Consider the following 60,791-nt stretch of genomic DNA (forward strand, 5'->3'; position numbering starts at 1 on the left):
AGTAGGGTGTAAATAAAATAAAAAATAGTCTAGCTAGAGTTACAATCAGACCTCCTTGGACCCAATGCAACTCTATACCATCTAGGATGCACGAATAAATTACTAGAGTGCATTATAGAAAGCACGGACTAGCAAGGAAGGCATGAAGGTCTACATGTTATTCCTTCAATAGAAAGAATTCCCACCAATGTCAAAACACCGCTTGTCTTCATGGGAATGGATAGGATTCTCTCCAATTAGAGGAAGTCAATTGTCACCATGATAGTAGAGAATTCTTAGGGTTAAAACTTACACCTTGGTTGTCCTTAACACTATAAATAAGTATTAACTCTTGTAAATTAGTTTAGAATTGATTAAAGAAATGTTGTCCAAATTCGTACACATCTTACTTTTTTCGCTGTTAACATAGTTTTGTATCTAACTGTACCGTCCCGTACCCGGGCGTTGACCAGAAGTCAAAGTCAAAACATGGTGGCACCCCTCAAGGGACCCAAGGAAGGTAAGACGTCGCCCGAGTAAGACGTCGCCTAAGTAAGACGTCGCCCGAGTAAGACATCGCCCAAGAGAGGCATCGCCCAAGAGAGGCATCGCCCAGAAGAGAGGCATCGCCCAGAAGAGAGACATCGCCCAAGAGAGGCATCGCCCTAAAGTAAGACGTCGCCTAGTTAAGGCATCGCCCAGGTAAGGCGTCGCCCAACTAGGGCGTTGCCAAGATCAAATATCACTAAAGCAAGGCAATCACAGTGTGGTTCCCCATGGGTAGGAAAGACCATGGAGGGAGCGACGCCGTGGGAAGACCTCAGGTCCCGATAATCCGGGGTAGTAATAAAGTGAAGAGAAAGGTGGCTTCAAGGCCATAGTAATAGCACCAGTGTAGGGCAGCCTGACTCGTGAAGTACCCCTGCCGCCCCAGAGACGCCTTTGGGACAGATACGACTCAAGAGGAGGGTCACGCCCAGGGTAGCCAGGTGCAGGGTACGAGAGAAAGGCAGATACGCTCTCAAAGTGAGTGACTAGATGATTGGGGGCATGAGTTGGCACCCAAAAAGTCACCCCTTGCGCAGTAGCACTCCCAAGCAGGAGGGCTCACACGAAGAAACGCCCCTAGATGGGGTCATGGCGCTGTGAGGCCCTCCACGTGTACAGCAGCCAGGTCAGAATAGAAACGCCATTTAGTCAGGTGCCAGGTAATTAAAGTCATTTAATACAGTTTCCGTTTCGAGCATTTAAGGTACTATAAAGGCTCCCAAGCGTTTTTAACGTCTTAAATGCGTTGCGTTTTATAATTAAATGCGCTAATTAAATGCGTTACGTTTTTATAATTAAATGCGCTTTAAGGTGCTTTGAATGCGGGGTAGCTTAAATAGCGCCTTGAATGTGGGGAACGGGGTTCGAACTTTTGGCAAATTTTCCAGAAACGCTCTAGTTGCTTGCTCGAGCCTTGAGGTTACGTGCGAGGGACTGGGGAAGGATTTTTGCCGGAACGAAAAAATAGACACTAGACACAGTTCCTTTTTACCACCTTCAGAGTGCCATACACGGTGCTCCGATACGGAGGTGCATAGTTTTTGGTGTTTCTTGCTGGCTGACTTGAGTGTCGGAGTGCAAACGGCCGCTAGGGTGCCCTTTTGTCCTTCTTTGCAGGAATCCCCAGGTAACCAGTGGGAAGGAGTCCCTAGCTGACGGTTGAGGTTGCGCACGAAGACGTCCCAGGTCAACCGGACGGAACATTTGGCGCCCACCGTGGGGCCGATGTAAAACATCAGTCCCACCACACAAGTTTTTCAGTTCCAGTTGCAGTTTCCAACCTAGTTTCGGCCCTCAAATCGCAGATAGTCAAGGGGGGCTTCCAGAAACCACGAACATGAGACCCGCACGCACTAGGAGCAAAGAGATGACCATACAACAAATCGTGGAGAAGCCCTCCAATCAGTGAATGAAGAAGCCAAGGCTGACCAGTTAAGGCCATTCCTTGAGCGTGGAATGTGGCAAACCTTAAGTTGTATTTCAGTAAAGTCAGCCTAGCTCGGTGTCAGTGCAACCACTCGAGTATAGCCGCCCCGTGAGTAAATGGTCACCTAGTGCCAGGTAAGACAGGGGCATGAGTACCATGCAGGAGAGCCCGTCAGCTCGACCCAAGGGTTCGGGGGAGGTCATCGGTGATTGGGCACAAGAGAGACAATCTGGACATGGGCACCCTTGATCGCAGCTCGCCACCGTAGTGGTTCGAACCTTTGAACAGACGGAGATAGAAGGGCTAAAGTCTGCCATTGGAGTTAACCAACGAGAAGAGGCCTCAGCCAGTCGAGGAGTGGCTTGAGAGGAAGATCAACGGCAAGACGTTTAAGCTGGGGAAAACTTTAGACGGCGAGACACAAGACCAGATCGCCAAGGTAATAGTTAGAAGTGATTTCAGTTAAAGCAGTTTTTCAAGGGACACTCTTTAAGAAGTAGTTTCAGTTAAAACAGTTTTATCAAAGTTTCCAAGTTATTTAAGTTCGCATGCTTATTGTTTTAAGTTTCCAGAAAAAAGACCCTATCGCTTTTATGAGATTTAAGGCAACAGTAACCATAACTTCTTAGAAGTTGGCCTAACTCTTGCCTGAATTGCATATGGCTTCGGAAACCCACAGCATGTACCAGGTATGCTTATGCCCTCAATACAGATCAACATGGTTTGATAGATAATTTTTACTTTTTCTGTGGTCAATTCTTCAGAAAATGAAGCAGGTTCGGGTTGTAGAGTAATAAAAACATCAGACATGTTGGTTGCGAACCAGCAAGACTCCAATGTCAATTTTTGCGCTGTTTCTCTTTTAAGTGTTTCTAATGAAAGGGAAATTTTGTTCTTAATTTACACACAATTAAGCATGCTGACATTCAAATTCTACCTCTCATTTTTTTTATGTATGATGATTGAGATCGGTTATTTTGAAGTTGCCTCAGATTCATTCCCTCTGTCCATGACACTAGCTCATGAGTCATACATAGTATTCCTGTTTAGATTGTTTGAGCAACTTTAACACACGCCTTTTTACTTTATTTACAGGTTGCCCTTCTAAGTGTTAACATATATCTGATATCGCGATTACTTTAATGGTGGCATATTCAAGCTACTATTGTTTGTCAATTTTTGAGTCTGAACTTATATGGAGGGCACACACAAATCGAAGAAAAACAAAATCTATTGGAAGAGGTAATAATGGTGACGAGGATGATTACATTACCATATCCCGCAGCGTAAAAATGATGTTTCTTTAATGAGAGAATTAAAAAATGTATTTAGACTTATTTGGAGAAAGTTTCATCAAAGACTTATTCATCGAAACAGTTAAATTGAGGCCGAAATGAATGCAAGTGTTTTTAAGAACTGAAAAACTTCATCAAAATCGTCAAAGGAAAACAAACTATTTAGGAGAAATGTTTCCTGAATTGTTTATGAAAAAAAATGAAGGAAGAAGGGAAAAATCTACTATTTTCGGAACTGTAAAACTATATCAAATCTACTATCATTTGCGTGCATACTTATTTTTTCTCAAAATCAAGTTTACCTTATAAGAAAAACAAGTTCATTTAAATTTGTGTGTCTGTGTAAGGACATCAAAAAAATTAATTTTAAATTAAATTGATTCTGCTTAAAATTGGTTTCAAACCAATTCAATACGAATTAAACATGTAAATGTTCTTTAAAATCAGCTTAATAGATATTTTAACAGAACTCAAAAAATAGTAAACTTTACCATATTATTCTAACGGCCTATCAAGATTAGGCCCATTTTATTTATGAGTTCTCTGCACCATCTCTCACCCAGACACATAAAATACCACTAACACAAATATTTAAGTTTAAAAAAATGAAATTAGTATTTAGACTCTTTTTTTCTCGTATAGTACTATTTTTATTTTTATTTTTCCATTCAACACCTTTTTTTTTTATTTTTCTATCTAACATTTTTTTTTTCTATTTTCCTATCTAACATTTTTTTTTCATGATTTCATTTTGTATTTTCGAAAAAAAAAACCCTCTTAGAATTTCTAGAGATGATGTTTTTAGAATGTAAATGGAAAAGAAAAAAAATATACTAAATAGAATAAAAATAAATTTAAGAACCAATCAAATAAAATAAAAAGTAAAAAGAAATTAATAAATTAAAAATAATTGATAATTTTAATTTGGATGTATTAAAAAAAAAATTTAATGGTTGTAAAAAAAATAGATATTTTTAATGTTTAAAATAATTAGAAATATATTGATTGAAAAAAGAAATGAATTTTTATGAAATAAAAATAAAAGTAATAAATTAAAAATGTTTAGTTTAAATTTTTTTAAGAATAAAGAAAATAAAATTAAATTTGTAACAACAAGTTGAATTTATAAACATAAATTAATATTTATTTTTGTTATTATTGATTATGCAATCATGTTAATTTTAAGTACAAAATATAGTACATAATTATAAAAAAATCAAAGTCCATTAGCATTGATTAATAATAATGAGCAAACAGATAATCTTGAAATGAGAAGTTAAAGTTATTTATTAATAACAAATGTCGACAAGGTTCTTGTTTTTGTTGATAATAATCTGTTGCAACTGCAAATGAATGTTGATAAGGATCATTCATTGTTGTAATTAGTTGCTGCTGGGAATGTCTGCTCGGATGATAACTTTTGCTATGTGGGTGGATCGTTTAGTAATTGTGGCATTGACAAGAAATATATTGAATTGTTCATGTACAATTTTATGTAAACTTCGAGGTAAGAGAGGTGAGTCAATGTGGACAAACTTAAAAACCAAATCTTTCCTAGTTAGAATCTTCCTAAATTATTTTCAATTTAAAAAAAATAATCAAAGAGTAGCAAAATTCTAAAAAAAAACTAATACAAATATTACTTAATGTTTAAAAATGAGAAGAAAAAATACAATAATAAATAAATATAAAAAAATAAAAACAGCAACAATAAAAATAAAAATAAATAAAAAATGAAAAAAAAATAAAAGAATGCTGGAGAAATAAAAGTGTTACTAGTGTTATCCAAAAAAAAATTAAAAAAAATCTAGAGTGCTATATAGAGAATTAAAAGTGAATAATTTTTAAATTTTTTTCATATATAAAATCAGTTATTATTTTTCTTTATTTTCCTTTTTAATAAAAGCCTGCAGAATGTTAAACAAGAACAGTACGAGGAAATTAATGAGTAGTGAGACGATGATGATGACGGGAGAGAACGAGAAAGGAGAGCGATGGAGCGGAGCGATGACGAATCTGACGGAGATGTCATCCAATCTCGAATCTCTCCAGAAGCTTCTTCTCACCAAAGCCGTCTTCGTCGACGACGACACCTTCTCCAAAGCCTCCCTCACCGCCGACCAAGCCCGCTCCATCAAGCTTCTCCAGCAACGAGTTGAGACCTTGGAGAGAGAGGTCGACGCCGCCATCACCGCTGCCGCTCGCGCTCGCTCCGAGAAACGACAGGCCGAGGCCGCTCAGAAAGCCGCCGAATCGCGCGCTCAACAGCTCACCGCCGAACTTGAAAACACCACAAGTATTATCATCTTCATCATACTCCGTTTTTACTCTTAACATCTCATTTCATCCTTAATTGAAGTTTGGAATGGTTCTGGTCTGTGATCGGTGAAGCTAATCGTTTCTGATTTCTTTTAACAGAGGTGTTTGAGTTGCACATGGAAGAGCTTCGCGCGAAGCAAGAAGAAATCGAGAAGCGCGACGAGGACATCAAGCTTCTCGAAGCTATAATTCGAACACTTGGAGGAAAGGAATCGCTCTCTACGTCTCGCTAAAAGCATTCGCGTTAGGCGTGGTCAACCCTAACCAGTGGCAGTATCCCCTTTCGTTACTTTGTAAATTAAATTTTACACTACTAAGTAAAAGATTCTCATCCTTATGACTGTAATAAATGTTGTTGTTTTTGCATGAAGGAATATTGATAATTCTTTTTGCACGATTAATTGCTCTATTGATTCTCCTGTGGCAAATGAGGATAGGGAATGGAGGAAGTGCAAGGGAGATTGCAACATTCAAGTGTTGAACTTTGTTTTGACTTGAAACGAATTTTCATTCGTTGCATAGCACGCAGTTGTCATAAGTTATGATACATCGTATTACTTCTGATCTGAACCTCAGGGTGAATAGTTTCCTCACAGTTGGAGTGTGTGTTTGAGTAAACAGTTCAATTAAGTGCTATTTGAGTAAGTGTTATCATGTAACTACTTTTTTACAAGTTCTTTATGTAATCAAATAATACATTATTAAACTGTCTTCATTTACTGAAATTTGTAATCTGTTATAAGTTGTGGTCGAGATTATGAAAATAAGTTGAAATTAGATCATGGATATATCATAAGGCATTGTTATGAGTTTTTCCAAATATTTGTGCAAGTGATAGTGTTATAAGATAAATCAATAACATGTGAATAAGTTCTTTTAAATGGCCATTAAATACTTTAATCTTGTGAAAAATTCCCCTGTCATGTCTCATGGCTTCAGTATAAATTCAAATTCTTCTTGTTTGCACTTAACCAATTGGTCTACCTTTCCCATCTTTTTTTTTTAGTTGAGGACGAGACTGAAAGTGTTTGTCTATGCTTATTGGAAAATGTAATAATGAATGGAATGGAGCATGAATGTCTCAAAACAATTCAGTAAGAACTAAATGAATATTAGAACGCAGGTAAGATGAACACTTGCTAAAATTCCCAAGGTAAACTAAAGTACTCTCTGAATTACCTTTAATCACGGTAGCTCTGTGGCTTTGGCCTGTTGCAATTAAAAAACCAGTGATCTCTATCCCTCCTTTCTCTTTATTCATATGTATCCTGTTGTCTGATATACATCTTTTTGTTTATATCAATCCTCTCTGTTCTTTGAACTCTGTGTGTGCAGTGCAGGCTATCCATCTTCTATCCTCAAATCTCAATTTCTTTGTTCATTCTCCCAGAAACTCTAGCTAGTGTGTAACTTTTTTTGTTCCTCCTTTTGTAATGGTGGTATGAAATCCCGTGAGATTATTGACCCTGCAAGACGCCAATGGATTCTCTATTGGGAAGAAATTAGTCCAATACTACTATGGTCCCAATCAAATATTAATGTTACATATACTCAGTTTTTTTTTTAATTTATGAGGAAAAGGCAGTAGTAAGACTATTTATGTGTCTTATGCAGATTAACACGCGATTACTTAATATATTTCTGTTAACCTTATAAAAAAAAATCATGGGTTAATACGGAATTCAATGTTAAACTGTAATTTAGTAATGTATTATTATATTGTATTAAGATTGTAAATTCTTAAATAATTGTTATTATAGTTCAACTCTTTCTATTAATGTGAATAAATTATTAAAGAATTATTTCAAAAAGGCATTTTTACAACATTCCTTGTACTGACATTTCACTCTTTATTTAATGAATTTACTCGTAATTTTGCAAGTTGTAATAAATTTTAGTTAATAATGAAAAGAATACGTTAAAGCAATTTATTTCTATGGAGAATTTTAAAAACATAATTTATTATTTAATTAAAATTAATTTTAACTTTGGCGCTTGACTCTTACAAATTTTGGTAAATGAAGAAAAAGAGAATGTTGGAATACACATTGGAAGCAGTACAAATTCCAATGAAGTTTCTGGGACCAGGATCCTTTAGAGTAGAAATTAAGTACATGAAGTTATCATCAAACATTTAATAACTCTTTATATATTTGGTAAATTATTTTGTAACGAAAGCATAAGAGACCTGAATCCAAGGTGGAGTGAGAGAAACCTCGTGTAACGTGGATGGACATAAAAAAAGTACATCATCCAACTATATTATACCAAACTTGCTGCTTGGTCTGTTTCCTCTTGTCATTCTCATTGTTTAGACGTTTCTATTCTCTTTTTCTTTTCTGATATGTACTTCCTTTTCCTTGCTAAATGTGCTCTGCATTCAACCAAATCAAATACCATATGTCAGATAACAAGAAAAGAATTCATCTACTTTATTCATATACCATGCCTCCACATATTGCACAATAAGCAGTTTCCACTCCACTTTATTGTTTATGCAAAAATGCCAAATTCAATCTTCTATCTTTCTATCCACCAAAAAGATGAAAACATTCTAACCATAGTACATAGTTAAGCATCACTGAGGAAAACTAATAATGATACTGAAATTCTATCTGAAGCATGACAAAAACATAGAATTAAAAGTTTTTTTATGTAATAATGACATAGAAAGAGTTTGAGTATTACATATGATAATTTAATATGCAATATGTGCCAGATGTTAATCATGCTGATGCACTTGTCATCAATTCCAAGAAGTCCTTGTCTGATTTCTTTCTTTCTTTGTTTCCTATCTGAATGTGAGTGAAACTTCGGTCAAAAGGAAAAAAAAGTGACGTTGGACCTGTCAAAGCCAATCATTTCAAATTCTCATACACTCATTGCTTTGGTTGGATCCAAAACCTCGAGGCCCGTGTCGCATATTCTAAAGTTTAAGGTGCTTCTGTCTGAAAAAGCTTATGGTTTTGCCTTATATTATAGTTTAAAATCCAAGAGACGCCTCACTTAATGTTTCTTCCAACTTTTGATCTTCTCTTCTGTCTAACATATATAAATAACCTTGAATGTCTCACTCTCATTGATTAACTCTCATATCAATTGTCTTCAACTCATTCGGTCTCACTTTATCCTTCACTCCTGTCCTGTCTTCCCTCTCCAAATTATCATTCTGTGCCATTATTTCCTCTCAGCTGTTTCTATGGAGGTATTATTCTTGTAACCTTTAATCTCATAGACTGTTATATGGTTCCTTCAGACATTTTCTCTCATTCTTGCATACATGGCCTTTAATCATTAAGCAGAAAAATATTCAAGATTGTGTGTATTTTTAACTTCAATAGCTGTATTGTAGAGTATGTTATTCATTAAATTAGTAAATGAAAGCATAATGCATGGTCTGTCAACACAATTTGAAGACAGATCTTAGATATTCTTAGGTGTTTTTGATGTTGTTTTCAAATTAGAATTCAATTTTTATTAATATATTAAATGTCAGTACAAGTGTTTAGGTGAATTTCAATTTTGATGGAGAACAACATCTTAAAGAATTGCATCAAAACTAAAAGGTTATTACTATTGTTTAAGCAAATAATATCAGTTTGTAAAATAAACAAAAGGAGATAACATCAGTTACAGTGATGATGCCATTAATGACACATGCTAATCTAACCTTGTCTGGTTAGTTCTTAACATTGGAGTCAATTCTGTTCAAAAATATTCAATATCACTTGTTCTACTTTGCAGGTTGTTGAGTTAAAAGTGGAGATGGTTTGTATACATGAGAAAAGACTAAGGAAATGCCTCTCAAAATTAAAAGGTTTGTTTGATTGGAAGAGTTTGCTAATCAGTATTACAATAATTCTGAGTTGGTTGTTGAGCTAACATATGGATCATTACTACATGCAGGGATAGAGAAAGTTGAGGTAGACACTAACTGCCAAAAAGTAGTAGTGAGTGGATACACACACAAGAACAAAATTCTAAAGGCGATTAGGAGAGGAGGTCTGAAGGCTGATTTCTGGTCTGCTCAGAATGAGTTACTTAATGCTTATGTCAGTGCCAATTATACCAACTTGAGATTCAACCCCTTCAGCTTCTTCTAATTTTTATCATCCCCAATTACACCAAATTTCATATATCTTTCATTTTGAGGGTTTCTTTTTGGACTTTAATACCTTTTGCCCAGTGTGGGATGATAGATATATACACTAGTGTGTATTCATTTTGCTTTTCATTTCCACAGAAATCATGATCAATCAGAATGTCCAAAGAATATAGGGTGTAATAGAGACATATCCAACTAATTTTGAGGCTTTTGGTGTTTTTACAAATTTCAAACTCAAGCTTTCTTTGTCTGCATTCACTGCAATTAATTACTGAAAGATCATAAACTAAAATATAAAAGGTGTATTTTTAAAATCTCATTTAAAATATGTTCCCTTTTAAGTGTAGTTAAGTTTAATGCAAGTTGATGTAAGAATCTGTCCACAACATCATAAAAAACAAAAATTAAAATTAAAATTTCTTGTATGAAACAAGGCTTAAGTCAACATTAATAGTGGTACACCAACGACTATCAGTGCATAGTTTGCGATTTCTCACTTTTGATATGAAACATTTCTGACAAATTCCATTTCATATTCTTGCTTAGATATATTCTTTGATTGAGTTATATGAAATTATTCTACCTAGTCCGTTAGAAGCACAACATTTTCTCTTCTAAAATTTATGACTTTTATCTCTATAAAATAAATTCGTTTGTTCATTGTTGAAATCTTATCTTCATTTTATTGAACCTAACGTTTTAATGAATTTTTTTTTTCTCAAATAAAGATTTTACTTATTCGGCTTTTGATGCTTTACTGTTATGATATATATTACGTGTCTGTGAAACTTCATGATTGCAGTGACCGCTTGGTCAAATTTCATTGAGATGGTGTGTATTATATTTACAATCACAAGTTCTCTCCATGTATCTTCCTCTTTCTCACCAAAGACTCGTTCCATTATTGCTCTGCAATATTCCTAAACAATTGTATTCTCTACCTGAGAAAACAGTTTGGGTTTCAGAATGATTCGACTAATTTAAATAAAAATATTCAACATTTGTAGCTTTTATTAGATTTAATTTTTCAAATTAGATAAAGATAAAAGTAAATAACTACAATTATTAATAAGAAAATTCCTTAAATAAGTTTTAGGTCTTAAATTAAGTTATTTTTTAGTAAAAAAAGTAAACTGTGAATCTAAAAAAGTAAAAAAAAAAAAAGGTTCAAAGTCTTGAAAAAAGATTTTATATTAGACTACTATTGTATTGATTTTCTTAATTAATCCTAAAATATTTTTATATTATTCTTTTGCAACCGTCCGAAATACAAAGATGTAACATGTTAGTATCAAAGAGTTTAAGACATCACTTTTTAGCAATATTAATTTGAGTGGCATTTCAATTTAGGAGATATAAAGAAATAATGTTTTGGACTCAATTAAAAACTTTAATTTATCAAAGTATCTTTTACGAGTCCCACGTTAGATAAAATAACCTATTTAATGTGATGCATAAATCTTGACTCTTTCACCTAATCAACTAGACATTTTCGATTATGTTCTTCTCTTATATATTTAAATCCAAATAATCGTTATTTTCATTAGGAGTTAACCTCCTGTAGATAGAAGATTAAAATGCAAAAAATAAGAGACTCTACCATCCCTATTCTTTCAACTTCCTTCGAAAAAACTTATTTAAAAAAACATAATTTTATCAAAGAAATTGAATAATCATTTAGTACTAAAAAAAAGATTTGTTTCAATAAAAACATCAATATTACTAATATTAATTATGTTCTGTTTTATTTAAGTTGAAAATTAATATAATTTTTCTTCATTGTTTGTTTGAATTTTCTTTAATATAAGCCACGCATAATATGCAAAAAGAAAATAGATAAACTACAAAACATTTTCTAAACAACATTTAATATAACACATCAAAGTGTATTAAAATACCTAAATTTAAATTCGAAAATACAACCAGAGACAATTCCTTTTTTTAATTTAATATGCATGTGAGTTACCTTGAATACAAATAAAATTATGTAAAGCGCAGAATGACAATTTGGATTAAATTGAAATCTGTAAATGCCACATCTCAAAAATACAATTCAATCAAATAAAAATTATGTTTCACAATACTTAAAATTTTTGGTTTTCTGATATACAATTAGTTGAATCAGTTTCAACAACCCTGATTAAGAAAGAAGTTCATTAATCATGCAAAGTTAAAGGACTACAGCAATTTCATCATAAAAATGCTCCAATTTCATTCTAAACCCTAGTCATCCACCACCATTATCTATAAAGCGGAACAATAGTGGGAGCAAGGTTAATAAACATACCCAAAGAATCGAAACACTCAACACTACCTAGGAATACCTATAACACTAGTCAAACAAAAATATTACCTAAACTAGATCTTAATAAGCTCAAGACTGAACAATTATAAATCTTTATTATACCTAGTTTAAGACTGTATTGGCTCTGCGTGCTTGCGCAGGCAGAATAGCACCTCTTTAATACTCGCTGTGAGTAATAACGGCCAGTGATTCAAAGAAATGGCCGACAAATGAAATAAATTGAAGTGCTCATCTCCAACCTAGAGAAATTCGATCGCTTAAGAGAAACTGGTTGCAAACACATTGGTCATTTCAGTTGTAAAACAATAATAACCAGACACAATGTTAACCAGCATCACAATTGTAAAAGCAACAAATCTTTCATATGCCATTAGAACGAATGAACAACTTAAACTGAGGCTACAAAAACAGATCACCAGTTCAGCAGAAAAAACAATTCTGTCATGCGGCTTTGGAATCAACAGAAACCAGCAGCACAGCTAGACAGCCATCATCAGTGTACCAACTGCTAATACCATTGCCAACCCGATCTCAGCAAAGAGGGCAGCAAAAGTCAGCTACAGTAACTGGTTAGTGCTTGAAATTATTCACGAACACATGCAAATCTTACTACTAAAGATGCGTCAGCTACCACCTCACAGCTACAGTGTCATGGAGCAGTGTGCTACAACAAACGTATCTCACTACATTAAGTGACAGATGTTATAATCTCGAAAGGTCAACTTTAAAAATTATCCATTAGAATATCCTAAAAAAAGTAACCATGAATATGTTACCATTTGTCCACTTCCAAATAAACACCAGCACATTAAAGTTCATATTTACGACCCACAGTTTTATGTTTAGTATCCGCATCTGAATCAACAAATGACAGGTCCAACTCCTATGAGGGGCATCGGCTACATGTCAAAATAGGCTCAACTTTTTCGTCACAGCATCAAGAATCCCTTTTAGGACACTTTTTTCCAAGGTCAAACACCATTACCAAATAAAAATCAGAATATTCTCAATGGTTATGAGGGATCTCAGAAGAAACAAGAAAGTAAACCAAAAAAAGCTTACCAATTATCAGATCATTCAGGAAAAAACCAAGTCAACTAATTGACTGTTTATTCAGCACACTGGTAAAAAATCATCCTAAAATCGGCATATTCTTGCAACCAGCATCAAATTCACGACCAATCATCAATGACACAGAAACAGCATCAACAGCAACAAGTCAACATGCGCCTATCAGGCCCCCCATCACTTTTCCCGATCATAACTATAAAACCCAATAAGTTTTTCAATATAAATTAACTGAGCTTACTAGATCAGTCACTCCTTCCAATAAAGTGTGAAATGAAAATGGAGATGTGGAGAGAGAAAACTGTAAACAGTAGAATGAAAATAAAATGGCAAAATCCCTTAAACTGAGATAGAATTATCCTATCAACTACAAGGTCTAATAGTTACCAAACACTGAAGTAGATGACATAGCAAGTCCAAATATAAAAACATCCAAACATCAAGGAAGTCTGACCCTACCAAACAGCACTTAGATCATAAAATCCTTCAATGACTCTGATAAGACCATTCACAGACTAAAAGATCCAACAATAGCAAAACAGCTACATGTGCAACAGTCCATCATCTCTAGAATTGTTGATGTGAAACATATCTTACTCCTGCAAGAGAACAAAAATGGAAAAGTCACAACAAATAAATACCTTGTTGACTAAAAATTTGGTAAATTCTATTACTGCATTAAGACACATTACTTACATCACCATTTGAATTTCGAGGAGAAGGGCTTCGTGAAGCTTCAGGGCGACCACGTGGTGATACACTGCGCGGGGAAGGTGATCGTCCATCACGGCTACGATTTGCTGGACTTTCACCACGTGGGCTTTTCCTAGGGGATGTACTCCTTTGGGGGGAAGCACTGCGCTGCGGGGAAGGACTCTTCCGAGGACTAGGACTGCGTCGTGCAGGGGAACGACTATAAAGAATATCAATGAAAGAGTCAAACATAATTATAATTATAAATGGGGTAAAAACAATTGCAAGAACTATATATCAACAAATGAAGACCTATCAACTGATCTGCTCCGGCTTCTACTATGACGCTCATCATCATAGCGTGCCCTCCCACGACCCTTGTAATCAAGACTGGTACTACGGCTCCTGCTTCTGTGACGATAATCCCTGTCTTTCCCACGGTGCCTGTCACGTTCATACCTATCATAGCTTCTACTGCGACTTCTCTTCTTATAATCCCGGTCTCTGTGATCATCACGATACCTGCAGATGATATTAATAAATTCATTTCTCCAACCACATCAACTGAAAAATGAACAACCAAATTACATGGCTAAAAATAACTTTAATTGCCAAAATAATTTTCAAAATGATTGGATAAATGGCATTTTGAATGTTTGATAATAAATTTATGGGGGAAATAATAGCTATTTTCTTCAAAAGATAAAACTGGAAAAAAAAATCCCAAACTCTTACTCCAAACACAATTCTGTTAAAACATATTTGACAACATAATTGTATGTTAACTAAAGTCTGTATAGCAATATAAATGACAGTTGAAAGGGAGAATGCATTCACTAGATAAGAGAAAGTTAGTTATATGCTGCACAGACCTGTTTTAACTTTTTTTACTTCAAAATAAATAACATAAGTCCAAAATCAGACTGAATGATATAGGGCCTGATTGCCACAAAAGCATAATACCAGTGAGGATTCCTTAGCTATGACATGGACAACTCATAACATAAAAACAAAAGCTGAGAAAAATATGAAATTGAACATCAAACTCAACCCAAAACAAGCAATCAAAGCATACTATCAACAAGATAAATAACTCTACAATTGTGGTTCAACAATTCAGTACTTCTCATAGAAGTAAAGTAACCACAACACTTCAAAGAAGCAAGTGAATTTAACAACAGCAAACCTTTTCTTGGGACTACGGCTTCGTGACCGGTACCTTGATCTCTGGGCTGTCTCAATAATCCTTCCTTTGTGACTGCAAATTGAAAAACTTAAATAAGAAATGGACATGCACATGTATTCTTCATGCAAAATCATTAAATTGGAGCAAAATGCCAGTCTGATTATTGTGTTTTCAGAACTTTGTTATTAAAAAAGTTGACTTTTGAAACTAATCATTTCCAAACCCTGTCGACCAAAATTTATAGAGAGAAAAATGGGAACACAGATTAGATTATATCATTTTCTTCAATTCTTTGCAGCTCTCAATCTCAAGCCCTACCAACACCACCACTGCACATGGAATGCTAACACCCCCCAACACAAACACAACAGTATAGGTTTGCAAGTTAAGCTAAAACCACGGTGAATCTCTAAATAGAGACAGATACAATGGCAAAAACTTCACAAGAGAAAAAGAGGGTTTGTGAAATAATCCCATCAAGTAATTTTCATTTTCAAAAGCAACAAAAACAAAAACCCACCCAAAGCAGTAATTACATATAGTAAAACAAAATGAAGGTTGATTCAAAAGAGGGCAACAAGAATATTACAATTTACAACAGATATGAACAAGAAAAAAAAAACAAAAAAAAAACAAGGGAAGCACTTACATCCTCTCAGCATTAGGCCCATACTTCGCAAACTGGACCGTTATTTCCCGACCATCAACCATTCTTCCTGAAACGCTTACAAGACTCTTCCATTCAAAATCCAACCAAACAAAACAAACAAAGAGTTAAAGAACTAATTAAAACCAACTAAACATACCGTCGAGCCTTTCAACGGCCTTTTGAGCCTCGTCAGCATACTTGTAACGCACAAAGGCAAAACCCCTCGACTCACCGGTCCTTCACGACAAAAATAAAAAATGCAGAACAAATCATTAAACAAAAAAAAAGATTATGAATAAACTGTGGGAAATAAATTGAAATTGAAATTTGAAATAACCTTCGATCCTTGGGGATGAAGATGTCGACGACCTTCCCATACTTGTCGAAGAGAGGGAATAGGTCATCGGCAGTGGTACCTGCACGCAACGTAATCGAACGTTAGATTAAGGGTTTAGCAGAAGAATTGAAGATAAGAGGAAAAGAAAGAGAAAGAGAGGGTACGGAAGGTGATGTTGAGAACGAGAAGAGAGTAAGTGTCGGAAATGTCAGGGGGACCAGAGCGTCCGAAGTGAGACATGTTTGTTACAGAGAGAGACAGAGCCGAAGAAGAAGATTATGAAGAAAAGAGAGAGACAAAGAGAGAGATTAGGGATTAGGAAGAAGAAGAAGATGATGAAGAAGAAGGGCTAGGGTTTGGGTTTGTGAAGCGTTGGCCGCAGAACCAACCTTCTTGAACATTCGCTCTGCCTCCGCCTCTATTTATCTTCACATGCAACTCTTTCTATCTTCTTTATATTTCTATTTATTTTTTATTTTTATTCTCTTATTTCAAGGAAATTTTTCCACGATGCAGCAATGTGCAAAAATAAATAATTTCCTTTACTACTATACTATTCACAGTATCATTCTCTTCTCGAAATTATTTCAATACTCCAAAGATAATTATTCATATATTAAAAAGTTAAATATATATATACAATATTAAATTAAATTATTGATTTAAATTATAACTTCAATTTCGATTTTTATTATTAAATAATTTTCTCACAGTTGAACAACTTAAAAGATTATTTATTTTTAAAGCACAGAGTTTTATTACATAAAAATTTATATTTATCATAAAAACTATAGTACTTATATAAATAACTGTAACATGTCGGAGTCATCACATCACAGCTTAATTTAATATATTATTTTTATTATATAATAATAATTAACTTAATAAATTATTTAAATAATTAAAAATATTCAATAAAGTTAATATTAATAAAATATTAACTTTTTTATTTTTATATTGGAATTTAAAAAACGATTTCAATTTAATAAAAATAGAAAATCAAGACAGACTTAAAAAATATAACTAGCATTTTAAAATATTTTTGAGGGATAAAAACATAGTAATTAACCCAAATTTTAAAATATGATCAAAATGAAGATACTTATTAATAATTGGTATTACTAATAAAAATATTTCTAACCAAAATTTACTCAATAACTAACTATCTAGTAGGGTTAGTTCATTACTTTTATTGATATTACCTTAAAGTTAGGGTGACTACTTCTTTACTTTAGGTAAGAAAAATACAATGAATAATATACTGTTGTTGCATATATTTTTTTTACTAGTTAATAAATATGTTTTAACAGATAAACTATATAAATTTAAAATATTAAACAATATTTTTCTTTATTTTAACTGAAATAAAGTTAATTTTAGTTAAATATGATATTAGTGATTTTTTGTTTTTCTCGTAAAATAAATTAAAGTTATATTGCAAATTTAATTATTTTAATCTATGAAATGTTATCAATAAAAGAAATTTAAATATTACTCTCAATTTTATAAATAAATCAAATTATAATTAATTACTTTTAAATTTTAATTCATACTCATTTTTATTAAAATTAAATTAAGGATACTTTTATAATTTACTATATTATCTTGTTTATTCTTTTTTCATATTAATTAAATTTATTACAAAAAAATAATGATTTTTATTTACTTTTTTAAATCCAAACAATTTCATTTTTCATTATCTTCTCCTTCCCCTTTTTCATTTCCAACTCACCCTAGTTTAATTACAACACAACATTACAAAAGAAATTTTTACCCTAAATAACATTTTTAGGTTATCATTTTACTTAACAAGACTTGATTTTATCCATACAAGACATGTTCCATACATTGTCACCTTTATACATGTTATCCCAATCTTTAAGAGCGATGTTCATAGTCTATTGTTTGTCCACTAACTATGTTGTAACTTATATCATTGTTTGTTGTAACTTATGTTATTGTTTTACTATTCTATCCTTACTCATGTTTATTTTTAGGAAGTGACATGCTTATTGTAGGATACAAATTTCTTATTAGATTTATAAAATAGAGACAATTTTCTTCTTTGCTTCATTCTTGATCTTATGAATCTTACTAAATTCTTCTTAGATGGATTACAATATTCAATATGATATCAAGTAGGTTAGAGCCTCCTTTGCTTCCATTGTCCTTTTTTCCTTTTCCACTATTTATGATACGTATTCCTTTATTATTTCTTTTGCACCTTCTTTTGCTTCTTGAAGTTTCTATTCTAGCTATTTTCTTTTTCGCTTTTCGGATTTGGTTATTTCTTCCTTATTTTATTAAATGGAATCCTTCACAACCGAGTATTAGAATAATGATAAACAAACCAATTGGAAACCTCAAGGAAGAGGTTGAGATTGTTTTACTACTCAAGGAAAATAATGCATTGTCATATAACCAATCACACGGTGGATGAATGTTACACAAAACATGGATATTCTCCTTGGTACAAAAGGAAATATGTTTTTGAAACAATCATGATAAGAGAAGTGAATCGATTTGCAATATAAGCACAAAGATTTCTTCAAATTTTAACAAAGATTTTCCATAATTTGTTAGCAATCAGGATTCTAAACAAGATGGAAATCCTTTCACTCTTGAGTAGGTACAAACACTATTGAGTCTTCTTCAATATAATTTCAGTCACAATGTCAATCAAATTTAGAGCTACAATGGAGAAATTATGCATAAAGAATCACAAACAAGTAAATTTTCTTGGATTCTTAACACCGGTGCTACAAACCATGTCACTTTTGATAAAATGCTTTTCGTCTCACTCTACAAGATTAAACCTATTTGCATAAAATTTCCTAACAATTATCATGTTACAACTACTTATGCGGGCACTATTAAATTTATTGGAAATCTCATCATCTTTAATGTTCTATACATACTTGATTTTGCTTTTAATCTCATTTTTGTACAATGTTTAATTGATAACTTGGATTGTCAACTAATATTTTCTTGCAAGAGTTGTTAGACTTAGGACAAGGCTACTTCCAAGATGATTGGTCGAGCTGAATTGAATAATGGTATGTAATATTTGCAAGTTTTATGTGCTTGCAACCAATCTTTTGTGAATAGTGTTTTGAATTACAAGAAAACTGATTATGATAATTAACATTTTAGACTAGGACATCCTTCAAATAAGGTTCTTGAAATATTGTGTAAATGTTTTCCTTACATACATACTGATTCTAAATAATTTTGTGATGTTTGTCATTTCTCTAAACAACATAAGCTTCCTTTTTAGTTAAGTAATTCTTCCACTACCCAAGCTTTTGACCTTATTCATGTTGATATTTTGGACCCTTTTTTTGTCACTTTTGTTCATGGCAATAGGTTTTTACTCACATTTGTTGACGAATATATTAGGCATACATGATTTTATCTTATGAAAGCTAAGAGTGATACCAGAATGTTGCTTTCAAATTTTATCACATGTTAAAAATCAATTTAATTGTGCTGTCAAAATTATTAGGACTGATAATGGGTAAGAGTTTGAGTATAATGAGTTGTATGATATATTTGGTATTTTACATCAAAGGATTTGTGTGGTGACTCCACAATAGAATTTTGTTGTGGAGAGGAAACACCGACATATATTGAATGTTATCCGCAGTTTGATGTTTCAATCTGGATTTCCTAAACTTTACTGGTGTTATGCGGTTTCTCATGTTGTTCATATAATAAATAAATTGCCTTCAATTTCTCTAAATGGAAAATCTCCCTGTGAAATATTGCATGATACTCCTCCTACATATATGAATCTCAAAATGTTTGGATCTTTATGTTATGCTTCCACATTAGAACATAACAAAACCAAGCTTGACTATAGATCTAGGAAATGTGTTTTCCTTGGTTATAAAAACGGAATAAACGGTTATGTAGTTCTTGATATGTTTAACCGATAAATATTTATCAATAGAAATGTTGTTTTCTATGAGGATGTCTTTCCTTATAGCAACAATGAAAGTTCATACTCTCATCATGGGAATCTAGTCAAATATCATGATTTTAATTTTTTGCTTAAGCCAACCAAATACAATACTAGAAGCATAATTCAAATTGGAGAAATTGAGATAGGTTACTACAATGCTGATATGAATTACAATAACAACAGTTATAGACCACTGTAAAATCTAAAGACAAGTTACTACAATGCTAATCTAAATTGCAACAGCAGCAGTGATAAACCACTGCAAAATCCATAAAATTGCAATATTGATAAAGGCAATCATGCTACCAGTACTGGAACTGTTAAAGATGGGAATGATGATGCTGATTGTCCTAGATGGTCCAACAAAATAAAAAAAACTTCTGAATTTTCTGAATGATTACCATCACAATATCAATAACTTTGTTCAAATATATTTAAAAAGCAAAACTAGATACCCCATTTGATCTGTTTTATCTTGTAATTCATTATCTGATAAACACTTCCATTTTACTATGACTATTTCATCTCATGTTGAACCAAAAAATTATGAGGAGGCATGCAAATTCCCTGGATGGATTGCTACTATGAAAAATGAATTAGAAGCTATTCAAGCAAATAAGACCTGGTATTTGACAAAGTTACTTGGTAATAAAGTTTCCAATGATTGCAATTGGGTTTATAAAATAAAATACAAGTAGGATGGATCCATTGAGAGATATAAAGTTCACCTTGTTGCTAAAGGATACACAAAAATTGAAGGCATATATTACTTATATACCTTTTCACTAGTGGCGGAATTAACAACTGTGAGATTGCCACACAACATTGACATTTACATTAGTTGGATGTAGATAATGCCTTTTTACATGGAAATCTCATTGAAGAAGCCTACATGCTCCTTCATCTAAATCTTATTTTGCCTCAATCAAATCAAGTTTGTAAGCTAACTAAGTCCTTACATGGTTTAAAGCAAGCTAGCAGACAATGGTTTGTCAAACTTCATTTTTTTTCTTATTTCTATTGATTCCATTCCGTCTAAATCCGATCACCCCCTTTTTATTAAGAAAATAAATGTTGTTTTCACCACTTTGCTTGTGTATATAGATGATGTTATTCTTGTTGAAAATTCCTCGGCTGACATTGAAAAAGTAAAACAAACTCTCAACAAAACCTTCAAAATCAAAGATTTGGGGGAATTGAAATACTTTATTGGGTCAAAAGTTGCTTGGTCAAAACATGGGATCCACCTTTGTCAAAGAAAATATGCTTTGAATATCTTGATTGATTATGGAATGCTTGGTAGTAAATCATGCCATACTCCTCTTTCAAAGGATCTCAAACTGTTGTTCACCACTGATGTTCCTTTGTATGATGCTAAATCTTATTGAAGACTTGTTGGGAGACTCTTATATCTCACCAACACTTAACCAAATATGAGTTTCGCCATTCATCTTCTTAGTAGTTTGTTCACAATCCAACTATTTATCACTATAAAGCAGCACAACATGTCCTTCGATACATTAATTCCAACAATGCTCATGGTCGAAGAGTTAAAGGGGTTTAGTGATTCAGATTGAGCCTCTTGTCCTAACGCTAGAAAATATACTATTGGTTATTGTATTTTCTTGAGAACTTGTCTTATTTCATGAAAATTCAAAAAATAATATATTGTCTCGCGTTCTTCTTTGGAAGTCGAATATCATGCATTGGTTACTATTACTTGTGAATTGCAATGGATGACCTACTTTCTCCAAGACCTACATGTGCAAACTTCTGCCACATCTACTCTTTATTGTGACAACCAATCAACTTGTCACATAGCCCACAATCCTACTTTTTATGAAAGAACAAAACACATTGACATTGATTGTCAAGTGGCCGTTACAAGCTTCAAGCTAATTTTTTTCATCTCCTCCTTATACGTTCACATAATCAACTCACAAATGTCTTCACCAAGGCTCTTCATAGTTCTTTCTTTAGAATATTATTTCCAAGCTTGGATTAAAAATTATACATAATTCAGCTTGAGGAGAGTTTATATTATTGTTTGTTGTAACTTATTTTACTGTTTTACTATTTTGCCCTTCCTCATGTTTATTTGTAGGAAGTGACACACTTAATGTAGGATACAATTTGCTTATCAGATTTATAAAACAGAGACAATTCTCTATTTGCTTCATTCTTGATCTTATGAATCTTACTCACTAAATTCTTCTTAAATGGATTACCATATTCAATAAGATACTTGATTCAAAATCATTACATGTTTAATGACACTAGACCAAATGTCTCTATTTCCAACAACTCGTGCTATCACATTTTCACCAATTTTACAATTTTAGAATAAATAGATTGATGTCAAAATCTATTGATACCCTTTTGAATGAAAGTTAATATAAACTTTAAATCCTATTTTCTTAGATTTTGAGTCCAAAGTAATGTTATGTTCTTTTATATATTTTGCTTAAAAACTTTTTTCCTTTATACATACATGTAAATACACTTTAATTAATAACAAACTAGAATCAAGTCAATTTTATCAATATTACCAATAAGTATGTTTTATTCACACAACACGCACGTAGAAGTATTCGTAGCTTCAACTAAAAGAACAAATTTACAATATAAAAAAGACTTCTACTTAAATAAGGAATTATCAGTGTTTAAATACAAGTTGGAATCTCACATAATTTAATATTTAATAATAAATAACATCAACAAAACTATATTTTTAAATATTTTATCTACTTCCCCACTCTGATATTATATTATGTTTACGTTTTTTTATAACAAATATAAATATTCTTTTTATAAGATGTAGTCATGGTCAAAATAAATAGGATAATTATAAGTTATAAAAATTTATTTATAACATCCATAAACCCAAAATTAAAATTCAACGCCAGTATTACCTTACACAACGAAAATTGTATTTTTAAGTTTAAATACAAGCCTTACATTTTAATAATCATGTAAAAGACGAAATAGGTTTTTTTCTCTAATTTTTAAAATTTTATTCTTAGTTCCTTATATTTTATTGTATTTACTTTTAAAACACAACACTTTTACCTTCAATGTTTAGATGATACAAATAATGTAGTTAGTGTTTGAAATTTCTAAAGTTTAAAAAGCAGAAAAAACGAGTGACTAAATCACAGTCTTCAAAATTTACAGAGACAAAATATTTACCACTATAAAAATACCCATTTGAGTCACAAGAACAAAGGTCTTCTATATATTATCATTTATAAAAATTTACAGTTTAATCTTTTTTTAATCAATATTTAGGTATTCTATTTAAGATAATAAACCATTACACCACAAGTTAAAATTATTTTTTACATATAGAAATTATCTTACATAATTTATTTCAATTATGATAAAATCACAATAATTTTTACAACAAATGCCAATCATTTGAGACATGCCAGATCCACCACAATATAGTTAATCTATTTTAATTTTAAAATAAAATAAGCTAATGTTAACTAATATAAAGCTAATTAATTTGGTTTAGATGCTAGGATTAATATTGATCGATTGAATATTAATAATGAACACTACACTGTAAAAAAACTATTATTTCCTTTCTCTTTTATATTAGAAACAAGAAAGTATTATTCTAATATCTGCACAGTAACACTAATTTATAACTCTAATCTAATATAATACAATTTCAAAAATTTTCAACCTATGAAATTCATATATATTTTTTTTTTTAAAAAGTCGAAAACAATAGTCACCTACCTCTCTATTTTACAAAAAAAAAAACCTCACCTCTTTTAACCAATTATTTAATGAATAGAGATATCATATATTAGATTTTTGGTACGAAAGATTTCATTTCGTGAAATGCACCACGCACACTCACATAGACGAAAAGACTACACTGCCAGCGCATGTTGCAGTTGTTGATTCAGTATCACAGAATTTCAGTTACGACTAATCGTTCCAGTTGAAATCAATCAATAATAAGTAATCATCTTCATCACCATTCGCATTTCCCATGGCGAACCCTAAAACCAAGAGTCCTCATTCGCTGGGTGGCGAGGACGATCCCGAATCCTACGAATCGCGCTGGGTTTTCCAGGAGGACGAGGATGCCTCCGAGATCGATGACTTCGACGCCGCCGATTTGCGCCACCAGCCTATGTTTGATTCCGAGGACGAGGACAATGCGGAGCAGAGACTCGTTCGCACCGGTCCACGAATCGATTCGTTTGATGTCGAAGCTCTCGAGGTTCCCGGCGCTCAGAGAAACGACTACGAGGTGATCCCGTGCTTGATTTCCTTATCCCAAGCGTTGATTGTGATGTATTAGTGATGCGCATATGTGGTGTTGTTTGCATTCTCTTATTGCTTGTCGTTGTCGATTTATGTGTTGTTGCAGGATGTTAGTGTGGGGAAGGGGATTCTGTTGGCTTTTCAAACTCTCGGTGTTGTTTTTGGTGATGTTGGAACGAGTCCTTTGTATACGTTCAGTGTTATGTTCAGGAAGGCTCCTATTAATGGAAATGAAGATATTATTGGAGCTTTATCACTTGTTTTGTACACTTTAATCTTGATTCCTTTACTGAAGTATGTCCTTGTTGTTCTTTGGGCCAATGATGACGGGGAAGGTATGTTAACTTGGGTGTTTTAAAGATAAATATTCGGTATTATTTTCTGTTTATTCTCTTTTTTCACATGGGGTTCTGTACTCAGGTTTATGCTTTTTTAAAACCACTGCAGGTGGTACGTTTGCATTGTACTCGTTGATTTGTCGAAATGCTAAGGTGAGTCTTCTTCCCAATCAGTTGCCATCAGATGCCCGAATATCGGGCTTTAGACTAAAGGTGCCATCTCCCGAGCTTGAAAGGTCTTTAAAAATCAAGGAAAGACTAGAGACTTCGCTGGCTCTCAAGAAGATTCTACTGTTAGTAGTTCTTGCTGGTATTTCCATGGTGATAGCGAATGGGGTGGTTACACCAGCAATGTCAGGTTGCTTACTGCTGTTGTGTCCTTTTTTATAACTTAGAATTATATTTTGTCATAATGTGTTTGACTAATGCGAAGGTCATACTTGTAATGTGATGACATCCTGTTCTTTTTGTACAAGGTCACTGTTGTTTTTCAGTAACCACTTCTTTTCTTTATTCCTCCATATTAATTCTTGCTTTATATCCTTTTCATTCTGCAGTACTATCATCTGTTAATGGTTTGAAGGTTGGGGTAGATGCAATTAAACAAGGTATTATGCTAATCTATTAACAAATGTATATTTAATAGTTATTAATACTTGCATTTGAGGTTGTTATCCACAAACACAACTAGAGAACTTTGACTTCTGTCTTTCTTATGTGGAATACATTTTTGGAGCTTTTCCTATAAAACAGTAATAGTTTTTGAGGCTGCTTTTTTGTATATAATGTTGTCTGAACTATGCTTTGGTTCTAGCATTGAACAAATTGAGTCATGTATTTGTAGAATACTTTTGCTGTGCATGTCATTCCAACCAAAGTGTAATAGTATGGGATGTGGTTCTTATAGTTTAGGTAATCCTGGGGGACACTGTAGATGAACTTGGCTAAATATTGTTGTTTTAGTATAATTTGTGTAGTTGAATTAATCTTTTCTTCTTTTTCCTTTATTATGCAGATGAAGTGGTGATGATTTCTGTTGCCTGCCTTATTGCTTTGTTCAGTGTACAGAAATATGGAACAAGTAAAGTGGGGCTTGCTGTAGGACCTGCCTTGTTTATATGGTTTTGTTCTCTGGCGGGCATTGGTATATACAACCTTGTTAAATATGACAGCAGTGTCTTGAGGGCATTTAATCCTATTCACATATATTATTTCTTTGCAAGGAATTCAACTAAAGCATGGTATTCTCTTGGGGGCTGTCTTCTTTGTGCAACTGGTAAGCACGTATATGTAATACAGTGGATTCACTGATATATGTTCTGTTTCTCGTGTATGTTTGTCAATTCAATCGGTGTTTGTTTTTCTGTATTTATAAAGCAATTATTTGCTAGCAATTGAAATGTATAATCTCCAATTACTCATTTTGTTCTAAAGTTGAGTAGAGTTGATTTTTTATAGAAATGATTTTGAACTGTTGAATGTAATTGGGATGTGTGCCAATATTCATCTCAACCACAAATTTAACATTGGAAAATGGGCATAGTGCGGGAATTGATTCTTGTTGTAAAACAAATAGGCCTTAAGTTTCCGCTTGTTATCTATCTTTAGATGGAATAACATGCCTAATGACTTTTATTAGACTGTGAGGTTCATTGAAGTACTGGATCTTCCTTTACGTGGTGTTGGAGAATAATATCATTTTTAACTGCTTGAGTAATTGGTAGGACTACTAAACATCTAGTCAAATTAGACTTCTTGTAACGAATTTATTCTGATAGGATTAATAGATTACTAATGGACAAATTCAAACAAGCTTTGTTTAAATCCTAGAAGTTGGGAATGGATTCATACTCACACACTGGTTGAATTTGGTTGGTTCATTTCTTTGCGAGTTTTCCCAAGTTTTTCATATCAAATTGGGCCTTTAATTTTTCTTTTAAAGCCAATTTCTTTATTTCATCATCTCATGCAATAATCATGTCATTCACATAAACCAATGGTAGTGTAAGTTTACCTGTAATGAAGTGTTTTATGAATAAAGTATGATCTCCTTAACTTTACTTATATCTGAAGGAAACCATTGCTTTTATAAATCTCCTAAACCATGCCCTTGGAGGTTGTTTAAGACCTTATAAAGCCTTCTTTAGGAGGCAAACCTTATTCCTTCCAGTATGAGTTTCAAATCCGGGTTGAATTTCTATGTACACATTCTTCTAAAGCTCTACAAACAAAGACATTCTTCACAATCAAGTGGTGTAAGCCCCATCCAAAATGAGTTGTTGAGAATGAACAACTAGAACTGTATTCATCTTATATATAGGAGAAAATGTCTCCTTATAATCAATTCCGTAGGTTTGAGTGTACTTCTTTACGACCAATCTAGGTTTATTCCTATCCACTAACTCACCTGCCTTATGTTGCATTGTAAATATCCATTTGCACCCTATGAACTTTTTTGTCTTTTTGTTTTGTCAACAATCTCCCATGTTAAGTTTCTTTTTAATGCATTCATCTCCTCTCATCGCTTGAGTACAATGTTCACTTTTCATGGCTTCTTAGATAGAGGTAAGATTGTTTGTGGCATCAATGATAACAATAAAGTTTCAATGTCAAATAGAGAGATTGTGAGTGCATACATAGTGAGAAAAAGATATTTAACACGATTTTTTTCACTTTCTCAACATAATGGGTAAATTCTTAGTAACACTTCCCTTGTCACAGTTACCTTCTGGGTACCTATCTCTTAGTCAAACAACTCGTATTGCTCCAGAGACAAAGAAGGTTGTCTTTGATATTTATTCCATAGAATCTGTCTTCTTCTTTACTATCATTTAGTTCTATCCCACTTGTGGTAGCTCCATCACTTAAATCTCGCATCTTGCAATGACAAATATGGTAATAACAAGATGGAGAGATCCTTCGTTTCAAGAGCTTTCTCCTCCTAAACTGAAAGACTAACAAAAATAGAATTTGTTTCATGAAAAGTGACATCCGTTGTGATAAAGACAAGTCGACTCTGAGGGTGAGAACATTTGTACCCCTTTTTGTTTAACGGATAACCAATAAAACACATTAATCTAATTTAATGCAATTACGATTATGAGAGTGAACAAAAACAACACAACCAATGATCTAACAAGGTAGATTTACTAAGAGAGAAGAATGAACAAAAGACATTAGAGACCTAATATGATTGAGGTCATTTAAGACACAAACTGGTAACTTGTTGATGAGACATGTGGTAGTTAATTCAACCTCTCCCTAGTATGTTTTGGGATTTTTTTTTAAAAAACAGAGCTCTAGCTAGTTAAAGGAGATTTCAATTCTTCCATTTTGCAACCTCATTTTGCTTTGGAGTGTTAACACATGTTAGTTCACGAAAGGGGCAAAAATGTTGAAAATTCACGATTCACATATTCAGTACCGTTATTGAAACTAACACTTTTCCAAATTGATTTTGACAAGATAGAAATAATTAACAAAGATTTGAAATACTTAAAACTTACCTTTCATGACATATGTCCATGTGACATGAGTATAATTATCAATAAAAGTAACAAACCATTTTGCCATATATCTAGTCAATGTGAGATTTCCACCTCATGTTGAGGACTAGACATCTTGTGTGTGGGACTAGAAGGGAACCCGATAGCGGGTGACATGACTGACATAACAAACTTGATTAGGTTAGACTCTAAAGACCAAATGACTTTGATACCTTCTTAAGAAAGTGAAATTTAAACCTAATTCAACCTCACAAAACTAGCCTTCAAGGTGAGGTTTGCACCACCTACCTATATACTATAATTTGGCTATATCTCGAGTCAATGTAGGATTTTCAACTGTAACAAAAACACCAATTACATTCTCATCATCTCTATTTGTAATAATCAAATCCTTTAAAATAAGGAAATAAGAATATGCTTAAATGAATTAGAAGATTTTGAAGATATTTTTTTCCGAATATTGTGGAAATATTGGGAATATTTTATCTTAGTGTGTTATTTACAACATCCTCCTTGCATTTTGGAATTGCTGGCGGTTTAGGGTTTAGGGTTTAGGGTTTACAGGTGCATATTTTTTTGAACTGTTGATTAACATTGTTATCGGATCATATTACAGGCTCTGAGGCTATGTTTGCAGATCTTTGCTATTTCCCTGTACGGTCTGTTCAGGTAATGAACGGTGACTATGTTATAACTAACAGCTTATGTTTTCCATTATACTTTCTGTATCTTATAAACTAATATTTGATGAAACCAATGGTGGTTCTTTTGTAGCTTACATTTGTATTTGTTGTTTTACCGTGCCTACTGTTGGGTTATTTGGGTCAAGCTGCATACCTTATGGAAAACCATGCTGATGCTGGCAATGCCTTCTATTCTTCTGTTCCAAGTAAGTGTTAGTCTACTTAGTTTCTGTACTAGTGTTTATCAACATTTCCAATGACATTTCATTGCACTATAGAGAGAACCTTCATGCAAGACTTTTTTGTGTCTGCAGGTGGGGCATTCTGGCCAACTTTCCTCATTGCAAACATTGCTGCATTAATTGCAAGCCGGGCTATGACAACAGCCACATTTTCTTGTATAAAACAGTCTGCTGCACTTGGTTGTTTCCCTCGTCTTAAAATAGTTCATACCTCTCGGAAATTTATGGGACAGATCTATATCCCTGTCATAAACTGGTTTCTGTTGGCTGTTTCTTTGGTGTTTGTCTGTACTATATCCAGCGTTGATGAGATTGGAAATGCATATGGTAATGATTTTGTTTCAATTTCTCTCTTTTTATGTTCAAAGATAATTTTGTCACTCTTATCAGCCTATACACATGACATGTCAAATTTTAAATAATGTTGCATTTTGAATGGGATCAATGCATATTGATACTGCAACTACTTGGAATGACATTGAGCTTCTCTCTTATAATTTCACTGGGAAGAATAATAATAGTGGGGGTGGAGCCTTGAGCAAATTTTCTTTAAGACACCTTTGAAGTGTATAAAACCATCATTTGTGCAGTTTTAAAAATACTGACTTTATTAAAGAAAAATGACATTCTGTACAAATATAGATATTTTTGCTTGCATTCACAACACTTTTAAGAGGTGGCGGCTTTCATTTTATTCCAAATGGACATGGTCAAACATTGATACCTTTTTCTAATTTATTAGTTGGAGGTGAGGCAGGCTACCCCTTTTTAAGGTTAGGACGTGTCACAAGCTTCAACAAGGGCTTTACCCACATCCACTGATTGGAATCAAACAAAAACTTTATGTTGATGTTGTTTGGTCCTAGTGGTCCAACTAACCCACATTGGAAACCGACAATCTCATTCAGGACAAGCTTTCACCTTAAGTGTAAACTTGTAAAATGAGTACATCAATAATAATTTGATTTTTACAGCTTAGATCGGAGGAGGGAGTTAATCTTTCTTTGGTTTTTATGCACTGATATTTCCTTTATTTTTATTTTCCTACATTATTACATAAGATAATATAGAATACAAATTTGTTCTGAGCTTGTTCCTTTGTCGTCTTTCAGGCATTGCTGAGCTGGGAGTGATGATGATGACAACTATTTTAGTAACTCTTGTTATGCTGCTTATATGGCAGATTCGCATCATTGTAGTGCTGAGTTTTGCAGTAGTCTTCCTGGGACTGGAGTTGACTTTCTTCTCATCAGTTTTGTGGAGTGTAACAGATGGAAGTTGGATCATATTGGTCTTTGCTGTATTGATGTTTTTTATAATGTTTGTATGGAATTATGGGAGCAAGCTCAAGTATGAAACTGAAGTAAAGCAAAAACTGTCAATGGATTTGATGCGAGAGTTAGGCTGCAATCTTGGGACAATAAGAGCTCCTGGGATCGGTTTGCTCTATAATGAGCTGGTGAAAGGAATTCCAGGCATTTTCGGCCATTTTCTAACCACGCTTCCAGCAATACACTCTATGATTATATTTGTGAGTATTAAGTATGTTCCAGTTCCTATGGTGCCTCAAAGTGAAAGGTTCCTTTTTCGGCGAGTTTGTCAGAGAAGCTATCATATATTTCGTTGCATTGCCAGGTAATAAGCTAAATATTTTACATTTTGGGATATTTGCACATTTTTCACCTTTATTAGAACAGTGGAAGTGTTATCGTTTGAAAAGCAGTATGTATTGTGAAAAATAAGTTCTACATATTACTTTTGGAACTGTGCTTTTACATGAAATCTCAAGGAAAAGTCTCGATGATGTGATTGTTGGTAAATATATTTAGTTCCGGAACAAATGATAAGTGGCTAACTGAGTTAATAAATGGTTGCTCTTCAGCCACTTTTCAACAGGCATAAACAGGAATACTTTTTACTATCTTTTTTTGTATTTTTTTCCACTAATATATATACTTTAATTAACGTGCATTTCGTTTTTCTCAGACCTATAAGCCTAATCAGAATTTTTTATATTTTCAACAGGTATGGTTACAAAGATGTTCGCAAAGAAAATCACCAAACTTTTGAGCAACTGCTGATGGAGAGCCTAGAGAAGTTTATACGTCGTGAAGCTCAGGAGAGGTCACTCGAGAGTGATGGGGATGATGATTCTGATTCTGAGGATGAGTACTCTGGTTCTAGGGTTCTCATAGCTCCCAACGGGAGTGTTTATTCACTTGGCGTTCCTCTTCTGGCTGATTTTATTGATACAAACATACCCGTACCCAATTTTGAAGCAAGCACATCTGAGGATGCAAACCCTGAATCTCCTAAGCCCCCAGTGGTTGATGCTGAGCAGAGTCTTGAAAGAGAGTTATCTTTTATACGCAACGCTAAAGAATCTGGAGTTGTGTACCTTCTCGGTCATGGGGATATAAGGGCTCGGAAAGACTCATGGTTTATCAAGAAGCTAATTATAAATTATTTTTATTCTTTTCTGAGAAAGAACTGCCGAAGGGGAATCACGAATTTAAGTGTGCCCCATTCACATTTGATGCAGGTTGGCATGACCTACATGGTTTGACCATCAATTTTCTGACCCGAACAATTGACAGGTAATTTGAAATTATAGTTTGCTAGCAGTGAGTTGGTCTTGGAAAGGTCTCGTTTTGCAGTGCTATTTGCATGATCGTCACTTTTTTGGGTCCTCAAATTGCCAATATCTTTCTAGCTCATAATCTAGATCCTGTTCCAAGGTTTTTTATGGTTGGGAGCTTGCCTTGTAGATAAGATATATGGGAACGACATAGCTTTGAGCAAAAAAAAAAAAAGAAATGTAGAATTGTCATTACAAAAAGAAACTGTAGATTGTTATGTACACATATTGTGGATGTGCCAAATTCCACATGAACACGAGTTTTGTACCTATCCAAAGACAAATTTCTGTAGTTTGCCCGAACTGTTTACCTGATCTCATCTTACAAGGCATTTTAGTGATTAGACTACAAGAGATTGCCCTTGAAGATTTTATCTTTGTGGGTTTCTCTTAGTTTTTGATGAGAAAATAGCTTATGATAATAAAAGGAGTTTACAGTGTCATTTGGCTTTTATAATAACTATTTTAAAAATGATATCAATGTTCATATTTTTACACTAAAATTACTTAACTCTGGATACACTAGTTACTAGTTGGAAATAGGAAAAAAAAAGAGAAACAATTGCTTCACCCCACAACCACTGGACTAGACTTTTATAGTTGTATATTAAAAGGAGAAACTTTTATTTGAAATTATAGTTGTATTCTAAAAGGCTTTTTTACTAGACTTGGAGATATTTATAATACAGAAATATAAACTGATTTCACTGCAGTCCCGTTCAAATTCCAAGATTCGTGACCTTTACATGAGAGATGGAAACTTGAGATCTAATTTAATTTATAAACAACAAAGACCAAGGGAAAAATGAACCTGTCATCCGTGGAAACTGCAATAGAGAAAAGCTTATGGTTAAAAGAAGACATCTAGAGAGCTCCTAAGGAGAGAGGTCTTCGGGAATCAAATATAAGTAAATGATTGATGCAATTTATTCTTTCACATTACATAAATTACTTTATTAGTTTCCCCCTTTCCTCAAGGTGTGAATCTTTCAATTCTATACACCCGAATTCTCATGTATACCGATTCCCTTTCATCCATGGACGATCGCTCACCACAAATTAAAGGTTAGAAGTTGTCATGCTCTACCAGGAGACTTTGTACCTGCGTGCATCCAACATCTAATAAGGTCTTGGTCGACTTGTTTTCTGGTTATGTTGTGCCAGATCAGAACGCACATGGATTTTGGTATTTGGTGATGTACTATTATGTATTTGTTTCTGCTTTGAGGAAAATTTGAATCTCAAAAGTAATGAGTTGGTCATTACACCAATGGAACTCAGCCCCATGAGAGCCCCCGCAATTGATGGAGTCAGAATAGTTCCATTTATGGGAAATAACACTCCAGCTGCAATTGGAATTCCTACCTGTATAAAGATAGAGATATAAATACACATGAAGGTTGAAAACAAAATAGAACAGTATTTTTTTCAGATATTTCAAAATCACAAATAACAATAGAAACTTAAAACAACAAAAGACAGCGGTGATATTGGATGTTAGTTGCTGAGGACGGTACTCTCAAATAAAATTAATTCAGACTGCGAATGAATTTGCATTTTGATATGGAGTGTTGTAAATGAACGAAGCCGAACACTTAAAACTCAAGCTTTGTCTGAAATAGAAAGTATAACTAGTTGCTAAATTTAAAGCTTGGATTTAATTTGAAGCTTATCTTTGATTTGTCTCGTTCATACAACTACTACCACAACGAGCTTAAGTACTTTTTATTTATCAAATATATTTATCAAGTGTTTTTTAAGTTTATTATTTCTTAGACATTCTAAATGTTAAGATGGCACAAAAGAAAGAAGATAAAGAGTACAATACAACAGAGTACTTAAACATAAAAAAGATGTAATGAGAAATTTTTGAGATAAAATAATAATTTACAAAGTATATTTCTTTTCTTATATAAAATAAAATATTTTTTTATTCATTATATTTATATATGCGTATGTATGCACGCATAACTACTCAAGTTTTTAATGTCAAACCTATAAAAAGCTTTGACTTTGACGTATATATATAATTGAACCTAAAGTTAAGTTTGACCGTGTTTGATTATTAAAACAAGTGAGATTGATTGAACAGTTCACAAGTAAAATATTAATAGTTCATTAATAACTCATTTCGTTTCCATCTCTAATTATATTCCTTCATTTGCTGATCATCAAAATAGAAAAGGCTAAGAACATTTCTACGGTTTAACAAGCAACTTTTCTATGAGAAACAAAAATCAAATTTCGTAAAAATGCTGAGTGGAAAGCATGGAAAAGAATTAAGCATGTGGAAAATTCTTAGATATACACGCTGATCAATTTCTATATTTGGATAGTAGAAGAACTTACAATGTTGTAGACGAAAGCCCACCAAAGATTCTGTTTTACAGTATTCATGGTCAGCCTGCTCAGCTCCAAGGCATCAAGTAGCTGCAATTAAATAAACAGATTAATTATCTACTAACATTCGATTGTCTAAATCAACCAACATCCAAGAGATATTCTGGCTGGAAATAATTCAGTGTCTTAACAAAAATAAAGGCATTGAGAACATTACTAAATCATTATTTGGTTATTGAAGTAAAAACATGGTACATATTTCATGTAAATCAACTACTTTGAGTCCACACTCAGATATCTCTTAGAATATTAAATGTACTAAAAAATAGAAGTGGAAAATAAAACTGGTTCCAATCCTATATATTATATTAGTGCAACATTTCAACGAGTTTGTCTTCTCAACTTTCAAAAGTGATTATAAGCTAAGGGGCTCATTGACAAGGTCAACAGAACCATCAAAACGGCTGTTTCCAATTACAAAAAGAGAATGACAGATGAAGTCAAATAATAAAATACCGCAAAAAGAATTGAATAGAATAGAACATAACTTTTGAGAAATATAAGAATGTTTTAAGTATATTATAAGGAAAAAACTATGTTAAATAGCAATGACCTGTGACAGCTGGTTGCGCATTAATACAATAGAAGACACCTCACTAGCAGCCCCGACACCTCCACCTAATGCAATACCAACATGGGAAGAAGCCAGGGCCGCTGCATCGTTAATTCCATCACCAACCATAGCTACAATGTTCTTATCTTTTTGTAGGTCATTTATGAACTTCTTTTTCTCATCTGGTTTCACTTCAGATAGCACCTGCAAATGGCAACATATGCCAGACATTGAATAAACAAATATTTTTCTCTGCATCAACATAAAACCAAAATAGGCAGCGCATTTAACTCCAGCTTTGTAAAATAATTTTTAATTAGATTTTAATATTTGCAAGCTTATGATGAATGGAATATAAAATTTCACGTGTTTAAGCTTGGGAGGTTATCATAATACATAATTTGTAGCTCTACCCTTGAAACTTATCATCCAAAGTGAACAAGTAAAAATTTCTGATTATTCAAAGCTGCTGAAGATCATTTATAGTGGGGGTGATTTGATTGTATAAAACAAGCAATATTAAATTCTCAGTCTCTTTTCGATGGAGTAACATCTTCAATGGGGCATTGATCAAGTGTAGACTGTCGTTCTAACAGTCATATATAAACAATATTTTACCAAAATCTCAGCCATACAGGTGATCTTAATATAGAGTATATCATAGTTGAAAGCCTTTCACCTTATCTTTGGGAATTCCAACAAGAGACGCAACATGCTCAGCGGCATTCCTCTTGTCTCCTGATAGCATGTATACACCTAGATTTTGCTTTGACAATCTGTCAACAACGTCTCTTGCATCTTCCCTTATCTCATCTTCAAAATAAATTAGTCCAGCTAAAGTATCGTCAATTCCAACATAGACAAAGGATTGATTATTATATTTCTCCACTTCTTGATGTAAACTGTTAATAACTCCATGCCTGCACAAAGTAACTCATCTGCTGAAGGTTTGAAATTTATAAAGGAAAAATAAATGAAATTTCTGCACAAAAATAATAAATATGTTTTTTACAATGCAATGAAAGTTACCAGTGTCTTAGTGAAATGAATTAGGTCTAAAGTAAGTAAACACTGGCATACTATAATTGTTTGGAGGAAATATCTACTTTATAATAAATAAATAAATAAGTAATATTAAAAAAATTGAGGAACATCATACATTGTGTATGCTTGGACAAATAACCAATTACCTGGTGATCCATTCCAATGTACCAACAGAAACCTTTTTGTTATCAATTGTTGCCACAGCACCAGACCCAGGTTCTTCCAGGAATGTTCCATCTATTACCTGTAAAATTTTCTGTAAGGCATAAGCTACAGTTCTATCTTAACAACTTTAAGGACAAGAAGGCAATGTGTATTTGAAATATAAAAGGCATACATTACAACTCCACTGTTTCAATTCTACAATACCTGTTAGTCTGACAACTAAAATTCTGATTGTAAAATAGTAATCAAAGTGTAGAAAAGGATAAGTTGCTAAACAGGTCATGTGATGTTAATCTCAACAGGGAAATGACAAATGATTGAATATGGCAATAAGATACCCCAAGTACAGAGAAAACTAACAAGAAATAAAATGAGAACCTTAGCATTATGACAGTTAACAGCCAGAGCAGCATCCACGATCGCTTTCCCAACTGGATGTATGGAATTCGATTCTACTGCAGCTGCTAGCCTTAGAACTTCAACATCAGACAAAACATTTTCTTCAGTCTGGCTGCATTAAGACATGTTTATATAACCTTTTTAGTTGCATAAAACAACAAAAGAAATCATCCAAATTCAGAGTATAGGCGTTAAATCTAGAGATATGATTTCTCACTAAATCTATGTTTCTTAAAATACATCCACATTTCTTCTTTGTTCATAAAGTTGTTGGACCAAAGGTGCCTATACACCCTTATTTTGAGTGATAACAAAAACATATAAGCATGTTTCAGAAAAATAGACCAAGTATCATCTGAACATTACCCAAACGAAGTATCCAGGACACCCAGATGACATTAGAGCTGTACTAAGATTTGAATACTTAGTACTCTGTGTTTCACTTAATATTATTCTTCAAGTATTGGATGGATGTTGCCTTAAAACAAGTATATAGACTTGATGGGATCTGCGTTCAAAAGCTAAGACAATAGGTGGATAAAGGGCCAACAAAAAAGGCATGTCCTAAGCAGTGATGTGAAAGAAGTCATGACTATCTATGCTAAATGCCAACTTTGTTGCACAAGCTAGAGATGTTATCAACTACAACTAACAAATTATTTCATTTTATAAAGGAAAAAGTTGGTGAAATGCATTTAATGCATGAAAATGACTTTCTTTTTCTTCAGCAGTCCTCAGACGAAGCCATGAAAGACTCTTCATAAGGGTTTCCAATGTCTTTGCAACGACTAGTTTTCAGAAGGCCTATATATATGTGAGGACGGAGACTTTACAAGTGAAAATTTTGGTCTGAGAAGCAATCTTATATAAAAGCATTCTATTCTCTGCACTTAACTTGTAATATTCTTCAATCCTATTCTTTGTGAGAACTTAGATTGAGGCATATTCATTGCTGTCTTGTATAGAAATTGTAGAAGTCAAACAATCTTTTATTTTGGAAGAGTGTAAAAGCCTAAATAGGCCATTGATTAAAGAGTACTTGAGTTTTTGTTTGGAAAAACAAGTAAAAAATACTTGGGATAAATGAGCAGTGTGCTCAATGTTAAGTGTTGGAAAAATTTGGTGGGTTTGCCAAGAACTTCATTTGCACAGGAAAATATTGTCTTTACATCACAGAGTAATAATTCTGGACATTTTTTGCACAGGTAATACTACAAATTGTCCAAAATGCGAACATGGCAAATGCATTGGACATACCATTGATAAGTGTAGGAAGTTGCATGAAAAAGCTCCCCATTCACCCAATATTTCCTAGGCATTTAATTTTGAGGCACCTGTTGCCCCTACAGTACCAATTGATCTGTTTTGTATGACTTTGATAACAAATGAAGACTTTATCAAATGGTGTGAGACTTGCTAATGTACTAGCAACATTACACACGTGTAATTCATTTGTTTTTCAATCTCCTTCTCGTGGCCCTTTCATTGACTTTGTCAACCGATCATATATTAGGTAATTGTTATCTATTCTCTTACTTCTTCACTGCTGACAATTATCCTTTTATCACTACTACCTTTTCCCTTCCTTTACTACTAATGACAATGATCTTCTTATCACTGCTGCCAATGATTCCAAACACAAGCTTGCAACATTGCACTACCTAACCCCTCTCATCTCTTACTATTGACTTTGTTTTTTATGTCCCTGACAACCCTCTTAATTAACTGTCTATCACTTGATTGACCCAATCCCATGACAGTATCTTTAGTTTCCCTAAAAATAAACTTATCTAGCAGGATGGAATATCAAACATGATGATTGGCGTTGGATGTCAGTCATGTGGCCTTTACTATCTCCACCACCATTGGTATGTACGTCTATTGTCTCTCCAACAAGGATTCATACACAATTAGGACATCCGGGTTAAACAAAATTGTAGAAGATGGTATTAAGTTTAAAACATAAATCTAGTTTGAATTGTAACTTGTAAGTTATGTCAGTTAGGAAAACATGCTCATAAGTCTTCTCCTGATAGTTACAATAAACGAGTTTTGTCTTCTTTTTCTTTATTTCACTTTGATATTTGGGATCCTTCCTGAACTGCTGCTCCTAGTTCTTAATATTTTGTTACCTTTATCAATGGCTATTATAGATGTATATAGACTTGGTTCATGAAGAATTGATCATAAATGTCTTTCTATATTTAAAACTTTTTCTAATGAAATCAAAACACAATTTGGTATATCCATGTGTTTTTTTTTAGGTGACAATGCCCATGAATATTTGTCTCACCAAGTCCGGAAGTTTATGGCATCCAATGGTATTCTTTATCAAATTTCTCCTTATACTCTTCAACAAAATGAAGTGTCGAACGCAAAAACAGACGTCATATTGAAACTATTCAATCAATTCTTCACACAGTCATCTTACTGTTTATAGGGAAATGTTGCCCTACCAAATGTCATCATTTGTCTTAACGATCAACTGCCTCATTTTGTCCTTTTTCCTCATTCTCCCCTCTATATAGTCTTCCCTTATGTTTTTGGTACCACATGTTTTGTACATAACCATGCACCTAGTCAAGATAAACTTTCTCCTTAATCTTTCAAATGTGTCTTCTTTGAATATAATCATTATCAAAATGGGTATTGATTTTGTTCTCACGATCTTATTCCGTATTTTGTTTTGTTGATGCCTATTTTTGAGTTTGTCCCACACTATACACCTGTCCCTTCTAATGTAGACATGTATATTCATTTTCCCATCATTGTGAATCTTCTTTCATGACTACCAATTTACTTTGTCATAACTCTAGATGCTTCTCCAACACATCTTTCGATGTATTAACACTGCTCACAATCTATTGACATTCTAGTGCAAGACCCATCTCCAATGCATAATGATATAGTGGTCATTCCTTAACTTCCTCGACATTATCTCCCTATCAAATCTAGTCTTCTCTAAAAATGACTAGCATATTGCCATTAAAAAGGTATATGTTCTACCTACAACCCTTCTTTCTACTATACTAACCTTAATTATGATCAACTTTCCACCACATATTATACTTGTTTGTCTTTGCTATTTTTTGTTCCAATTCTTAAGTCTTTAGATGATGCTTTATCTCAACCAAAGTGACGACAAAAGATGATTGATGAGATGTGTGCCTCCAAAGTAATGGTACTTGGAATTTGATTCCTTTTCCAGATGACAAATCAATTTTGGGTGTCATAGGTTATACACACTTAAAATAAGTTTTGATGGTAAAATTATTGATCACTATAAAACTTATTTGGTTGCCAAAGGTTACACAAAAATCCATAGTCAAGACTATATTGACACTTTCTATCCTGTTGCCAAAATGACATCAATTTTTCTTCTCTTCTCAATTGCAGCTATTTGTCATTGGACTCTATTTTAGCTTGACATCAAGAATACATTTCTACATGGTGATTTTAATGAAGAAGTTTACATAGAGCAATCTCATAGATCTGTTGCTTAGGGGGAGTTGTGTGCTATGGTATTTCGTCTTTGCATGTCAAGCAATAACTTTATACATGGTTTGGGCGGTTTTGAACTATCATTCTTCAATTTGGAATGATACGAAGTGATGTTGATCTTTTTCTAATTTGCTGTTTTCTCCAAGGATGTATTTACCTCATTGTATATGAGGACAACATTGTTATCACAGGTATCTACCTCACTCAAATATCCAAAACAAAACCAATATGACTGCAAGTTCATCTAAATTGTCTTGTCTCACTACCAACAAGTCTATTTAGATCCTTTCCAACGAGAATATTTTTTTCTTGCGGAAAGCCTTGCACCAACCCCTCCAATTCTTCCCAAAATTTTCTTTCAAGATTGCTTCGGATTCTACATGTGACATCTAAGCACTGATAATATTAATAGTTTCTCATGCAACAACTATTTTACACATAAAATTATGTTCCTTGTTTATTTTATATCCACCAGTCTCCTTCCAATCTTTAAGCATAATAATGCCCATGTCATTCTTTCCTCTAAACCTTTTCTATGTACCAAAGTTTAAGTCTTCTAATGTCTGAAGAGTTTTCCTCCAACCAATTTAGTTTCTCCAAACCTAGAGATGATTCTATACTTAAAATGGATATGCTGGGTAGATGACAAATTAGGCAAAGTTCACATATTTAGCAAAGAATCTTTCCATATGAAGTGATTATAATGAATTAACATAAAAAAAATCCCTACACTACCTTGAAATTGCCTTTTTGCATGACGGAGTGACAATGTTTGTCACAACAGGTCTACCAACCGTGAGGGTCCCTGTTTTGTCAAACACAACAGTGTTTACCATTGCAAACTTCTCTAGAATGTTTCCACCACGGACAAGTAAACCTCTTTTAGCCCCCAACGATGTTCCAACCTTTTTAAACACAAAATTGTACAATATGGCTTAGTTCAAACATAATTAAAACTAAAGTGATGATAGATGTAGTCTTCACGAAGATTTTACCAGCACTGCAGTAGGTGTGGCTAACCCAAGTGCACATGGACAAGCAACAACCTGCACCAATAAACAGTATTAAAGGCTCAAAATAGGCTTATTTTCTATTTTCTATCTACGAAAAAAAGAAATAGAAGAATAATGTATTCCAAAGCCCTAAATATAAGGAAGAAACCGGCTACTTGGAATAATATAGCACTTGGTGTGACCTTTCCTTTTCTTCATCAATTTAGAAGTTACTTCAGAGTTTAAGATTGATTTTATGTTTTTATAGCTTAACTGAAACTTCTATACCGCAAACAATTTCATCAAACACTTGGCATGCACAACAAACCCATACGCAATGCAGATAGACTTAAATATCCTACATCCCTTGCACACTCTAAACTAATTTGCTTCTACCTAAATCTCTGACACTCTAGCTGCTTGCATACAAAAAGTGGTTGATCCACTAAACCACACACGACAGTTTCTTTATCCCCTCCCCTTTTTTATTAACAAAAGTGAAGTAATAGAGTACTGAGAAAAGAAGGAAACAGAATTTGCATAAACTGAAAGTTTCTTATTGCATTTCTAGTTTGAAGAACATATGCTCAAGCTTTGCTGACAAGACTATAGATCTAACAAACAGACAGCTCAGCATAACCGAGTTCAGTTAGTTAGTTACACCTTTTCTAACTAGACTATAGATTTAACTAACTGACAGCTTAGCATAACTTCAGTTAGTTAGTTTAGTCAAATGCTTACTAGGAACCTACAACAGTTAGTGCTTCAACAACTATCATAGTATTCTATCAAAAAGAAAGCAAACATCATAGAACGTATACAAGGTACCAAAAACATTTTGCTAAAATTGATAGCACCAAAATAATTGTAAATTATGGCAAACACTTTGCACTGTTGAAGAAAATAAAGGGTATCTCACTGAAGGAGTAGAAGCTTTTGAAATAGAGGAACATAAACTCCTCCAATCAGCTTTTGTGGAAGCTCCTTTCATTTTTTAGAGCTTCTTAATATTGTGTTTACGTTCTGTTCCTTTTAAGGAGAAGAAAAACCCAAGAAAGGTGACCCAAATGCAATCTAAGAGCTAATTTTGTTGCTATATTAACAAAAAAGTGCCAGTGCAAAATCTGAAAATCTGAATATAGTCTGTATTTCTTGTATGGTATTATGTGCAACTATTGCTTCCGATTTAAAATATAGTAGAGGTACAAAAACTGGAAAAACCCTAGACTAAGTAAAGAATCCTGTTCTAGCCAAATTACGATTTTCTCTATCAAACGCTTTCTTTTCTCTCTTTTTCTCTACTCTCCTTTTTTCGTCTCTCTCTTTCTCTCACTGTTCTCTTTCTCGCCCCTTAACCAGCAAAAAAGATCCCCCTCCTCTCTCGTCTTTTTCCTTTTATCATGTTTTGAAATCCCCATGAATCCCTGTTTCCCTATCTTGAGGGAAAACCGTTCTTGCTTTTCTCTCTCCACTCTCTCCCACCATTGCTTACCTAGTCTTCCTTCATCCCACGACTGTGATCACTCTCGACTCTTGCTCGGGATGCCCATATTATCAGGGGTTCCATCAAATTAAGGTCTTACTTAAATAACGTTTAACTCGGCTTATTATTGACTTAATTGGATACCTCACCATGAAACACACGACATTTATCCCGAGTTGAACGATTATTTTTAGTTGACTTCAGGTCAGTCAATTGGCTGACCTGACCGGACACCACAAATCCTAAGGAAAAGAAACTACGAAAAGACTTGCTTTTCCATTACGAGTTGGAAGGATGAATTATCAATTCCACTAGTACCCATAGTAGGGATAGCCCATCCAAAACCAATTTCACCACCTAGTAGCAATTAAACAATAATCTTTTTGGATTGGTACTCATATTTTGGCTGGCTTGATCGACCAGGCAGGACTGCAGTGAGCAAACACATTTTGTGGCTGAGCTGCGCTAATTAAGTTGCAGGCTAACAATTCACGCAGCCTCATTCTGAGCAGGCACCAAGAGGGCTAACAATTCGTGCAGCCTCACTCTGAGCAAACACGTCATCCATATAATCATTAACAGGTATATGAAATCTATATAAAAATGCTAATTTTCTATCATAATCCAAATATCATGTTTCAAAATTTGATATTTATTATATATATATATATATATATATTATAAAATCATGTTAGACATCACTATAAATTTTGATATCTCAGCTAGACTGACACCCAAAAATTAACCAATAATAACATAAAAGAGAGAAAAAAAAGGAATACAAAACATGAGGGACCAAACCAAAACCCATGTAAGAAAAAGGAACCCGGCCTAATATATTATTTAAAACTTGAAGGTTATCAGAAATCACTTCTACCCTTAATCCTTTTTGTTAATTCCTTTTAACTTGGAGATGTAAACCCCTAAAAAAATTAGTCCAAATATATAAGGGTTCATATATAATTATAAAATTAAAGAAAATATGGTTCTGCCCATTATGGGCCAGTCAGAGTTGCCAGGCTGGGCCAATTACCCAACTCACCATACATGGGGCAATTCAAGTTATCCTTGGCCCATTTGTCAGGTATTGGAAAAATGTTAGAGGTGTCTGACATCATTGAGGATATCATGAAATCATAATGTGCTCTGTATTTGTTGTCTTTTCTGTATACTAGAACACCGCAGAGATGAAAAATATAAACAATGCTGCTAATCAGCAAAAACAATTCTCCAGCAAAACAGAATAAATAAGGAATACTGGATTCCTTATAATCATTACCTTTAATTGGGATTCTAATTAGAAAACATGACAAATGTTAAACATATTCACAACAGTATTTCTCAGACAGGATAAAGTTCCTGCATGAAAGGAAAGCTCTTTAATTCCATTATTTACTTCTTCAACTATTGTAATTGCAATTCTTTATCTTTAATTGTTCCCAGACAAAACTGGCATGCTACATTCAAAAAACAAAATATGGAATAGTAGTACTAGTATATGCTTAGACAATAAAGGAAGCATACATTTCAATGAAAAAAATGACCAGAATGACCAAAACATCTCTTCCTGAACAGGCCCCCATAGTGATTAAGATAAAATATTTTTATAATATTTTAATTTCAGCATATTTTGTTTCCTTATTTTTAGAGAGATCGTTTCTTACAAAAAGAGGAGCTGAGAATGTAATTGGTGTAATTGTTATCAATAAAATTATTTCTTGTTTCCCTGCATAGTGTAAGTTATAGAATTATTAATATTGTGTCTAATACAGTGCCCAAAAATATTTAGTCTAATGGCCAATCCATCAAGCAAGAGTAACAAAACAGAGTTTATAATTCTGATATTCTAAAATAATTAAGATGAAGGAAAACGATACTCAAGCTGCCTAGAGCCTAAATAATCATCATACGCACTGGGATACATATGGCCCATGGAAAGCATTTGAATTGAAAAAATACCAGAACACTGCAAGCAAGCTGCAAAGCCAGTGAAACTGAACTTCCTTGATATAAAGCAGGAGGCAAAATGTGTGTGCCATACAGACTCCAGAATGTGAATGTGGCAGCAGAAGCTGCCATCACTCCATAAGTGAAGTGTCCAGCCACCTGGATACAAATAAAAAGATGTTACTCGATTCAGTAAAAGATGCAAGAGTAATAGTCAGTTACCAAAGAAGTAGAACAAAGGAAGACCCAAGGAATAAGACCATTTTCAATCACGAGGATATCAGAATGACAATGCTTGTAACTGCAGTAATGGAAGACTTGTGATTTTTTTCAGCACCTAAGGAAACACATGCTTCAACAAAGAAGGTAATACAAATGAAACATGCCTACAAATAGATTTGTTGCAAATATAAAGACATTCATGGCTAATGTTCAAATGTTCCATGCCTACTACCAATACAAACAAATATACTCCTTATAAGACTTGGGAATCCTCTTTCCCTTGAGCTAGTATCCCAAGTAGAGTTGGGTTGTATCCCTTCCTAATACGGAATTAGAGTACATTACTAGAGTTCAATCCTTGTTGTCTCCATACTTTTAATAAAGAGTTGAGTTTTGAAAAGTAGCCTTATTGTTCAAATCTTTGGTATGAAACATAGTGAAGTATATAAACATTTTCTTCCCCCTCAAGAAAGGATGTTATTGGAGATCTCACATCGAATAAAAATAGAAACAAATTATAATATATAAATAAATGCAAACATCATCTTATAAGCCGGTTTTGTAAGATTGAATTAAGACTAAATTCACTTTCTAAGATGATATTAGAGTTTATTATAGCAAGGTTTCTTAGGTCTATCGTGCCATCTGCTATTTGGATGGTTGAACAACTTACAAATATCTAGTCCCACACTTGAGATGTTCAGTCCTCGATGAGAGTGTGTTGGTGATCATACATTAACTAGAAATATGGTCAAATTATAGTATAGAAATGGGTGCAAACCTAACTTTACATATTGGTTTTATAAAGTTAAGCTAGACCTCAATCCACTTTCTAAGAGATGCATTAACTCCCCTAGAAAGGCCAACTACAACAACTCCATCCCTCAAAAAAAGAAAGAACAAGTCTTGCACGGACTTCAAGCTTTACATCTTATTTTTCAAGATTGGATAATCTTCTAATCCAGAAGAAAACATCAACTATACAATACTAAATTTGTTTATTTGGGTCACTATTTGCAGAAACTAACCTTAGCAACTAGCTAGACAGCTTGATATAGAAAGAAAAAAACTTGCTATAAAATTCTTAGAGATTCAGTAGTACCTTGTCAGCCAACCGTTGCACAGGAGCTTCCCTACTTTGTGCCTCTTCAACTAGACGAACAATGTTTGCCATAGAAGTTTCACCACCTGGTCTTTGCACTTGCATTGTAAGAGTTCCATTAAGATTTATACTACCAGCTGCTACCTCACTCTGAAGAAATAAAATCCATCAGTCAGTCACTAAAATCATTTGTCTAACACTGCCACAACTAAAGAAACGTGAAGGGGTAAATCATACACACACACACACACAGAAAATTAAGTCTGCTTTTTATCAGTTAAGACATAACCAAAATGGTTTTCCTGTTCTGTAGATAAATTGCACCCAACACACTGATGAACTTAGAATCAATGATCACATGATGGGCAATCAGTTCAGGGCAGTTATGTGTAGATATATTGCATCAACGCACTGCTTTAGAAAACACTTCCATATAGAAGTTCTAGGAGTATGTGCAGAAAATAATGGTTGTAACTTGTAGTTAATTTTATATTAGAAACTGCAGGATGACAATTATTTATAGAAAATAACAATTGGTAGTTATGTATTAGGAGTGTTTTGTTAGTAGGATAGTAAATGTACTACTAGAAGTCGTTAGAAGCTGTAGGAGATTATAGAAATCTCTTTGTAATATTTACTTTAGGATTATAATTCTCTATATGTAGAGGCTGATGTACTGTTTTAAGTAATTCAATTGATTTTTCATTCAGATTCCTTTCAAGTTGGTATCAGAGCTCCCGATCTTGGGGGGCGGCCCTGCTTCTACATTTCTTTTTTACCGTCTTAGCTACGATTCTTTTTAGGGTTGCTTGAAGTGCATCCATTTCCTTTGATTATTGTGGTTACCTTAAGTGCACCCAACTAGTGGTTCTATCACCACTCGCTGCCACTGCCATTGCAATCACGACTGTTAGAGTCGTCATTGTCACTGCCGAAAATGGTTATGTTCTGATAATGGGAGGGAATATATATATATATATATATATATATATATATAGATATATATAGATATATATATATATATCATGATATGTCTAAATTCCTTTCTAAAAATGGTGTTGTTCATGAATACACATGTGGATACACCACAACAAAATGACATTGCTGAAAGAAAAAATTGATTCTTGAGGTAACACGAGCACTCGTTTTCCAAATGAAGGTCCCTAAATCTTATTGGGGTGAGGTTGTCCTCACTGCAACTTCTCTTATTAATTGATTGTCCAGGTTCTATATGATCAAAGTTCTATTGATGTACTATTTCAATTAATTTAATTGATTAAAAAATATTTTTTCATTCAGATTATTTCTTTCAAGTGCTAGGAATACATATGCTAGACTTAAGTAGAATAGAAGAATCCAACCCAAAAGACTGGTCTATTAGATTGGAGAACCTCCAGGTTTAAGAACTATATCAAGTAGTTTATCCTACGTAATGGTCCAACCTAAATTGCTAGTCCATTCAGTAGGAGAAAACTTCTAGGTAGAGCTCGCAAAATAGGTCTGAATCTGATCTCATGAATAGTTCGTAAAATGGGTTGGGAGAGACTGAAAAATATTAGCCTAAATTGAAGCAAACCAATTTTGGCTTGGCCAGTTTAGCTCGTGGTCCAAATGAGCTTCAATCAATCTGTCTCACAGGCTTACGAGTGGGCCCCTTTTTAAAAATAATCATTATAATTTTAAAAAATTGAAAATAAGGAGTTTATTCCACTCAATGAGGGACTCTTAACAACATATATGATAGAAAGCTGTGTAATTGGACAGTATGAAGTTATTTGCAATTTGAGAACAGAGAATACACTTGATAGAAGACTTTTGCCAGTAGGACAGCAAGGGTATTGCTGCATTGTATGTGACAGGAGACCTTTGCCTCTGGGACAGTAAGTGTATTGGTTATTGTGTGTGATTATAGTGTTTTATACTAAATTTAATAACTTCATCAATTGATCTTCTATCAATCACAACATCCACAGGTGCTCAAAGGAACCAATAAAAGCTACAATCTGTGACAAAAGCCAAATAAATCTCAAATTATCATAAAATATGTCAAGCAGAATGTACCCCAGGTACTTTTGTTACAGGCAGTGGTTCACCCGTGAAACTTGATTCATCTACAGTGCTTCTACCAGCTCTCACAACTCCATCAGCCGGAATTCGGTCCTAGAGAAAAGGATATATGGGTTAAAAGCAAAAGCCACACAGCTTTGACAAGTATTTTATGCATATCACTTGTCAAAATTTCAGCAGAAGAATTCAAACTTTAAAATGATATTGGCAATGGTTGTGTAGCACAAGCATCATCATATATGACGAATTTGAAAACGGTGATTATAGGCGCAATGCCCTCCCTCCCTTCCTCCTGCCCATCTAGTGGACAACATGCGTATAACTATTACCAGTTTTCTTTTTCAATAGTTAACTTTATACTTTTTTAACCAAAAATTACAGTACTAAAGAACATCCATTCAGAGAGAATACACAACTGAAGCTTCTTCCGATACTAAAAAAGGGGTGAAGGAGCTAGTAGATTCCAGTATTACTCACTCCAGGCAACACAATAATTTGGTCTCCAATAGAAAGACTGTCAGAAGGAACTTCAACAACCGAGCCAGCCTCTGTTTCTCCATTGTTGACTAGAAGGCGAGCTTTTGGTGGCAACAAACTAAGAAGTCCTGTCATATCACTGGTTGCTTTAATTTTTGCTCTCTGTTCGAGATTCCTTCCTAACAAGACAAATGCAATTAGCATAATTGGCTCCTCAAAGAAAGCCTTCCATCCCTGCATAAACATAAATATCATTTAGAACAATTAAATTTATATTTATACATACAATTACAAATCCAATTACATAATTTCACAAAGAAAATATACTTTCTAGCTTCTAGTTAATAAATATAACCAAGCACATGTTGAGCATCTAAGTCTAACCAACAGCTGGTTTCCACTCATGCAATATAAATGTGATTAGTACAAGTTATTATTTTTCTTATATGAGATGAGACGAGATGAATAGTGCACTATTCAACAAAAGTAGATAAATAAGAATCAGCCTAAGTCACATCCTGTTACGAGCCTCTGTTAGAGGAAACAAAACAAGGATACAGATTGGAAGAAAAAGAGTCCCCCTCTCCTATTATTCAAAATTAATCTGCAAAGAAAATTAAGCACAAAGAATACAAAGGAATTTCTTCCTTTCACACAGGGCAATCCCTGTTCACAACTATATTTTTCTCCCTACCTCCTACACCCTGGATTATATGAATATATATACTTTTCTCTAACATAAGTCTAACCCTCTTATAATGGCTAACCACCTTATTTTGAAACTTCTTCCTGTAACATACTTTCCAACCCTAGTATTCCCCTGCCTAACACATTCACCATCACCAAAATTAAAAAGACAAACAAAAACTATAGCTTTGTAATGTAAATGAATGTAAGCATGAGCTAAAATCAAACCAAACTATAGCCATGAATATTGACTATGGAGAGTATGCTACTATTTATTTAATTATATCTAACAAAATACAATCTGCTGGATCAATATAATTGACTTCTACCAACCTACTTGTGCATGAGCAATGCATGCATGAAAGTGTGGGGACCAAAATGGGTACACATGTGTATCAATGATTTGATAAAAGAGATCAACGAGAGTATTTAGACCAATCCAGAAAAACAAACCGGTAGAAAATTTACATATTATAATCTGTGAGCTACTAGTGATTAGCGATCTTGAAAACTATTAAGAAGTGAATTTTAAGTCTAACTCAATCTTATAAAATTGGCTTATAAAGTGAGGTTTGCACTCACTTATATATACTATGAAATGCTCTAATCTCTAGTAGATACACATCCTCACGCTGAGGTTACCAACTCGTGCGCGAGACTATATATTTATGGGTGATCCGATAGCAGTTGGCCTAATAAGGCCAACAAACTCTCACTAAGATAGGTTTGAAATGGCTCTGATACCATATTAAAATATGAAAAGAAGAATAGGATAAATCCCTTGTGTATATTGAACACAGGGTTATGTTTATATAGAAAAAGAAACATATGGACTAAACTCATTACATAAATAGAAATACCTAACAATATCTATAATATCTAATAATATCTAACACAAACTATAGCTACCTAGCAATCATAAATTGGACATTACTCTACAAAATCATGACTAAATGATAGTCAACAACAACAAAAAATGAGATTTCTATTTTCTTTAATTATTTGAAGAGAACTGTCACTAAATGTGGCCAGCAACTAATTGAATCAAAATTACAAAATAGAGATAACAAACTTAAGAAAGACATTTACCAATTTTGGAACTAAGGCAGCAAATGAGCTGACAGTAAATGATGACAAAGCCCCAAGACCAACTAAGGTGTTCATGTTTGGTGTCCTTTTAAGAAGGCTTTTTAAGCCATCAAGGATAAGTTGGCGGCCAGGACCAAGCAATGTAAACAAAGATAAGGATAGATGAAACCCAATGGAATGAAAGACATGGATCCACGGTGCCTTTGCTGCAAAGAAATGAGAGAAGTGGCCAACAAGACAGACAGCACATAGAGCCCAAGAAACAGCTAGTTCACGACCTTTAAACAGCATATAAAAAAGAAAGGTCACCAATTAGTCTCAGAAGTTACAGTAGTTGAATCATCAGAGAACAACTCAGAAATAGCATAAGTCTTGTTGCAATATTTAGTATAAGATTTAATTAGTGCTTACCACTTTCTCTTAATTGTCTGTGTCTTTCCTCCATCTTCCTTTCAAAAATTTGGAGGAAATTGTCTCTTGTAGAATCTGCACTTTCAGGATCAGAATGGTCAGCAATCAAACACACCAGTGGAGAAATATGCTCTCATTTAAACTACATACAACCCTTAAGCTTCAACTTAGAAAAAGAATTTAATCCCTCTGACAATTATAATTTGAACCAAGATCAAAATTTATAAATGACTAGAATCTGATTGATACAACTATTCGCAGGGAGAGGTTAGGAAAAACACCATTAAATAATTCTTGATAAAAATATTTAAAATTTAGGAGCATTAACCACTCATCTGGCTAGTTATTAATAAGAAACCACCAAATGACCTCACTTAATCACTTAGTTGTTAACTATTCCTTGACTGGAAATATTTTTGCCATTAAATCTTGTATCTTTTTTGTAATTTAATCAATATTTTATTCACTCAAGTGGCAGAACAAGTAATTATTCCAATCAGGCCTTTACAGGAACAAAATTCAGTAGAAAATGGTAAAATTTATGAAATGTCCAATACTATATTGATTGTTATCTTTAACAATTAGTTTCCCTATTTCCTCAATACCTCTTAGGATTTCTCATCAACTTATCATTTTTCCTTATCTCATGATTTGTTTCATATTTAGTTAGAGTAGAGAGAATGGTAGAGTCATGTGTAATGGAATCCCTATGTGTAGAGAGAACAGCAAAGAAACATATATACACATTTATAATGCATAGTGTAGTTTAGCATTACATAGAGATGGACTCAAGCTCATAAATAAAATACATCTAACACTCCACCTCAAGCTGGAGCATATAAATCAAATTACACCAAGCTTGTTACATATATAATCAATTCTAGGATCTTCCAGTGATTTGCTGAAAACAGAGTCAACCAATGATTGGAATTAACAAATTGATTAGTAATGTCTACAAATAAACTTTTTCTCGAATGAAGTGACAATAAATCTCCATATGTTTTGTCCTTTCGTGGAATACTGTGGATTTCAGGCAAAATGAAGGGAAACTTGGTAATCACACATGAGATCTTCTTTGTAACCTCCTTAAATATGTGTTCTTTAATACTTTATTTGAACCAAATAAGCTCATAAGAGGCAAAAGTCATAGCTCTATCCTCTACTTCTATCGATTTTAACACTACATTTGCTTCTTGTTTCTTCCAGGGAATCAAGTAGTCACGAACAAAGGCACAATATCTAGAAATGGATCTCCTGTTAGTAAGAAAGCTTGCTCAATTTGCATTTGAGTATCTCACAACTCAAGTATGATAATGTCCATATAACAAACCTTTTCTTGGGGATCTTTTAATGTACCAAATGAGCTTTGAGCCCATCAAGCGTGCCATTTGGGACAACTTTCAATCTGAAAATCCACTTGCAACCAGCAACATACTTCCCAGGAGGCAAATGGTCAAGATCCCAATAAGAGCACACAATTCATCGAGAATGGCTTGTCTACAACTAAGGCAAGCTAAGACATCATTTGTAGTTTTTGGAATTGACACAAGAAATAAAAGAAAGACAAGTTTAATGGGATGGAGACAGTCGATGATAGCTTAGAGCAACATAATGAAGGGAAGGATTATTGGTGGATCATATACCTTTTATGAATTGCAATAGGGAGATTGGGTTCAAGAGGCGGAGATGAACGAGGTGGCCCGATAGGAAGGTGTGGATGTTGCCAACCATGATAAACCTGAAAAGGAGGTTAAAGTGGTGGATCTACTGACAGTGACACACCAAACATGACAAAGGTATCAAAGACAAAATGGGTGGTCCTGGGTATTAAGACAATCTCATAAATGAGGGAATTAAACTCAAAATAGAGAGAAAACTTAAAGAATGTGATATTAGTTCAAATCCAATTGTCTCATAATTAAACTCAAAGTAGAGAGAAGACTTAAGAATGTGACATTAATTCAAATCCAATAGCAAGAAATGAAAGGTGAGAAACATTTATACCCTTTTTCAGACCAAGGGAAGCCTAAAATGACACTCATGAAATCGAGCTGACAATTTATCAAGATTGTGACTAAGATTGTGAACAAAGAATGAAAACTTGACGACTCGAGAACTTAAGGAGTGAAGAGGTTGATGAGGAAACAAAATGCAGTGAGGTATTAGGTTGTTCAAGACAAAAGAAGGCACATGTTTAATGAGATAGTACGGAAAACAACATCACCACAAAATTGTTGAGAAACATGACCATGAAGTAAAAGGGTACAAGTTGTTTCAATTAAATATCAATTCTTGTGCTCCACCACTCCATTTTATTGATGAGTATATCTTGGGTAGCCATGAATGTCTAGAAAGAATGGGAGAAATACTCATAACCATTGTCGCCATATAAAAGTACAAAAAGAAACACCAAATTCATTACAAAACAAGTACATCCAGAATAATTATCAATGATAATTACAAAATGCTGAAATCCCAAAGTATACCTAATATGATTTGGTCATCAAATATCAAAGTGAACTAAAGCAAACGATGACAAGGCTATGTTGGGAACATGGTTAGTAAATGGACCGCGACTATGTTTTCCTAAATGACACAACTCATATGATAAAGTAGACAACTTAGATAGACATAGTACCAAGTGTTGCGACTTGGCAAGGCTAGGGTGAACCACTTGAGCATTGATGTAAGAAGGGGAATCCACCAAAAGGCAACATGAACAGAAGTAAAAAGGTGATAAAGACCATGGGACCCACACCCAACACCAATCATCTGTCTCGAACTTTGATCACATAAGAAAACCAAATACTTAGCAAAAGAAACACTCAAGAGCACTTATGAGATGACTAATAGAGAATAAATTAGACGAAGACTCGGATACAAAAGTCATTGTCAGTGGAGAGAAAAGGGACAAGATGAACAATATCAACAACATTCAATGTCATAAGCATAAACATTTTCTTTTCTTCAATGTCAAACTTCAAGAAAGAAATTATAATTGTACAAATATCAAATGAGAGTATCAAATAACAATTAGATAAAGATTAAATAATTATAGAAAAGAGTAAACATGATCAAATGTATGACCTAGAAATAAGTTACGAAACTAATGACCAAAGAAAAGTTAATATAAGATTTTTAGGTTACCAGATAAATTAAAGGTGTTTTAGTAATTTAAAACGGAGACAAGTATGAGGACAAGAATGGGTATTGAGACGGATATGGGGACGGGGACAAAACGGATATGTACATACCCATATTCGTACTCAGTCAATGCGGGGATTCCTTGTCAAAATCGGGACGGGTTAAGTTGCCATCCCTAGGTGTATTTGGCCCAATAGTTAGTAGCCTCTTAGGGATTCGAAGATTTACACCATTTTCTCATCACAAACCCTTGCAACATTTTATATCATCGCAATCATTTGCTCACTAGTAAGTAAGATTGTACTAATATGCACATGAGGTATATGGTCTATAAATAAATAAAAAATACTCTTAAAGCTACAAAACAAAAAGAAGCAAAGCTTGAATTGCCATGATAAAAAGAATTCAGAGATTGAGAAGAAAAACACATCATGAAAGGAGAACAATATAGTTTTAAGTTATAACAATAATAAAGGTGTTAGGGTTTTATTATACTGGAGCTTGTTAAAATAAAATACAACAAATGTATACATTAATTGGATACACAGATATATATTCTCAATCAATCATACAAACAAAAACAAAATAAACCAATTGCACATGAATAAGAGTCCCCAAAATTCTTTATAACTAAGGGCTAGTCGCAAATTCAACATCAGCAAAATTCTTCACCGTGCAAGGGCACCAGAACAGAGACATGGCTCTCCAATACCCATCACAAGAAGCATCCGGGATTCACCTTCTGAAGGGAGAAAGTATAACATGAATAATGGTTTTTAAAATATCCTTTATATCTAAGTAGTAGGGTGGATATAAGATTTGAAAAAAATTTACTCATACAAAAGGTAATGCATTAAAACTTAGAACCCCATGAATTGATGGCATACCATTGACTCCAGAAAACCACTTTTGCATTTACATGGTGAAATACCTCCTTCAGTAGCTAGCTTCTTCACCTGCCACTTAACCCGCCAATTTTATGTAAATGAAATGAAATTCTACATGCGGTAAGATTTAATCTCATATGAAGTAGTGACTGCTAAGTGGACAGCCAGAGGACTATAGGAGTCATGTGACCAATATTGATGTTATGTCTATTAAAAACAATTGAAAGGAACCTCCATGCGTATAAATCTTATTCTTACTTCAGAAAGAGCTAGCATATATTGTTCCCAATTGAAGTTTGGTAGGAAGACCAGTTGTTGGTCATTTATATTCACACAATTTAAGAATTTCAAATTAAAATCCTAGCTTCTAGTTCAGTCCATAGAGTACACTTGAACCTTTACAAATTAACACTAATAATGATATAAGAACTAAAAATATTGATAATATAGAGATCATAAGAATTTTGAAATAAGTGGACAACATTAAGGTGTAAATAATTTTAAATAAAGCAAGGTGTGAACACTCAATTCAGAGTTGTTGTTCACAGGTAATGAGATACTCATTTTAAACTATGACTTAAAGAAGGAAGCCCCACTAAAATAGGTACTGTACTGCTATTGTTTACAGCTTTAATTAATACTTGAATTATTATTTATCCAAGATTCAGAGATACATAGACCAGATATAGCAAGCTCGTTGTATTACAATGAAAGGTCCAACTAAAATAGATATTACAATTATTTACAGCTTTACTTAATACATGAATCCCAAAGACACATAGGCCAAAATTAGAGCCAATTGTACTAATAATAACATATAAATACAGACATACAGTTTAATACCAAACAACCAAATATTTCAAATAGTAGGCTTCCTTATGACAAAGATTCCAAGAATCAAGCAATCAACTCTAACAATTCAAACAGTAACAGACATGACTTTGACTAAGTTAACAAACAAGCCAAAGGACATTAATAAGATAGGATGGGCATGTGCAAAAAATAATATAATTAAATGATGTAAAAGTAGTATAACCAACCATGCATGTGATTTTTATGAAAAATAAGCATATACCAAAGTAAAAAAGATAAAAAGACACAGAATTGACTCAATAATGGCTAGCTCAACTGGTAGGAATGAATAATACCTCGGAGGCTAGAATTGTAACCACAGCTAGTTAAATGATCTGCAAGTGCCTCCCCTAATTGCTTTTGCCAATTTGGTGCATTCTTTGCTTCAGATATAGGCCAAACGATTGCTGTCTCTGTTGTTAAATTTACACTAGCTGATGACACCTGTGGCTACCCAATGTTCATTGGTATAAAAAGTAAAAAAACTGTATTTAGATTACTGTAAAAAAATATGGAGAGGGTTTATCAACTATGCACTGTTGGCACAACAGCTTCCACAGCCAAGCAATCAAAATCACATTTAGTATTTAATTTTTAAAATAGTCGCTGTAAAAGTCAACAAACTTACCATACATGGTAGTATGTGATTAAATGATAGTATTACACTATCAAGCCCAGGCTATATTCTCATACATTCATTCATACATACACACACATATATAACTCTAAGAGAGTTACTCCTCATCTTCACCATTCATTTCCCTGTAGTCTGATTGTTCTACAAAGTATCTCATCTTAATCATTAGATCACAAGAAAATAAAGGGTGAGGATGGAGTAACTCTTAGAGCTACTTTGGAGTCAATTGATTGCTCTTAGATACATGTAACTCTCTTAGAGTTACTCTTGGAATCAATTGATTGATCCGTTTACCCAGGTATAGGTCTCCCAAATCCCGACTATTAATCTTATCAAATATGATAGTTTAGGTCCGTTCACTTAAAAATAAAATACCAACATGCCAAATGAGTGAAATAATCTGAACCATCAGATTGGATTTACTTACACACTCAAAGAGAGAAAGTGCTCCTTCAGAGAATATGATAGAATAGAACTGTTATACAGCTTAAATATCTTTTCCTTTGTTCATATTTTTGTTAAGAAAGAAGAGATTATCGAGGATATGCAACCTACACAGTACGCTAGTTACACCCTTTCACACAAACTAACTTTCGACCTTTCTTCTCTTGTAAATAAGCACAGTAAAAAGTAAAGTTACATTAAGGATTTAGACATTGTTTAGAAACTGTTGAAAAATTTTCCGCATTAAGGTCAATCATCTCCCACGACATCCACAGACTTACGAAAAAAAAACCGCACGCTCATGGTAAACCTAGCAGAACGCCCCCAACAACAGAACCAGTATACTAATCATCTTACAAATAAAATAATGGAAGCATCCAAAGTTTAGATTGTAAACCAGACCAAATACAAAATTTGAAATACTTACTCGATTTTCCAGTATCCTTTTCACAGTCGCCGCGCATCCCCCGCACACCATTCCCTATCACACGCACAAACAAAAAATGAAATACTAAAAATAAAAATAACACGAAAAATTCTACACAGAGAGAAGAGTTCACACTGAAACATCGAGAATGATAACATCAGGCGAAAGTGCCGAAAGCTCCTGTGACGCGTCCCCAACCAATTGGAGACTAGCATCACCAGACTCACCGCCAGAACCGCCAGAACCTCCGCTCTCACCGGTTCCACCGCCTCCATTTCCACCGCCGGTAGAAGAAGCACAGGAAGCGGCGGAGCTCGAAATGCAGCGCAGTCGGCACGGCGTTCGCGGGAACAATCCGCGGAAGCAGCGGAACGAGGACGGCGACGGCGCGGAAGTGAAAGAACATGGAATGCTGCAGCGGTTGTTGTAGGAAGCAACGAGGCATTTGAGGTTGCGGCGGACAAAGGCGCGTTGAGGAGCTCCAGCAAAATGACGGTGAAGCGCTCTGAAAAGCGCCATGTGCGCCGTGGTGGTAACGGAGAACGCAGAATCCATTGGATTGGGTAGAAAAATAGAGAAAAGTCGTTAAGCCTTGCGGTTGCGTATCTTATAGTACAGACGTCCACACTATGGTGGGTCTTGACTTCACTAGTCACCGGTATGTTCAAAACAATCGAAAATTATCTATAGACATCCAAGCCAGAGAAACACCATTTTTCACACTTTTTTTATATATTTTTCTCTTTTTTTTAGCAGCAAGAGAATCTTTAATGAAAGTTTTTTTTTAGTTCTTTACTAATAAAAAAATATATGATTTACAAACCTCGTATGTAAAATTAAAGAGAAGTATTTATGAAAAATAATTATTTACATTATTTATATAATTTAAAAAAAATCATATTTATGAGACTAGTTTAACATACTCTTTTTTTCATTATTAAGAACCCTTTTAAAATAAATTCTTATTAAAGATTTCCTAACCAATTTTTTTATGGATTATTTTAAATGAAAGAAATAAATTAAAAACAATTAAATTGGATTAACGAAAAGAGAAGAAGAGTGTGTTAAAGAAAAAAGAAATAATGAACATGTAAACTTTAACCATTTAAAACTCAATGAAAAGGATGAAGATAAATAAGAAATAGTGAACATGTAAACTTTAACAATTTAAAACTCAATAAAAAGGATGAAGATAAATAAGTCATTTTTGTTATTCTAGATTTTGGTTTACCCGACTATGTTTAAAATGGTTCGTCTAGTGGTATAAATATAATCTCGCAGTTAGAATGTTCCGTTCATAATTATGTAGATTATCTAATAGTTTTAGACTCACTTGTTTGTCTTAATTCTCGATGAATCAATGCACATTGTTTAGTGAACCACTCATCATTGCAAAAGTTATCTCATATTAGTTTGATAATCTTATATAAGATAAGGGAGACACATACTTCTTACAAAGAAATCTTGCATATTTGAAGTTATAACTAAGAACCTTACAATAAAGTTAATAAAAGATTATTTTATTCATTTTTATCATGTTTTATGCTTTGTGAGTTATTTGTTCATCATATCTTATCATAATGACTCACAATTAGTATTCCAATGTTTCTTTCATTGTTCATTAGCTCATTTTGGCATTTTATGCACAACAAACCATTATCAAAATCACTTACATTGTTATTCATATTTATCTTGCTTTGTTGGTTATTTGTTTGTCATCTCTTGTTGGTGTGATTCACAATTATTATTACGTTGTTTCTTTTATTGTTTTTTAGGCTCATTTTGGCATTAGGTGATAAAAAAGTGGTATCATAGTAAGTTTTTATCTTTTTACTACGTTTGTAATCAAGATTCCTGAAAGATAGATGTGCATCGCATTTAAGATAAAGAAGTTCAACACAAAAAAAATATTTTCAACCTATGGAGAATCAAAATGAGATTCTTACTCAAGAGGCAAGGGGTATAAGCATTGTGTCAGGCATAAAGAATTAGTTTGAGGAAAAAACACATTTAACAATCCTTCTATCATTGTTGAATAAGGCTCTTTAAGATTTTGTAGAGAAAATAACTCTTAGCATTGTCGTTGAAGTTAGAAAAGTAGGTTCATGACGAAGTCCTTCTGCAACAAACTTATGCGGAATATAATATTTTTGGAATGTGTGTGAAGGAGGGTACATCACTATAGGTTCACTTGGATGAACTCAATTATATCTTAATAGAGATTTGGAACATAGACGTTAAGGTAAAAGATGAAAATGCAATAAGGAACTCGTTCACCCTTTGGTTGCTCATCACCAGATTTATCACCTCGGCTTTCGAGTTGGGAGGCTTATGTACCTACCCGCCATATTTGAAATATCAAAGAGCTCAGATGTATACATCTCCTAACCGAGCTTTCATTACCATCAATGACCATTATGAATAAAATGGCTTACTTAATGAGCCTTATCTTATCTTATAAAATTTGTTGATATAGCATCCTCAGGGTCAATGATCACATATGAGGTACTGTCCGCTTTGGAGCTCGGAGTTTCGTCACGGTTTTGTCCTTAAAAGACATCTTGGTGAGTTAAGAGAGGAATATGTATTTAAACTGCCATTAACTTCGACTCCTAAATGATATGAAACTACGTGTTAGTATTTCTAGTTAACATAAACTCATAAAAATTTAATATTCATTTCTCTTAATAGTTTCAAGAATATTTTTTGACAAAACAAGATAAATTGTAGGTCTAATATTTGAAATCAGTGTCGAGATAATATGTCTTTGTAATTATAATGTAGTCTAACAGTAATTCTTGGAGTTGGTCAATCTCATAACATTATCCCCTTATCTACCATAGTCACGAATCAATTATTAAGATGTAAACAATGTGGTAAAGGAATAGATAACTTTTAATAAATATTCTAATTCCCATCTACTAATATATAGTATTATTATCAAAAGAATCAATGATTTTGATGATAGTATTAGTTTAATAAATTAAACACAGTTTGTTTATATGTAGGAAAAAAAGTTCTTATACTTCAAGAAAAGAAAAATAAGTCCATGTGAAGACTATAATATCATCTAAATAAGATTGTTTATTATATATACATCAATTAGATGATAAAAAAAAATCTTAACACAAAAATATACACGATGAAATCTCACATATATAACTTAAGACATTATGTAGAATAATTATACATTGACTATTATAGAACACTAACATGAAGTTAGTATACACTTGTAATGTCTTCAACACAACATACATCTCATTGTTTGACCATATACTCTTTATCGAACATAAATTACAAATTTTTACAGTGATTTTGACACATCTTTCGTGTTTGTATGATAAATTTTATATCCTTAATAATAAAAATAATATTTTAAAAAATAATATTGTCTGATTGTTTGTTTGTAAAGAAAAAAAAAGATGTCATGTGAAGGCTAACAACTTTTACTAAATTAAAAATATTAATTTAAGGTCAAGATTTGCACACAAACTTCAATTTTATTCTCTCGATGCTCAAAAGTAGAAAACTTACTGTAACCAAACTAACTATCCTATAAAAAAATTAACATGTTGTGCAATTGTAAATTTTTTTAATTAATAGATCTAAATAGATATGGTAAAAGATGATAATCTAGTGTTTAGATAAATCATTATAAGTGGAGAATTTCTTCATGTATATTGCAAAAAAAAAAAAATCTAATTTACTCCTTTAATATTTTTTTTTGAACATTTCTTCTAGTTCTAGAATATAAAATTTGGAAACTTTCTGATTAAAGAATTATCAGATTAAAAAAATAGAATTTAAAATTTAAAATTTTTTATATTTTGAATTGTATAATCTAAAATAAAAAACTGAGAATTTGAAATTCAAAATACAAATTTTGTATTTCAAAATTTTGTCCTATAAATTTTATATTTTGAATTATATGGAATAAAAGCTTTATATTTTATATTGTATATTTTTAAATGCAAATTTTATATATCAGATTGTAAATCCATAATATAAATTTTTATATTTAGAATCCATAATGAATATTTTTAAAAATATAAGGATGCATGAAAAAATCCCTTTATAAGTGTTTTAACCTTCATTATAATTAGTCAAAGGGAATATATAAAATAAAAGTATAAAGCAAATATATCTTGAAAACAGTTTTGGTGGATAAGTTCCCGAACGAAGTTGAAGAAGCATCTTTGTTTTAACACAGGGAAAAGGATGGTTATTCAAGTAATAAAGAACACTCACAGAAACAAAATGATTCACATCTCCGTGGATAAGTTCTTTCAATATCC

At 33.3% G+C, this 60,791-nt stretch overlaps 5 protein-coding genes across 11 annotated transcripts; 3 read left to right on the forward strand and 2 right to left on the reverse strand.

Annotated features, from left to right (window-relative positions):
- Positions 1-5,152: 5,152 nt before the first annotated feature.
- On the forward strand, positions 5,153-6,293 carry LOC137811844 (uncharacterized). The gene is made up of 2 exons (XM_068613699.1): positions 5,153-5,545; positions 5,668-6,293. The coding sequence occupies exons 1-2, from the start codon at positions 5,164-5,166 to the stop codon at positions 5,799-5,801; spliced, it is 516 nt and encodes a 171-aa protein (XP_068469800.1). The 5' UTR covers positions 5,153-5,163; the 3' UTR covers positions 5,802-6,293.
- A 2,302-nt stretch (positions 6,294-8,595) lies between these two features.
- Positions 8,596-9,899, forward strand: LOC137809745 (heavy metal-associated isoprenylated plant protein 45-like). Its single transcript, XM_068610831.1, has 3 exons — positions 8,596-8,773; positions 9,313-9,385; positions 9,475-9,899. Exons 1-3 carry the CDS (start codon positions 8,768-8,770, stop codon positions 9,669-9,671), a joined length of 276 nt encoding a protein of 91 aa, XP_068466932.1. The 5' UTR covers positions 8,596-8,767; the 3' UTR covers positions 9,672-9,899.
- A 2,419-nt stretch (positions 9,900-12,318) lies between these two features.
- LOC137811845 (serine/arginine-rich splicing factor SC35) lies at positions 12,319-16,378 on the reverse strand. 7 transcript variants are annotated; one of them, XR_011081171.1, is made up of 11 exons: positions 16,076-16,374; positions 15,912-15,990; positions 15,732-15,811; positions 15,575-15,641; positions 14,926-14,997; positions 14,052-14,261; positions 13,743-13,959; positions 13,506-13,645; positions 13,041-13,242; positions 12,755-12,936; positions 12,319-12,642 (listed from the first exon to the last, which is right to left on the reverse strand). XR_011081171.1 is itself a non-coding variant. In XM_068613700.1 (8 exons), the coding sequence occupies exons 1-8, from the start codon at positions 16,149-16,151 to the stop codon at positions 13,640-13,642; spliced, it is 807 nt and encodes a 268-aa protein (XP_068469801.1). In that variant the 5' UTR covers positions 16,152-16,374; the 3' UTR covers positions 13,363-13,639. The 7 variants fall into 7 exon arrangements, 1 of the variants encoding a protein (XP_068469801.1); XR_011081170.1 differs by having other exon boundaries at positions 12,319-12,661; XR_011081169.1 differs by having other exon boundaries at positions 12,319-12,936; positions 16,076-16,378.
- A 7,317-nt stretch (positions 16,379-23,695) lies between these two features.
- LOC137811848 (potassium transporter 7-like) lies at positions 23,696-31,869 on the forward strand. Its single transcript, XM_068613702.1, has 10 exons — positions 23,696-24,145; positions 24,266-24,494; positions 24,607-24,855; positions 25,055-25,105; positions 25,513-25,773; positions 28,620-28,672; positions 28,778-28,892; positions 29,001-29,255; positions 30,041-30,563; positions 30,954-31,869. Exons 1-10 carry the CDS (start codon positions 23,882-23,884, stop codon positions 31,492-31,494), a joined length of 2,541 nt encoding a protein of 846 aa, XP_068469803.1. The 5' UTR covers positions 23,696-23,881; the 3' UTR covers positions 31,495-31,869.
- Positions 31,870-32,327: 458 nt separating this feature from the next.
- LOC137811847 (copper-transporting ATPase PAA1, chloroplastic) lies at positions 32,328-57,235 on the reverse strand. The gene is made up of 17 exons (XM_068613701.1): positions 56,632-57,235; positions 56,497-56,550; positions 55,285-55,438; positions 50,106-50,180; positions 49,695-49,972; positions 47,919-48,152; positions 47,436-47,534; positions 45,375-45,524; positions 44,063-44,209; positions 40,624-40,674; positions 40,364-40,533; positions 36,107-36,239; positions 35,710-35,807; positions 35,199-35,439; positions 34,520-34,723; positions 33,916-33,996; positions 32,328-32,931 (listed from the first exon to the last, which is right to left on the reverse strand). Exons 1-17 carry the CDS (start codon positions 57,049-57,051, stop codon positions 32,686-32,688), a joined length of 2,835 nt encoding a protein of 944 aa, XP_068469802.1. The 5' UTR covers positions 57,052-57,235; the 3' UTR covers positions 32,328-32,685.
- Positions 57,236-60,791: the final 3,556 nt, after the last annotated feature.

The sequence above is a fragment of the Phaseolus vulgaris genome, chromosome 2, assembly GCF_000499845.2.
Source record: "Phaseolus vulgaris cultivar G19833 chromosome 2, P. vulgaris v2.0, whole genome shotgun sequence".
NCBI lineage: Eukaryota > Viridiplantae > Streptophyta > Magnoliopsida > Fabales > Fabaceae > Phaseolus > Phaseolus vulgaris.

Coding starts and splice junctions, on each gene's coding strand:
- LOC137811844 (XM_068613699.1), top strand. CDS start 5,164: ATGTTAAACAAGAACAGTACGAGGAAATTAATGAGTAGTGAGACGATG. Junction 5,546..5,667: donor CGAACTTGAAAACACCACAA/GTATTATCATCT, acceptor TTCTTTTAACAG/AGGTGTTTGAGTTGCACATG.
- LOC137809745 (XM_068610831.1), top strand. Junction 9,386..9,474: donor ATGCCTCTCAAAATTAAAAG/GTTTGTTTGATT, acceptor TACTACATGCAG/GGATAGAGAAAGTTGAGGTA.
- LOC137811845 (XM_068613700.1), bottom strand. CDS start 16,151: ATGTCTCACTTCGGACGCTCTGGTCCCCCTGACATTTCCGACACTTAC. Junction 15,812..15,911: donor TTCATCCCCAAGGATCGAAG/GTTATTTCAAAT, acceptor TTTGTCGTGAAG/GACCGGTGAGTCGAGGGGTT. Junction 13,960..14,051: donor CGGAGCAGATCAGTTGATAG/GTCTTCATTTGT, acceptor TATTCTTTATAG/TCGTTCCCCTGCACGACGCA.
- LOC137811848 (XM_068613702.1), top strand. CDS start 23,882: ATGGCGAACCCTAAAACCAAGAGTCCTCATTCGCTGGGTGGCGAGGAC. Junction 28,893..29,000: donor CTTCTATTCTTCTGTTCCAA/GTAAGTGTTAGT, acceptor TTGTGTCTGCAG/GTGGGGCATTCTGGCCAACT. Junction 30,564..30,953: donor ATATTTCGTTGCATTGCCAG/GTAATAAGCTAA, acceptor TATTTTCAACAG/GTATGGTTACAAAGATGTTC.
- LOC137811847 (XM_068613701.1), bottom strand. CDS start 57,051: ATGGATTCTGCGTTCTCCGTTACCACCACGGCGCACATGGCGCTTTTC. Junction 40,534..40,623: donor CCACACCTACTGCAGTGCTG/GTAAAATCTTCG, acceptor GTGTTTAAAAAG/GTTGGAACATCGTTGGGGGC. Junction 35,440..35,709: donor ACATTGGAATGGATCACCAG/GTAATTGGTTAT, acceptor TACTTTGTGCAG/GCATGGAGTTATTAACAGTT.